At 43.6% G+C, this 72089-nt stretch overlaps 1 long non-coding RNA gene across 1 annotated transcript; it reads left to right on the top strand.

Annotated features, from left to right (window-relative positions):
* Nucleotides 1-24909: 24909 nt before the first annotated feature.
* LOC115358235 (uncharacterized) lies at nt 24910-50191 on the top strand. The gene is made up of 3 exons (XR_003928167.1): nt 24910-25013; nt 25141-25387; nt 49779-50191. It is a non-coding gene; the product is annotated as an uncharacterized LOC115358235 (long non-coding RNA).
* Nucleotides 50192-72089: the final 21898 nt, after the last annotated feature.

The following is a 72089-nucleotide window of genomic DNA, read 5'->3' as shown; positions in this document are numbered from 1 at the left end:
AAGTTCCGGCGTCACCTGACTTGAAGTCTGCCAATGATACACTATATTACCAAAAGTATTCGCTCACCCATTCAAATGATCAGAATCAGGTGTCCTAATCACTTGGCCTGGCCACAGGTGTATAAAATCAAGCACTCAGGCATGCAGACTGTGAAACAAGACATTTGTGAAAGAATGGGCCGCTCTCAGGAGCTCAGTGAATTCCAGCGTGGAACTGTCATAGGATGCCACCTGTGCAACAAATCCAGTCGTGAAATTTCCTCGCTCCTAAATATTCCACAGTCAACTGTCAGCTCTATTATAACAAAATGGAAGCGTTTGGGAACAACAGCAACTCAGCCACGAAGTGGTAGGCCACGTAAAGTGACGGAGAGGGGTCAGCGGATGCTGAAGCGCATAGTGCAAAGAGGTCGCCGACTTTCTGCACAGTCAATTGCTACAGAGCTACAAACTTCATGTGACCTTCAGATTAGCCCAAGTACAGTACGCAGAGAGCTTCATGGAATGGGTTTCCATGGCCGAGCAGCTGCAGCCAAGCCACACATCACCAAGTGCAATGCAAAGCGTCGGATGCAATGGTGTAAAGCACGCCGCCACTGGCCTCTAGAGCAGTGGAGACGCGTTCTCTGGAGTGATGAATCACGCTTTTCCATCTGGCAATCTGATGGACGAGTCTGGGTTTGGAGGTTGCCAGGAGAACGGTACATTTCAGACGGCATTGTGCCGACTGTGAAATTTGGTGGAGGAGGAATTATGGTGTGGGGTTGTTTTTCAGGAGCTGGGCTTGGCCCCTTAGTTCCAGTGAAAGGAACTTTGAATGCTTCAGGATACCAAAACATTTTGGACAATTCCATGCTCCCAACCTTGTGGGAACAGTTTGGAGCGGGCCCCTTCCTCTTCCAACATGACTGTGCACCAGTGCACAAAGCAAGGTCCATAAAGACATGGATGACAGAGTCTGGTGTGGATGAACTTGACTGGCCTGCACAGAGTCCTGACCTGAACCCGATAGAACACCTTTGGGATGAATTAGAGCGGAGACTGAGAGCCAGGCCTTCTCGACCAACATCAGTGTGTGACCTCACCAATGCGCTTTTGGAAGAATGGTCAAAAATTCCTATAAACACTCTCCTCAACCTTGTGGACAGTCTTCCCAGAAGAGTTGAAGCTGTAATAGCTGCAAAAGGTGGACCGACATCATATTGAACTCTATGGGTTAGGAATGGGATGGCACTTCAGTTCATAGTATGAGTAAAAGCAGGTGAGCGAATACTTTTGGTAATATAGTGTTTTTGTCCAAATAGGAAGTAAATATGGCTACAGAAGCGACAATACTGCTGTCTGGTAAGGTTAAAATATCTTTTTAAATTCATGATTTCATGTTATAGCAATACTCAGTATGATAAATCTTCGTAGTCATTACTGGGCACCCGCACAAAGCACTTTCATCGTATTTAAACAGCCTACTATTAACGATAGCATGCTAGTACGATAGCATGCTAGCATGTTGTAACACCAGAATGTATACTAGGCTCTTTGGTTTGTAGCTCTGTGGAATTAAATTGTGGACATGTATGTAATCCAGACGAAACCCAAGACTGTATTACAGCAAAGTTAGTTTTATCCCCACTTATGTAAGTGACCAGACAAGACAGAGATTAAAGTGGTAAAGATCTAAACTGAATCTTACTAATGTATCTGTCTTAGTTTAGACAGTTCCTTTTTTAACTTGCCCAAAGGCCAAAAAACATGCCTACACATAGGCTTAGTTTGAAAAATTCTCACAGTCTAAACAAAGACACATGTCTGTGCCTGGTAGCCCGTTCATTTTGCATGTAGATCTCCCTTCCACACATTGTGTTTTTTACAGGAGCAGTACACAAGCTCCAAAATGCCAACAGGGGCTGGGGGTAGTGTCATCCAGTCAATCCCAAAGAAGTATACCTGGCTGACTCTGCAAGCACCTCCTGTATATGGCTTGTTTGCCTGCTGAGAGTGTTTCCCTAAGGCATCCCTGTTTGGTGGGAGACTTCTGTCTGTGCACTTTCTGCCCTTGAACATTTGACCTCTTGCATCGTAGACATCTCTACAGCCTTTGAGGTCACAGAGGGCACATGTAAAAGCTTCAGTTGCTTCATACAGTTCTGTTGTGGGTTGAAAAGATGTTCCCAACATCCTTAATGTGACACAGTTGTTCTTCGTTGTCACCACAATAGTCCAGTAATTTTAGGCCAAAATTGGGGTCAACCTAGGACAAATTGCAAGAGAAGCAAACTCAACTGATTTTGTATCCTCAGTTTGTCCTGAGTGAGGGGAAAAAAGTCCCAAGAAATCCTATTGGTGGAAAGTTTTGAAAATCACCTATTTATGACCACATATTACCAAAAAACACTGTTTTTAACACACAGGGGAAAGGGGTTCCAAATTTTACTTTCAGATATCACTATAATAATTCACAAGTTGATTACACACATAAAGACAAGAAAAAAAATCAAATCCAAGTTCTTTGAATTATTCTGTTTACACATGCATATCACACATTATCTGATTTGATATACGCTAATAAGGAATATAAGGAATAAATGCCAGAAGAGCCATTTAAACAGTGAATTAAAAGGTTATTATATATATATATATAGTAACCTTGAATTAAAGGTTACTATATAACAGTCAATTAAAAAGTTACTATATATATACCCCTCCAGGGGGTCCCTGGGCCAAAAAAGTTTGAGAACCCCTGCTCTAGTGGATGTATTAAGGCATTCTGGGAAATTAATAACTTAAATAGATTGTAATAACTGGAGCACTAACAGACAGACAAGGAGGCAATAGCACGACTCAGAGGCAGGATAAAATACTAATTTTGTTTACTTGCAAAAGGTGCAGTAGGGGAGACTGGGGTTGGTTGTCACAGCTTACTCCTCTGTGAAATGCTCAACGGGAAACACACACAGGTGCAAGAAGTTAACTGATCTGAAACAAAAGGAAAGGTGAGTATATAAAAATAAAACAGTGAACAATAAATGAAACAAGAAAGACATGACATAGGAGGCTGACTGATATGTCACATAGGGCACACAAAAAATGCAAAACAACTTACCTAGTGCACTGAATATCACAAATTGATGATTTCTAACTAAGAAATCTAAAGCTACATATCAAGCATCCACATAGACATTATCATCTTGTAATTGTACATTTTGCAGTTTACATAAGGTATGCACATGTGGCCGGGCCAAAAGGCCGCACTTTAAATTACGAATAAATATGTAGGAAAAATACTAAAAACCGACAACGCCACCTAGGGATAGTTAAAAGAGCCCTAGGACTCTATAAAATGGATCACAGGTTCCTTAAAATCAGGAGAGCAGAGTTAAAAACCAACACAGAGACAGTACATCCAATTAAAACTAGATTTATTACAATAAAAAAGTCAAGGGTGGTACCACCGAAAATAATTTAACACGTGAATAAATACTAATAAAACAATAAAATGATAAAAATAAATACAAATAAAAGGATAAAAATGCTCCTTCTCAGCGGTAAAAACTCAGTCCGCGACCAGTCCAGTCCACAACTCCTGTCTCATATCCCTGCGGATCCTCCACATCCGAAGCCCTCCCGCACCAGCTGCTGGGTCTCCCTCACTCCGTCAGCCCAGTTATCCTGGGCAACAGCTAGTTAACTGCCAGCCCAGGCCTGAGTGAATTAGCGGTGGCGGACTTTGGGCTACCGCACGCCTTCGCCGGCACTGCTTGGTCATCCTTTCGCGTTGGGGAACCGCTCCGTCAGGTTGTGGACTGGTTGTCAATTGGCTCCGTGGTGGACTGCCTCAGCCGAACCGCTCCGTCTTCCCTCTCAGCCGAACTGCTCCGTCGTCGCTCCTTCCCGCAGCTCTCTCCTCAATAAAACAGTGTCCGTTCCTTTCCCAGCGTCCTTTCCCAGCGTCCCAGCGTTCAGTGATTAGTTGTTGATTGGGGGTGGGGCTTCCCAGGAGTCATTCAGAATAAAAGCAGCATGCATACTTAAAAACAAATACACTCAAAGCAAACAATTAAAATACGATAAAAACACAGCAACTTAAGTAAAATAACACACCCACAAAATGTATAATAAAAACACAGCACTCAGGTAAAATATCAAAACACAACATGCAATAAAACACAACATGCAATATTTGACCCTGTCACACCCAGACTAAACACATTATCCTGTTTTCTATTTCAGACAGTATAGGCTGGTGGCCTAGTTTTTCTGTGTTTCCTTGTGTTTCCTGTGTGTTTAGCTGTAATTTCCTTTGCCCAGCTGTGTCACTCCCATTAGTGGTTTCTGCAGTGTCTGGTTCCTCAGTCTTGTTTGCCCCTCCCAGTTCCACACCTTGCCCAGTTCCAGTCTGTGTGATTATCCCTGATTGTCCTGATCCCTCCCAGTGCTTCCCTCAGCCTATCCTCTGTGTTCTCCTGTCTTGTGCTCCAGCCCTTTCCCCTGGGGCCCGTTGCACAAAAGTAGGATTAAGACATCCGGGATAAGTGACTGAGCCGAGCTCAACGAATCCAAAACACGTGCGTCCAGGCTTAATTGGTTGCACAAAGACCAAGCCAGGATCAGCGGACACGGATTCATCAAGCCAGCTGAAACCTATCCTGGATAAGTGCGCGTACGCGGCTTCCTCAGATAGACCTTGCCATCGATCACAGATTCACCGATTCACCATGGCAGTGAGAGCAGCGTATTTCTCCCCCTCTGAGGCAGAAATCCTTATGGAGGCTTACGAGGAGGTGAAGGATCAAATAAAAAAGAACGGCAACACGGCCACTGTTATCAAACAACGAGAGAAAGCGTGGCAAAGTATTGCAGACCGCCTGAATGCATAAGTAGTGCGCAAATACACACTCACTGTTCCGCTGAAACCATCACAATTACCATCCAAATAGTAAACATCTCCGAAAACGTAGTTGTACTCTGATTATTAATCAGTTGAAATTGTAAGTGAAATTGACTGCAGATGTGAGTGAAATTGTGTAAATGTAACTCCATCAGACTGTATAACACTTTGATAAATAGATGAGCTCACTGACTGAATTGAATTTCACTTTAGGATAAATAAAGTTCCTCTTATGTTATCCTTATATTTGCCCCTCATGCTCCATGCTCCTCTGCATGCACATCAAGATAAAATCCCCCTCAGGTGCCCATGAGGTGGGTTTTGTGAATAGGAAATCCTTTCACAGCATTAATGTTTAGGTGAACATGACTTTTTGATATTGTCAATTAATGAACACTGTACATTGCTTGTGATGTGCGTTGATTGGTTTAATAGTGTTCATCTTATAATTTCAGATGGTCTGCAATGCTGACTGTCTGATCAGCCACCCGATCTACAATGAATCACTCCATTCGATGGGAAGAAATTACTCAAAAATCCCCCATTCAGTGGGGCGGAATTGTGCAATTTTTGCAACCCAGTTTACCCAGATTACAAGAATTACTCCTAAATCCCCATCGAATGGAAACGGGTTTCTATTGGCTGTCCTCTGGGGGCCCCCGCCCACCGCCTGCGCATGCGCGAGCCCCGAAGCGAGAGCCTTAAGAAAAATGGCGGACATTCCTTTTATTCTCAGTGGAAAATGCAATATTTTAACATAGCTTATGCATTCAAATGCGTTTTGATAACATTTCTAGCGGGAATTGTGCATTTTATTTCCAAAATCTTCGTTCAGTTAATGTACATGATGTTTACTTTGTTAGTTATTACGAAGATTCTTTCAGGTTTCTGTCGTAAGAGGCGTACCAGAACTACAATCTGTGCGGAGTTGCAACACACAGAGGTGTCCTGCGCCATAGATTTTGTAGTTCTAATATGTTATGTCTATTATGTGATGTTGTGATCACTAATTTTTCAATCTTCATTATAGTTTTTGGGTGTGGGAAGAACACCTGTTTGGTCAGATTTTATTTATTTTTTTCTTAAGATAGTGAAATCATGTTTTTTCCATGATTTGACACTAGTCAGTGGCTTTTGGTTTGCCATCGGGCATGATAGTAGAGGTCAAGAGCTTTCCAAAAATGTTGACCCCATGTCTGTGCCATTTTTTGTTGCTGCACTGTAAGCCTTTAAAAGTATCAGAACAGGTCATGCCATTCTACCCCTGAAGTATAACTGCCTAAATCAAGAGTGTGTCAAAACTGTGACTTCGGTAGTTTTATTTTGCCTAAGGCAAAAAAAAAAAAAAAAAAAGTGACTTAGGCAATTTTACGTTTTTAGGCTATTTTAAGCGTTTCAAGATGGCAGCGGTATCAAGAAGGAAGAAAATTTTCTCTGCCAGTGAAGTTATTTCAATGATCCAGGGCTCATCCTCAATTGGCAAGTGATGAGGTTTAGTATAACATTGGCATATAACATATTACAATTGCCTAAGTCAACAAAGGCATGTTCAGAAATTTGCCTAAGTTATTTATTTCTGTTATGTTACATAATTGACTGTCATTGTTTTTTGTATGTCTGTAGTCATCTTTTTTTATAACCTTTTTGAGTGAAATTATTAATAAATATCATAGTTAAATTTTGGTGAATTTATTTGTGTCCCTTGAAAAACCTGAAAAAATGACTTAGGCGATTATTTTAGGAAGGTGTTGATGTGATAATAATGTGTAGTGGGCAGTGGAATAACTTTTAGTTTCCGTTTGTGGTGACTGCTGACTGAGATAAGGGATGAGATTAAATAGATGCTGGAACTTAGCCTGGTCTGGAGCAGGCTAGCTCCACAGAATAAATCTCCATGGTAACTAATGTCATAACATATCCCACTATCCACTATCCCACTTTTGTGCAACCGGATCACGGATAAATTAATCCAGGATAACCAAGATATCCCAGCTTAATCCCTTATCCTAGTTTTGTGCAACAGGCCCCTGGTGTGCCTTGTTATCTGACTGGTTCCTTGTGTATTTATGTCCTGTCTTCTATTCAGTCCTTGTTCCAATCTATAGGCGTTTCTCAGTTCACGTTCTTGTCTGTACTTGTTTTCTTGCAGACTTGTGATATGTCATCAGTCGCGACCCAAGTACTGTTCCAATTCCAAAGTTTGCATCTAACCAATTCGGTCCAAATTTCCAGATGTGTTCTTGCTCCGCCCCTTTTGCCTAGGATGCATTAGTTGGTGACTTGTATGGACTTGGAACAGCCAGGTATCCCAAGATGCATTTCACACTAACCAGCGGCGATGGCGGCAAGACTCGTGTTGAGGGGGATGAGGACGAATGGCATCTCCCCTTAAATAAAAACTGCCACACCCCGTCCTGTCCTCTTTTTTTTTTTTTTTTTTTTAATTTAAATGTCATTTTATCAATACATGTGGAAACTGTTACTGTTATTTCATCATTTAAAGAGTATTAAGCTTGTTAAGGAAAATATAATATGAAATTCTGAGGTCAAGGGGGCACGCACACATGCAATGACACAACATGATTTTTTTTAAAAATTGGTTCACACCAGAAGGAACAGCACAAGCTGCAGCACAGCTACACCATCTTGTGGATATTGCAATGTCAGCATGGCCAAACGGGCAGGTGGACAACACAATCTCAGAGACTTTTTCAAGAAAACAAAAACTACAGGTGAGAGATAAGTCAAGACTAAGGAATCTCAGTCCTTAATTTTCATTAGTCTACAAAAGTCACCAAAGATTGAATCTCTGGACATAAGCAATAACAACACAGCTAGTTTGGAGCTTATGTTAATCTCTCTTGTTAACTATTGCTTTAGAGAGTAAATCTTACCCAATAATAACCTATATTTGGCCATTTCATTGAGTAGGGGGTTCCTGCAGAACCGCAAAATATTTCATGGCCTTCACTGAAAAGCAATTCATTGGCCTATATTGTCTCCATATATGATATCCAGGGACAACATGGGGCAACAGAGGCAGGGGGGGCTGGAGGGGACCCAGAGGCTAGCAGGATTGAAGGTTTGATAAGTATAAATTTTAAGATCATTTAATATAACAGTGATTATAGAAAATGTGAATTAAACTATATTCTGTACATTCTATTTTCCAAGAGCAAGTTCATGTGGTTTTAATCTTTTGTAAAAGTTGTTAACATGACATAACATCTCTGCTCATTCTATCAAACCCCATAATGTTGTTTTCTTCATGTAGAGTAAAACCACGGCCAGGAAGCAGCAGGACGTGACACAGCAGAGAGACGAAGAGGATTCAGAACTCTTATTTACACTGTTTTGTGGGATTTTGTTTTAATAATGAACTTTCTCCCCGGACATTGTAGTAGCTGAAATTTGTAATAAATGCATTCCCATCAGATTCAAAAGTACCATGAATATTAAGTTACACTTGATTGATCCCTGTGGAAAAATTTGCCCTATGCATTTGACCCTAACTGCTGAGGAGCAGTGGTAGTCACAAGGCAGCCTGAGCACCGACTGTAGGTGTAACCACAAGTTTCCACTACACTCTTAGAAATAAGGGTTCCAAAAGGGTTCTTCATGAGGGGCTCAGGTTCTACCCAGAACCATTTGCTTCTGAAGAACCCTTTTTTGAAGAAAGGGTTTTTCAAGGGTTCTTTGTAAAATTAAAGGTTCTGGTAAGAACCGTTTTGATCCAGAGAACCCTTTTTGGAGGAAAGAGTTCTTCAAGTATTGTTGAAAGCATGGGTATAAGATCCTCACCCTACATCCTACATTAATGTAATTAAACTTGCTCAATAAAGAGGCAAATAAACAAATATAATCATCCCAGGGAGAATTTTGCTGTTGAAAAGACACTTAAACAGGGTACCAGCACTGAGTCTTGAACCCTGCTCTCCCATGTAAAAGATAAATGTGATACCGCTCATCCACCACTGCTATGTAATTAAACAATACATGTTGAATAGACCTCTATCCTGTCTTGAACTCTCAATCTTCAAAATAGCACTGCTATGCTGTTACCTACTGAGCCACCATGCTATATTGTTATGCTATGCAACTACAACCTCTGGAGGGAGGAGCTCATGAGCCATCAAAAGAAAAATAAGAAAAAAGAAAATGGTATTTTCTTTTTGGAACGTGGGCAGTTAACCATCCTCATCTATTTTTCCTTGAGTATGGATAGTGCAGGCGCTGGTGGGATAATAATGTTGGGACTTGAACCCCGATCTCCCAGAGGAAAGGCTGAGGTTCAGTGTGTCAGGCCAGGGAGCTGGCTACCCTGCCAATGGCCATGTGGGAGCTAATAGCTGGTTTTAATGTGGATTGCGTCACATGGTCTGCCCTTCTCAGCAAAACAGGTGTGACACATCAATAGTGATTACTGTGGTGAAGTGACAGAAGATCAAAAACTTCAGAGAATTAAGGTAAGCTAAATATGATTTCTTATTTCAGCAAACTTGACTCTAGCTAAGGACTTTTTATGGTGAAAGGTGGACTATTTTAATGCATTCATTTGTTTCTTGTTTTGATTTTTTTTTTTTTTTTTTGTAGAATGAGTTACACAGCTTGAACAACAACTGAAGTGTGCCACTGGCTTGAGCAAGAGGGTTATAACTTAATAACTTGTATTCCTTTTTGTTTTGAAGAGAATGATATTGATGGAGCAACCCTCAAAATTCTCTCTGAGAGGATGTCAGGGAGATAAATCCCATCAATAAAAAAACGTCATCATCATCATCGCCATCATCATCATTGTCAACAACAACAAGAAACTGGAACAGGTAAAATGCTGTCAAGATACTGTAATTCTGGTCATTTGTGGGGGAAACTTTATTTCACTACTAGTTACAGTCTGTTCATTACTATTTCACACAGCTCGGTCTAACATATTCTTGCATTTTTCCATATTACAAAGACCTCATGATGAGCAAACAGCTGGACCTGCTTCACTGGGTCAGTTTGCTTTCCTCAAAGCATTAAAAGATACACTTGAGGCAAAGGACCCAGAACTTTTGTCCCCTCGGAGAAATGATCTGTCACTGTATGACGTCCTCAGCAGCCAAACAATGTAGGTTACTTTTATCATTATTATGGAAAACTACTGCACATTGTAGCTTTAAATTGAGATTATACTCCATATAATGGCACTTTAAGACAACATGTTCAACTTATTCTATTATTTCTCTCCCCAACCAAGGTATCCCTCAGCCAAACAATATACAGAGATTTTAAGCCTGTTCATACGCAGATGTCCCTTCATGCGGGAGAAAATTGGTTCAGGACATGTGAGTAAGCACAAAATGAGTCTGTTAATGTATGTTTGCATATCTTAATTGTATAGATATAGCTACTGTACATACGGTATCTCAATATATAATAAACAGAAAATGCATTCACCTAATGTTCACATTTGCCAAAAATGAGTGTGTCTATCTTTTACTGTATAGGTGTATTTTACAAAATGGCTTGATGTTGACAAATCTGGACAATACTGAGGTCAACAATCATCTCATTTTCGACTGCACTATCCCCTAAAGTAAACAATTCCTCTCTTGGTTGTAGGATGATTTACGTGAGTCTCTAACAAGTTCAAAAAGGAAAGGCGACCCCTTATTGGTGACTCAATGGTGCAACAAATGTGTCCAAACTTTTCTGTGGCAGGATCTGGAAAGAAGCACCATACTCCGGGTCAACCAAGCCAGCTTTTCTACATAACCAGGCCTTGGAAACAACCTTGGAAACAACATATAACTTAAGCATACTTTTTAAAAAATGATCATGTACACCTCATCTTAGTGGTTACCTCTTACCATATTGTTGTGTCATTTTTCATGCATCATAGGCTCAGGAAGATGGAGACTTTGGAGAGGATGAAAGGACCATTCAAGCTCATATCCAAAATATGTCTACAAAGATGCTTAAAGTATACCCAGATGAGAAATCATTAAAGGAGGGAATGAGACAAACACGTGCTTACTGAAAAACCTTCATGGCAAATGCCAAGGCTGAGGAAATCATTGAAAAGTTTCCAGCACTGGGGCTTCCTAAAATAGTTGAATTGATCATATTTAATTTCATGTCTATTACTGCATTTATGATAATCAAGTATTTGGAGCTAATATATTTTTGTCACTCCTTTCAGCATCTGTGGGAGATGAAGGCACAATTCCTTGTTGAGGCTGATCACAAAATGGTCACACAGCTGGATCAAATGGCAATAAAGATTGTTCAAAGAGCATCACTGTGTGACATCATTTTTTTTTTTTTTTTTTTTTTTTTTTTTGCTTCATATTCAGTGAGTTTCTCTAATGTAATGGGAACTATTGGGTAAACATGAAATTCATGTGTTAAAAGAAAAATTCTCATTAAAATAGTTTGAATGTGTCCTCAATCTCAACATTATAGACAACCACAATGTAGTATAAGTAATGAAATAATTGTTTTGCCTGATCTGTAGAATACAATATGGTTCTTCATAGAACCCTCAGAAAATGGTTATTGGTGAAACCCTTGAAATATGAAAGGGTTCTTGGTGAAACTCCCTGGATGGGTTCTAGATGAAACCCTATGAAGGTGGAATGGTTCTGGATGGAACCTCCAGTAAGGGTTCTTTGTAGAACCTCTCATGGGGGGTTCTGGGTGGAACCTTTCACAGACGGTTCTAGGTATAACCCTCCAAAAGGGTTCCAGATGTAACCTTTATAAAAGGTTCTACCAGGCACCAAAAAGGGTTCTCCTATGGGGACAAGCCGAAGAACCTTATATGGTTCTAGTTAGCACTTTTATTTCTAAGAGTGTAAGTACTGAGTAAAAGGCCTGAGTACTTATGTCAATGTGATATTTCAGTTTTTTCTTTTTAATAAATTTACAATTTCTACAATTCAGTTTTCACTTTGTCATTATGGGGCACTGAGTGTAGATTGATGAGAGAAAAAATGAATTTAAACAATTGTAGCATCAGGCTAAAAAAGTGAAAAAAGTGAAAGGTGTTAGAATACTTTCTGAATGCACTGTATATGTGTGTGTGTGTGTGTGTGTGTGTGTGTGTGTTATAGAGGGCAATAATAATCTAATACAATCCCATACAAATGTTCTGCAATAAAGTTTACTTTTCGATGCCTATAATGCTATTGCCACAGTAATGGAGGTGTTCATTCAGTTCTGGCATCAAGCTCATAGTTAGCAGTGCTGTTATACTGGACTGCATTTTACTGAGAGGTAAACAATTAATTAAATTTACACGTTCTCCACAATGTCAACAAAAACAAGAACATTATAACATTATCGCTTTTTTCACTTTTTTTAATCACTACTACGCTCAACGTGCTACTTTGGCCTTATTTAAAGGGTTTTTTTTCCTTGCCACTTTCACCTTCAGATAACTTCTGTTATGATTGGAGGCTTTACAAATAAAACTGAACTGAATTTAATTGAATTGATACTCATTTTCCTACATGCAGCATGAAAAAGAGAAATGAAAATCCGACACATGACACCAGCTGGTCCTGCTTCCTCCACTTTGCCATCTTTTTTGTGTGTGACACAGGCCACCTTTCATTCCCAGACACTTCATTAAGTCAACTTCCTCTCCTTTCTCAGACGACAGCATTATTGTAAAGTGTCACCCGCTGCTGTCAGAAATAGAGGGGATTGTTCTTGTCCTGAATTGCGTGTGTATATGTCCGTGTGTGTGTGTGTGTGTGTGTGTGTGTGTGTGTGTGTGTGTGTGTGTGAGCACATGCCTGTGTTTTGTATGCGTCTCCCGTTATCTTTCCAGCTGGTCAGTAAGCATGTGTTCATGTGTGTGTGGTTGACAAAGGAGTGTCAGCAGCTAGGTGCAAGCTGTGATGTGACACTGCCACTCAGTGGACTGAAGCCAGAATGCAACAGAGTTTAATGCAAAGTTGCATTAAATAATCTATCAAAGGTGACTGGCACGGCATATGATTGCCTATAATTTACCTCATTTCAAAATTAACAGTTTTCTGTTTGAGACAGGGCAGCAAAGTAGAACAGAGATCTACCAGAAATATCTGCAGAGGAGATATATCACAATGCAAAATAATTTAACAAAAACACTTTTTTGTCATTTGCTTTTGTGGCATGTCAACAGGACTCTTTAGCGCTTTAGGATTGGTGGCAACCGCTGTAGTACCCCTATGCCTAGTATCATATATTTTGCACTACAGGGAAATAGATAAGGAATTGGAGGCTCTGGGTTTGATACCTATCCAGATTTAGTTTAACACAAGATTATTCACATATCACACAAATTTCATGCTACAATACTAATGGATTATTTTCAATACAACTTATGAATTACTTAAATGGCAATATTGACTAACTCGGTACAGGCAAACTTCAGTTATTAAACTCAATTTTATTTAATTATTATTCTTTAAGTGTTTACAAAGTTGTTGCAAGTAACACATTTCTTGCTTTACTTTTTGAAATGCCTGAAAGTCAAGGGCAATTACAATCACCTCCAAACTAGCTCCTCCTGAATGGGTAATACTGTAAATTCTTCACTCATACATTTCCAAAAACACAAGCCAAATAAAATACACTACTCACAAAAAGTTAAGGATATTTGGCTTTCGGGTGAAATTTATGGAAAATGTAAAAAGTTGCTACAGTGATATTATATCATGAAAGTAGGGCATTTAAATAGAAGCATACACTGGTGATTTCCTCATCTCAAACAATTTATTGAAACAAAAGCCAACAACAGTGGTGGGTATACCATGACAAAAAATGTCAATGTCTCAATAACTTGTCATGTGCCCTTGAGCATCAATTACAGCTTGACAACGACGTCTCATGCTGTTCACAAGTCGAATTATTGTCTGCTGAGGCATGGCATCCAACTCTTCTTGAAGGGCGGCCCTCAGGACATTGAGGTTCTGGGGTACAGAGCTCCGAGCCTCTACACGGCGACTCAGCTGATCCCATAGGTTTTCTATGGGATTCAGGTCTGGAGAAAGTGCAGGCCACTCCATTTGAGGTACCCCAGTCTCCAGCAGCTGTTCCCTAATCATCCTCATCGACCTCGATGAGTTGGAGCATTGTCGTCCATGAAGATGAAATTAGGCCTGTGTTGTTCATGCAGGGGCACAATGACTGGATTAATGATGTTATTCAGGTAGTATGGGCTTGTCACTGTACCATTCACAAAGTGTAGGGCAGTTCTGTACTGACTAGACACACCTGCCCACACAGTAACACCACCACCACCAAAGGCTCGTCTGGTGACAACAGTGGCTGATGCATAGCGCTCTCCTTGACGTCTCCAACTTCGTTGGCGGCCATCATTTCTGCTCAACATGAATCGGCTTTCATCAGAGAACAGCACTGAGGCCCACTGGTCCCTCGTCCAGTGTAAATGCTCCCTGGCCCATGGAAGACGATGACTCCTGTGCCTGGTGGAGTGGTCAGGTACCCTTGCAGGTCGCCTAGCACGCAGACCATGCTGATGTAAATGGCTTCGAATGGTCTGACGTGACACTTGGGTGCCTGCACCTCCCTTAAACGTGCCTGGAGTTGAGTGGCATTCATCATCCGGTTCCGCAGGGCACTGTTCACAATGAAGCGGTCATCAGTGTGGGATGTGGCCAAAGGACGTCCACTTCTATGCCTTTCTGTGACTCTTCCAGTCTCTCTGTATCTCTGTTGCAACCTGTTGATGACACTCTGTGACACTCTAAGCTCAGTGGCCACTTCCGTCTGAGAACATCCTGTTTGAAGCCTCGCAATGGCGAGGTGCTGCTGATCAATTGTTAGGTGTCGTCTTGGTCTCATGATGTCAAAATGTGAACAGCATGATGAGGAGGACTGTTTAAATACCAATTCTAATTGAACCAGGAAATTTATTGGTCGATTCAAACACCTGTTGTGAATTTTGCCGTTAAACTCCTTGTTAGAGAACAGCAACTTGTGCAAAAAGTACTGAAACATTGAACAGTTGGACATGTGCATTCAGAAGTTTACAGAAGGTCACATTAAGTTCACCTGTAAAGGTTATAATGCATTTTAGGTTCATCTTGAAATTTCACCCGCAAGCCATATATCCCTAACTTTTTGTGAGTAGTGTATAGTTACATAGATGAAACTTCAATGGTTACCTTGTAAAACATGAACAAAAACAAGTCCTGGAGTATCTATGTTATGTACTTAAATATTTTCCATAACCTTGCTTATATAATACACTTGCAACTTCAAAGCAACTGCACAGCTATTACTTCAATAATCACACGGGGCAAAAGCAAGAGAGCAAGCATAACAAGGGAACAATGAAATAAGGAAGATGATGATGTTGATAAAATGAAACCTGAGAGCAAGCCAACAAATAGAGGATAAAAGAATGTGACCTGCCAAGTATTTCATGGCACTTCAAGCCCAGCTAGATGGATACATACAGTCAAGACATAAAAAGGGAGGGAGAGTGGGAATGACAGATGCACAGCAGGGAAGAACCAGGAAGGGGGAAGGAAGTGAGACTCAGACAAAGGGGAAACGAGCAGGAGATGAGTGGGCATGCGAAAGGGGGGAGACCTGTGAAATAAAAATAAAACAGTACGGAGAGCAAGTGGGAGAGACCAAGCCAAAAGGATTGAGAATTAAGAGCAAGAGCTCAGGAGAAACAGGCAGCAAAATGAGAAGAGGGAGGAAGGGAGCAGGGGAGAGGCCACAGCTCATCTTCCTCCAATTCAGCTGTGGAACAATGGCTGCCTATCACTCTGTCAGCACCTAAGGGCACAGAGGGAGTGAGAGGGCAGGAGTGATATGGTGCTAGCATCAATGAGCTATTGTCTGTGCATGAGCATCTGCTAGCCAAATCTCACTCAGTTTCCTATTAAAAAGTCCTGACCCTATTACTTAGTGCTCTGGTACCCTGTTCTCTTTGTCCAATACCGTGGCTTTGCAAATGCATGCAGAGTGTGAATGTATGCATGTGCATGAGCAGCATTGACAACACTATATGCATTCTAACACCCACACATGCATAACATATTCCAATGCTCATGTTAGAGTTATCGCAGATGTCCTGGACACACAGATAAACACACATACAAACAAGTACACACATTAATATTGGACAGTGATGTCTTCTAATGACTTCCATTACCTTCCTCCAAGCTCAGGCTCTGATTTGATTTAAACTTTTAGTGTTCCTTGACAAATGAATTTAGCCAGCGGAGGGCAGAGAAGGCCTGGAATAAACACCCAAGGCTTCTAAATATGCGTGTGTGTGTGTGTGTGTGTGTGTGTGTGTGTGTGTGTGTGTGTGTGTGTGTTCTCTAAGGGGATGCATTTTCTGACAATACTCCTCCAGCTATCAATTCACTGTAAACAGTACAAACTGGACTTGGTGAGCAAAGTCAGTCTGTCTGCCAGGAACCAACCAGTCCCAGCCCCAGCTACAAACTGGGAACTAATCTGACTTCCTACAGGGAATCATGTAAAGAAACACCAGTTAAATCAGAACTCCAAGTCAGAATTACAGACAAAATCTGAGAGCTCAGAGTTTGCCAAAAGACATATGACTTCACAACAGCCAATGATAACACTGGGTTACAAAAAAATTTTTTTTGCAAGTTGTCTAGGTTTTTTCAACTGAATTAGGACCATTTTGCACCACTAAATCCAAAAATGACATCTATTTTTCTCAATCAGGTCAGGTTTTTTTGCTAATTTGATTTTGAAAAATTTGATCTTCTCACAAAATTGATTACATTTATTTATTAAGTGTTACAAACTTTAATTCCTGTAAATTGAATAATAGACATTGATAAAGGTAAGTACATGTAAATTGAACATTAAGTCATCATTGTGCAAAATTCAGGGCATGAACTTTTGTTTCTTCGAACCCCTCGAATGCTCAGCAGCAGGGATGTCTCTCTTCAGAGTCCAGCAGTAATCAGCCATCATGACTGCATCCCAGCGTCCCTGATACCTGGCCTCCATCTCTTTTATGTCTCCCTGCTCATCACTCATTGATCCCAGATTCTCAGGAAACCGATCCATATGTGAGAATAAGTAATGCATTTTGATGCTCATGTTGCATCCAAGGTTTATGAAAGCAGTCAGCATATTGGTGACAAGGTCTGCATAGTTCCTGGCCTTGTTGTTGCCAAGAAAGTTTTTCACGACCAGAACAAAAGCCTTCCATGCTTCCAGTTCCACTTCGTTCATTGAGTTTTCAAACTGAGGATCTCTGATGAGCTGACGGATTTGAGGACCATCAAAGATGCGTGCTTTCAACTTCTCTATGGTTAATCCTGGAAAAGCATGGCACAAGTAGGCAAATCTACGGTGGCCGAGAACCGCCAAACGCGCCGCAACGGCCAAATGCGTCTCAGTTACAGAAACCAGCTTCAAGTACAGAAACGATCCAAATTCACAAACTCAAACACAAGTCTAAACGAGGTGCAAAAAGAGGAACGTGGTGCAAATGAAAAAAAGGTGCTGCAAAAAACAAAGACAACCTCGTCATCATCAAACGCGTTGCAAATACAGAACGATTCAAACCAAGAAACCATCTTCAAAAGAAAAACGCTTCATAACTCCAAACCTGCAGGGGGCGCTCTCAGCGTAACAGCTCAATGGAGAGACACACGGGATGGAGAGAGAGATAGAACAGCTGACTGAACCACGGTGTTTCAGCATACAGCGGGAACGGTAATGTGACTTTTATTCAATTATATTTATATATGTTTATATCACTGTACAACGCTGCACATTCCGTGACGTTTATTTTATCATATTTTACACCAGACGTTACAAGGCTGCACATTTGCATGTAGATTAGCCTGCTTATTAAGATAAGATCATTAGAGATTGATATAAAACAAAAAGGTGGCTGAGAACGGCCAATCACTACAAATAAAAAAACGCTGCGATGCAAATATATATATATATATAAAAAAACAGTGACGCAAATGAAAAAGCAAAGATGCAAACAAAAAAGCCACAACGGAAGTGAACCGGGGTCTATTATTACCGATGCACAGGTGTGTTTTTTGTGTGAGAGAAGAAGAAGAAGAAGAAGACCGAAAAAGTAAGTGAATTATTTTTATTTTTATTTTATTAACCCTCGCGGCGCCCCGGGTGGGTCAAAAAGACCCGGGAGCCGTAGGGGCTCCGGGGAGAGGCTTAAGCGAGGCCCAGCTGGCCGAGGGGGGCGGGGCTTCTCCCCGGAGTCGGCGGGACAGGAGCGGGGTGAGGGGGAGGCTGAGGGGGCGGAACAGGAGGAGGAGGAGGAGGAGGAGGAGGAGGAGGAGGAGGAGGAGGAGGAGGAGCTGCCCTCCAGGGACGGCAACACGACCTGGTCCCTGGACCCCCGCGTTCGAGCGGACCCGGGCAGGATCAGCCTGTCGGGGCCGAGGGGCCCCACCGCCCTGGCCCGGAGGCTGTGCGCGGACCCCGCGTCGGCGGTGCGCGCGTTCCTCACCCCGGCCATCCTCTCGTCTGTCCTGGCCCACACCAACAGGGAGGGTCGTCTCAGGGCCCGCGCTCGGAAGGCTCCTGACGAGGAGGAGGAGGAGGAGGAGGAGGAGGAGGAGGAGGAGAGCGGGGAAGGGGAAGGGGAAGCGGGAGGGGGAAGGGAAGGAGAAGGGAGCGAGACGAGCGAGAGCGGCGCGGAGGGAGAGGGAGAGGGAGAGGGAGAGGGAGAAGGAGACGAGGCGAGCGAGAGTGGGAGCGGGAGCGAGGGGGAAGACGACCTCGAGGGAGACGAGTGGAGGGACGCGGACGAGACGGAGCTGCTGGGCTACGTGGGCCTGCTGCTGCTCTCGGGGGTGTACAGGTCCAAAGGGGAGGCCTGCCGCAGCCTGTGGGACCGCGACTGCGGCAGGCCCCTGTTCAGGGCCGCCATGCCCCTCAAGAGGTTCTTCCGGCTGTCGGCCGCGCTGCGCTTCGACGACAGGGCCACCAGGAGGGAGAGAGCGGAGGCGGCCGGGGGAGACAGGCTCGCGGCCGTGAGGGAGCTGTGGGACGCGTGGACCGCCAGGCTGCCCCTGCTGTACGACCCGGGCCCCCACGTGACGGTGGACGAGCAGCTGGTGCCCTTCAGAGGTAGGAGCCGTCTCTCTGTTTCCCCTCTCGTCTTCTCTTCTCTTCTCTTCTCCTGTCCTCTCCTCTCCTCTCCTCTCCTCCTTCTCTCCGCCTCGAATGTTTCAAGCGTAAACGTCTCTAAGCCTCTCGGTCGTCATAACTCTCTAGTCCTCCCCTCCCCTCCCGATTCGTCTCTCCCCTCCCTTTCTCTCCTCTCCTCTCCTCTCGTCTCGTCTCCTCTCTTCTCATCGCCCGTCTCGAGCGTAAACGTCTCTAAGCCTCTCGGTTCTAACTCTCCTCTCCTCCCCTCCCCTCTCCTCCCCTCTCAGGTCGCTGCTCCTTCAGGCAGTACATGCCCAGCAAGCCCGCCCGGTACGGCCTCAAGATCTGGGTGGCCTGCGACGCCAGGTCCAGCTACGCCTGCGCCATGAGCCTGTACGCGGGCAGGAGCGGGGAGGACCTGACGGGGCCCGGCCGCTGCTCCCTGGGCGAGCGCGTGGTCGCCGAGCTGACCGAGGGCATGCGGGGCCGCACCGTCACCTGCGACAACTTCTTCACCTCGCTGCCCCTGGCCCTGCGGCTGCTGAGGGAGCGGGACCTCAGGCTGGTGGGCACCGTGCGCAGGAACAGGCCCGAGCTGCCCGCCCGCCCCCTCGAGCTCAGGCTCAGGACCGCCTTCCTCGCCGCCCGGCGCAGGGGCGAGGCTCCCCCGGCCCGGCGCGGCCGGGGCAGGCCCCCCACCAAAGGAGGCATGGAGCCCTTCGCCTCCGCGTTCGCCTTCACCCGCGAGGCCACGCTGGTCTGCTACGCCGCCAAGAAGGACAGGAGCGTGCTCGTGCTCACCACCGCGCACGGGCCGCCCCGCGTGGACGAGGGAGCCCGCCAGCGCAAGCCGCTGGCCGTGCTGGCCTACAACGAGAACAAGGGCGGCGTGGACAACCTGGACAAACTGGTGGCCGCCTACAGCTGCCGGAGGGCCACCCGCCGCTGGCCCGTGGCCCTCTTCCACAACGTGCTGGACGTGTCCGCCTACAACGCCCTGGTGCTGTGGAGGGAGATGAGGCCCGGCTGGGCCTCGGGACGCCGCGACTCACGCAGGCTCTTCCTCGAGCGGGTCGGACGGGACATGGTGACCCCGCTGCTGTGCCGCAGGGCCCAGCTGCCCAGGGCCCCCGCGGCCGCTCTCATGGTCAGGCAGGCCCGCGGGGAGGCCAGGGGGAGGGCCGCGCTGATGCCGCCCCGGGACCGCGCCTCCGGACCCGGGAACCGCACCCCCGCGGGGCGCAGGGTCAGGTGCGGGGCGTGCCCCCCGGGAGCCGACAGGAAGACCACCTCTCGCTGCGTGGCGTGCGGCCTGGGCCTGTGCAGGGATTGCTCTGTGCTGCGCTGCCCGGACTGCGACTCGGCTCTCCGCGGAGCCGCCGCGCCCGGGGGACCGCGAGGGTTAAAGTGTTATTAATGTCGCTACGTTACTGCAGTTTTCAGTGTGTTATATAGTTTGGCCATGTAGCCCCAGGTTTGATATAAAGCTGACCTGGGGTCCGTTTCACGAAGCAGGTTCAACAAACTCCGAGTCTTACCCCGAACTCTGAGTTGATCTACTCTGAGATATGAAACTCTGAGTTTTCGGTTCCAGAACAGCTGATTTGAGTTAGTTTGATCAACTAGTTTCACCTGGAGTTAAGCGCGTGCACCACAGATATAAAAAGACAGCATCAATGGAGCCCCGATTTGACGAGTCACCATGGCAACGGGGAAGCGTCGGGTTTTCACTAAACCTGCTTTGTGAAACAGATCCCTGACGAAAAAAAAAAAGATTGTAGAGGAGTACCTGAAGTGGTACATCATCCACAGGAACAACACTGCAATCGAAAGGTAGGTTTTTGTATTTCATTGTTGTTGCCAAAATAATTATGAAAAAACATGTTGCTGTTGTCCCATTTTCTTGCTTATTTACTTCTGCATGATGCACATGTAACTTTGCTTGCATCTTTTAATTGTATTTTAGATTTAAGGCTGGACTTGAATGTCTGCAGTTTCTTAAAGCTCTGCAGCAGCATCCAAGGCTCCTGACCCCTGCTCTCTGTCATGCTGATGTGAAGCTGTCTGCTGCAGAGATGGAAAATCTGTTCCTGCCTGAGCTTAGTCAACAGGGCAGCAACAGGAGGGCTCAGGAAGAAAAAGCTATGAGTTACTGGGCGGACTATCTTCTGGATTGTGAAGGTTAGTCAATTTGCTCTTGTCTGATTTTATACACGCACATATTATGAAAAGTTCCAGTGTTGATGTAGATAGAATTTACTGTCAATTGATTCCAACGCTCTGTACTTTTAGAAAATGACAGCCCAGTGACCTTGGAGGAGGTGTTAGGGCCCACTCACATTGGCAAGTTTGAGCCCGTATCGTGCTAAAGCCAAAATCCCCCCCTCCCCAGTCCCCGGCTGGCCTGCACTCACATTACCTAAAGCCCAAACGCGCCCAAGCACGATTGCCCCCGGTGTGCACGTCATCACGTTGAAATACGACAACAGGCATGGCCCGACGTCATTATAAATCAATGTAGTTCAAATACATTCATCATGTCTTCCTTTTAACTAAAAAACGTTTTTGGTCCTTTTAATCAGACATGGGATGTTTATTTACCTTGACAGTTTCGGAGGTAACTTCCTCCTTCTTCAGAAAGGTCCAACTGACAGCCGGAGCAGCACCTGTCAAATCCAGCAGACCGGGTGACCGGGTGACCGCACACCGCACGGTGCTGCGGCCAGTGCCGGCCGGTGCTGACGCGGTGCCGGCCAGCACCAGGTCTGCCGGATCTCCGCACACAGACTGCTGTACTTTCATTATAAACCGACTTTTGTTTATACGCGGTTGCAGCAGCACAACGGACAATGACACAGACAACATGGTTGATTATTGATTGCGCAACGCGGCCATTCGCCGGTAATCAAGCTGCGCACATTAAACAATTTTGCAGAGGCAGGAGGAAAGTTGCATGATTTACGTCCGCGCACTGCGTGCGTGACCGTGCATGTGCTCGTGTATGCGCCCGTACCGCGCTGAAGCACACCCCCTCCAACCGTGCCAGAGCGGGGGAAGTGTACTGTATTCAAGCACGATACGGAGCGATCACACTGGTCAAAGAATCCGGATTTTAGGGGCAATCGTGCTTGGGCGCGGATCAAACTTGCCAGTGTGAGTGGCCTCTTAATGTTCGCAACAGGTGTACCATGTGTGCCTCCTGCTGGTATGAGTCCTCTGCCACGCCTTCAATTCCTGTGTTGGACAACTTCAACATTCTCAATGGCGAATACCTGTGCCAACATTCTAAAGCTTCCTCTTTTGGACACTTATAGTGCCTTCAAAGCCAACATGGACTTGGGCATCAAGAATTCCCCTGGCTTTGGGTGCCCATAGACAGTTTTACAACTTGTGGTAGTAGACTAGTGAATAAGAGAGGTGTGTGCGAGTTTTTTTTAATCTGTTTTTGTTATATATTTCATTGTACATTTGTAATTTTATAAGTTAAGTTGCACATTCCTCCAGAGGTTTCCCTCTTTGGTTTTAAAAGTTAGGCTACAGTTTACAATGAAGTTGTACTGCATTAACTGCAGTAGCCATATATTTGTTTGATATTTTGTTTTGTAATTCTAATATGTGGTCTGTTGTTAACACCACATATTTTTGTTGTATTGTTATGTACTGTCAGGAATGGGTTTGCAACTTCAGCTTGTTTCTATAATAAAAATACTGAACTACAGACTGCTCTTTTTTCAGGCATAGACACCTTTATTTGAGGCAGGAAGTGATAGGAGAGAGAGGGAAATGACATACAGCAAATACTTCACAAATTATCAATAAAATAAAAAAAAAAAAAAAAAAAAAAAAAGCCAAATATGTCCTTAAAAGGCTTAAAGACCAGCCATGCTTTTCAGGATGATGTAATTCTCCACAGCTGATTCCCACTGCAAAGGAGCTCTTAGACCACCCTGTCTTTGCAGTTCTGCGAAGAGAGTTTCATGCTCATCCCCATCAGGAGTTGCTGGCACGGGCATGATGCTGGTGATGTGGTTCAGGGTTTGAGCAGATGCTGGGAACCTGCAATTCCTCCCATCAAATCTAGGAGCAAGTACAGAAAAGTGTCCACATTGAGCAACACATCAAGAAAGTTTAGCTTTCCTGTTTTAAGTTTTATGGTCATGCTAATTATCTCCAGAGATTCTTACAGGACAAGGATGCAGAGACCCAAAGACAAGCAATGATCATAGTTTAAACTAAGTATCAAATATTAGAGAAAAGCACTATGCATGAGGGAAGAATATATTGTGAATTTTATTTTTTCATAATCAAAATGTTAAAAAATATTTAAGTGCATTCAAGTACACAAGTTTTAGAGTACCACATTAGTTCAATTTTTATTTAATTAACATTAAATGTGTCAATGTAAAATTGGAGACCGGATGCATATATTTATATAACTGAATCCAAAATATTGTAAGTAAAGATCATTCATCAATACTCATGTGTGAGGCACGTGATACATTGCCTCTGGTTTACCAGATGGGCACCGGGATTGGTGAACAGGACGGATGGTGTGAGTGTTCCAGTACAGCTTGTATTCATCCAGCTCTTTCTGCAGGACTCCCAGGAAGCAGTATCGTACCAGCTTTGTGTGTGCAGGGCTGCCATTGAAGAGATGCCTCTCCCTCAAGTCACCGAACAGATCCATCCAAAACTGGCTCCTGGATAGAACGCACACATTTTATTCATCAAGGTCATCATTTTGCAAAGACTCCTTAGAAAACTGACATTTCTACCACATGAGCCACAATAAACCAGGACGGTTTGAAGGTTCACTCCACAGAAGGGACAAAACATGACCTGGTAAATGACAAAGCAAAGAGAGAAAAAAGTTTAGGATTCAATATGAAGTTATGGTATTTTCTCAAATCCCCCACCCACTCCACACAGCACAACGCATCCTCTCCAGGGGTCTGTTTCACAAAGCAGGTTTAGTGAAAACTCTAAGTCTGTTAACCCTGAAATTAGGGAAATTCTGAGTTTTACGTTTCACAAAGGGAGGTAACTCAAAGCAGAGACAGAGGGGGTAACTCTAGCCCGACGCTTCCCCGTTGCCATGGTGACTCGTCAAATCGGGGCTCCATTGATGCTGTCTTTTTATATCTGTGGTGCACGCGCTTAACTCCAAGAGAAACTACTCCGAGTTGATCAAACTAACTCAAATCAGCTGTTCTGGAACCGAAAACTCAGAGTTTCATATCTCAGAGTAGATCAACTCAGAGTTCGGGGTAAGACTCGGAGTTTGTTGAACCTGCTTCGTGAAACGGACCCCAGGTCAGCTTTATATCAAACCTGGGGCTACATGGCCAAACTATATAACACACTGAAAACTGCAGTAACGTAGCGACATTAATAACACTTTAATAAAATAAAAATAAAAATAATTCACTTACTTTTTCGGTCTTCTTCTTCTTCTTCTTCTTCTTCTTCTTCTTCTCTCACACAAAAACACACCTGTACATCGGTAATAATAGACCCCGGTTCACTTCCGTTGTGGCTTTTTTGTTTGCATCTTTGCTTTTTCATTTGCGTCGCTGTTTTTTTTTTTTTTTTTTTTTTTTTTTTTTTATGTAACCGCCTGGGTTTATTCTCAGAGTGGAAGTATTGTGAATAAACTGATGTGTACCAAGAAAAGTATGTATATCAAGAAAAATCTCTACAGTGTTGTTGTGAGGGGGTATGTCACCTTAAAAACTGAGTTTTGCATAGATTGACTGAAATGTACGTTCCTTAACACGATGTGTGACATATTATCCTGATTACCTGTGTATTTTCTTTTCCTGCTTTATGGTTGGTCAGTATAGAGACACATCATGTTTCTCAAATTCTGGTTGGTCAAGGGGCGGGATAAGCGAGCTGCGCTGCTCAGTCGAGCATAGCAAGTGGGTGTGTGCGCCTGGAACACCGCAGTAGCAGAGTGTGTTTTTGTGTCTAGTGGCTATTAGCCATAAAGGTAAGCTAACTGTAATATTTAGCCACTCTAGTTCCTTCAAAAGAAGTGTGTTGTACTTCTAAGAGTATTTTGTCAAGTTTGTATTGCATTATGCTTATGCTTAACTGTGTGGACTGCCTGCTTACAGCGTGGCTAGCGCTTTGCTAGCGAGTGAGTACTTCATGGCTTTGTATGGACTGTGAAGCCCGCTGAGGACTCCGGATAGCACGCTGGGGAGCGGAGGGGCACGGCAGCGCCTAGGACACCGAAGGAAACCAGCTGTTTCCATCGTCATCACCGCCGAGACGGGATATTTTGACTTTCTCTCATCTTGAGACTGAGGCGGGATTGTTTCTGTGCCATCGGAGTAAGGACTTGGACTTTTCTCTGGGTTGGTGAGTAACCCACTGTCACACGCACCGCGAGAGTGAAGAGCACACGCACACACAACGCACGCTAGCTGCTATCAGGCCTGCAACGGGGGGTTATTTTGTTTTAATTTATTTGTTTTATTGCCGGCTTTTGTCTTTGTTTTGGTGTGGATCCACAAGAGTAAAAAAGAGAATATTTCTGCTGTTTGATGAGGTGTGGTGGTTCATCTACGGTTAAAGGTGTGAATTTACTGTCGGACTGGTCAGTAATTGAGGTTAAATCCTCCCGTGTTGATTCTAAAGGGTTTTCATACACACTGTTTACCTGGTTATTGTGAGAGTGTTGGTCAGGTTTAAAGGTTACCTATACCTGTATTTTATTTTCTCTTACTTGAATATCTCCAGAGGTGGGATAGAACATTTGTCTGTTGAGGAAACTACACAACAATTATAAAAAAAAGGACAATTCATGTGAATTTAATTTAATTTATTTTTATCTGTGAATAAATATAATTTCATAGAATTTACCTTTGTGTCAGTGTAATACATAGAATAAGTTAACAGTTGAGTTTAAAAGGCTATCATATATTAGTCATACACTCCTATTCTGATTTCATCTGTGATTGTTTAAAATAATTGAAGTTGGTTAAAATCATTATGATACTCTGTTAAAAAAGGGGTAAAACCAGTTACTTTATTTAAATAAGTGGGGAAAAACAAGTAACTTTCTTAGAAGTCAGTAAAGCAAAAGAACCCAGGGCGCTGTATCTTAAGGCATTAGGTACTAAGAAAGTGCTACATTTATATATACAGTACAGGCCAAAAGTTTGGACACACCTTCTCATTCAGTGCGTTTTCTTTATTTTCATGACTATTTACATTGTAGATTGTCACTGAAGGAATCAAAACTATGAATGAACACATGTGGAGTTATGTACTTAACAAAAAAAGGTGAAATAACTGAAAACATGTTTTATATTCTAGTTTCTTCAAAATAGCCACCCTTTGCTCTGATTATTGCTTTGCACACTCTAGGCATTCTCTCGATGAGCTTCAAGAGGTAGTCACCTGAAATGGTTTTCCAACAGTCTTGAAGGAGTTCCCAGAGGTGTTTAGCACTTGTTGGCCCCTTTACCTTCACTCTGTGATCCAACTCACCCCAAACCATCTGGATTGGGTTCAGGTCCAGTGACTGTGGAGGCCAGGTCATCTGCCGCAGCACTCCATCACTCTCCTTCTTGGTCAAATAGCCCTTACACAGCCTGGAGGTGTGTTTGGGGTCATTGTCCTGTTGAAAAATAAATGATGGTCCAACTAAACGCAAACCGGATGGGATGGCATGTCGCTGCAGGATGCTGTGGTAGCCATGCTGGTTCAGTGTGCCTTCAATTTTGAATAAATCCCCAACAGTGTCACCAGCAAAACACTCCCACACCATCACACCTCCTCCTCCATGCTTCACAGTGGGAGCCAGGCATGTGGAATCCATCTGTTCACCTTTTCTGCGTCTCACAAAGACACGGCGGTTGGAACCAAAGATCTCAAATCTGTTAACTTGCGATTTCTGAGGCTGGTGACTCGGATGAACTTGTCCTCAGAAGCAGAGGTGACTCTTGGTCTTCCTTTCCTGGGTCGGTCCTCATGTGTGCCAGTTTCGTTGTAGCGCTTGATGGTTTTTGCGACTCCACTTGGGGACACATTTAAAGTTTTTGCAATTTTCCAGACTGACTGACCTTCATTTCTTAAAGTAGTGATGGCCACTCGTTTTTCTTTAGTTAGCTGATTGGTTCTTGCCATAATATGAATTTTAACAGTTGTCCAATAGGGCTGTCGGCTGTGTAGTAACCTGACTTCTGCACAACACAACTGATGGTCCCAACCCCATTGATAAAGCAAGAAATTCCACTAATTAACCCTGATTAGGCACACCTGTGAAGTGAAAACCATTTCAGGTGACTACCTCTTGAAGCTCATGGAGAGAATGCCAAGAGTGTGCAAAGCAGTAATCAGAGCAAAGGGTGGCTATTTTGAAGAAACTAGAATATAAAACATGTTTTCAGTTATTTCACCTTTTTTTGTTAAGTACATAACTCCACATGTGTTCATTCATAGTTTTGATTCCTTCAGTGAGAATCTACAATGTAAATAGTCATGAAAATAAAGAAAACACATTGAATGAGAAGGTGTGTCCAAACTTTTGGCCTGTACTGTATATATTTGCATCGCAGCGTTTTTTTTATTTTTATTTGTAGGGATTGGCCGTTCTCGGCCACCTTTTTGTTTTATATCAATTTCTAATCATCTTATCTTAATAAGCAGGCTAATCTACATGCAAATGTGCAGCCTTGTAACATCTGGTGTAAAATATGATAAAATAAACGTCACGTAATGTGCAGCGTTGTACAGTGATATAAACATATATAAATATAATTGAATAAAAGTCACATTACCGTTCCCGCTGTATGCTGAAACACCGTGGTTCAGTCAGCTGTTCTATCTCTCTCTCCATCCCGTGTGTCTCTCCATTGAGCTGTTAACGCTGAGAGCGCCCCCTGCAGGTTTGGAGTTATGAAGCGTTTTTCTTTTGAAGATGGTTTCTTGGTTTGAATCAGTTTGTGCTTTGATCGTTTCTGTATTTGCAGTGCGTTTGATGATGACGAGGTTGTCTTTGTTTTTTGCAGCACCTTTTTTTCATTTGTACCACGTTCCTCTTTTTGCACCTCGTTTAGACTTGTGTTTGAGTTTGTGAATTTGGATCGTTTCTGTACTTGAAGCTGGTTTCTGTAACTGAGACGCATTTGGCCGTTGCGGCGCGTTTGGCGGTTCTCGGCCACCGTACAAAGCAGCCACCATCCTTATCTAGAGCTTTGGTGAACTGTTTGATCAAGCCGAGCTTTATGTGCAGTGGTGGGAAGAGAATCTTGTCTCTGTCTACCAGAGGAATGTTGATGACATTGTTTGCTCTGCAAGGCACCAGTTCCTGCCGCACCGGCCAGTCCTTCTTTGTGTAATGCTGAGCAGTGTCCCTACTATCCCACATACACAGAAAGCATGGGTACTTGGTGAAGCCGGACTGTTGCCCCAACAAAAAATTTGCCATCTTCAGGTCAACACAAATAAAAAGTAAAATCTTCAGAATTTGTTTATTGCAAGAAATATGAAAGAATTTTGTATCATATGACGTGAAAATGCTCATAAATGTAAGCAAAAATGTTAAAAAGCCAATATGTAGCATAGTTCAGAAAGTTGACCTGATTGAGCAAAACCAATGTGATTTTTGGATTCAGCACACCAAAATTATCCTAAATCAGCTCAAAAAACTTACCATAAATTTGTTGTTGACCAGTGTAATCTTTCTCTCTGACTGGATTTTTATTTTAAAACAAATATAACTTCAGTCTAGCAATCTATGTTATTTTAAGATGGGACATATTTATAGCAGTGCATCCTTTTAATTTGATGAGCAGACCTTGAGTGGCTGACTTTAGCTGTTGACACTGACTCTCATTAGCAGCCAAGCAGGTAGATTTGTTGTCAGAGGACAAGTCATTGGTTTTCTATCTTCTTGCTGGTGTCCATGCAATGGAAAGCATTCAGCATAGAGGAGGGAATTTCCATCGTGTAAGTCAGAATATCCAACAGTCAGTGTAAACCTCCATTAAAACCACCCACTGTCCTCTCATTGGTCTCCCCAGTTGTCCATCTGAATTTGAACAGAAACAACTTGTTAGTGACTGAATGTGGCCTCTGAGACCTCCATATTTACTTTTTTTGCCCTCACTCTTTCCCTTTGGAAATATATTTTGCAGGGTGGTTAAAAGCAGGGAGGGAAACTCAAAAATTCTTTCCATCTTAAGTCCAAGAAAATAGGGGAGGTTTGCCAAGGCTAGTTTGATCTAGTCAATCCATAGACAGCAGGACACTGAACCACTACCTGCTCACCTCTTGTTAAGTCACTCTGGATGGGTGTCATCTAAAAGCATCAAGCATAAAGAGTCTGTGTAAATATAAAACTTCTATATGGGAAAAAATGCCCATATATAAATATATGGGATTTCTAACTGGATTTCCATGTTTGACTTTAGCAGAAGAAGTGTTGTTGTGTAGTTAGCATATTCTTTCCTCCACTACCCACTGAACCAATCAACATGCAGAGCACTCTTGTCCAGAGTTTATTTCAATTGGTCTGATGCCGAAGCCTGGAAAAAATTACATTGAGGCACAAACCTCAGTACAGAACCTTTTACAGCTTCATCAAATGCATACACTTCCCAAGTAATTTCAATAAGGTAATCATTCAGAACACCAAGCAAAGCCTCTGGCAAACCGTTGGTTTATTTAACTTCAGCCCACTAATATGGCTTTTCTGTGTCCTGTTAATATGGTGCAGTTATTAGTATGGCTTGAGCTCAGCTCTGTAAACACCCACTCACTGCTGCACTCTCTCTTGTTCAAAGAGTGAACGTGGTTCTGGTTAGGAAAGAAAATGAGGAGACAAAGAAGCAAGACGAGGCAGAGTTGCTCATGTAAATGTTCTCTTAAATCAACATGGTGGAGTCAATCTTCCCCATGATTCTGACATAAAGAACCCTAAACAGTGTAAGATAAATATCTACAAATGATAAAGGAGAGGTTATTACTGCCATGTGTGTTTAAGAGCTGAGTGAGGAGACTGTTGACAGTTTGTGTGTTTGTGCCTAGGTATAAAAGTTTAGATGGAAGACTATATGCACGTGTCTGCCATGCAACTGTGTGTCTGTGTGTATGTGTCTGTGTGCTGCCTGCCGAGTGTGTCCCGTGGCAGTGGTGGTGGGAATGTAAGTGTTAGAGGTTTCTCGGCCATTGTGTGTGTATAAATACCCAGATAGCAAAATACAGTGATTCAACGTTGAATTTTGGTCAAATTGGTTATTTTTGGTTGAGGTTGATAAATCTATGTTGATTCAATGTTTAATTACAGCTACCATTTCAACATTTGAAAAAATGTTGTTGAATCAGCATTGTATAGATGCTGGTTTTTCAATGTTGAAATGTCAACATTAAATAGACATGGTTTCAATGTATGGTATGATGTGCATCTGTGCCCCCGCTCCCCACCCCCGCAGGGGTAGGCGTGCCGTGGGAAGCTCGCGAAACCTGCTCTCTCCTGAGACTGCAGGAGAGAGCTTTTATTACCTCTGAGTGAGAAAAAGAAGACAAACTGGTAAGTCCTTATGAAAACATAGTGTATTTCCCCCTGGAGTTTCCAGCATGTCATCGTGTGACTATTGTTAACTTTGTGAATTATTACCGTGAGGTTGTAGCTTGTTAGCGTTAGCTAGCGCTAGCATGCTAGCTAACGCGAACATGCTAGCTAATGTGTATGTGTACGGCGGCTCGCTCAACTTCGTCGGTCGCTTTGACAAGATAGCGATCTGGAAATCCCACGATCTAGTGTGTTTGAGGCGAGCAGACGACGGCGTGTTCTTAATTTTCATAATTCGTCCAGGTTCGGAGTGCGGGGCTCACATTACATATTACAACGCGCTCAAGCGCGATTGCCCCCGGTATGTGTGTCATCACGTTGAAATACGACACACGCATGGCCCGACGTCATCATTAATCAATATAGGCCTAGTTCAAATACATTCATCATGTCTTCCTTTTAACTAAAAGACGTTTTTGTTGGCTACCTTGTAATCAGACATGGGATGTTTATTTACCTTAAGTTTCGGAGGTAACTTCTTCCTTCAGAAAGGTCCAACTGAGAGCCGGAGCGGCACCTGTTAGATCCAGCAGACCTGACCTGACCGTGTGGCCGTGCACTGTACGGTGCCAGCCGGTGCCGGCCGGCATCAGGTCTGCCGGATCTGACAGGTGCGCCGCGCACACAGACTGCCGTAGGCTACTTTCATTATAAACCGACTTTTGTTTATACACGGTTGCAGCAGCAGAGCTGACAACACGGACAACATGGTTGATTATTGATTGCGCAATGCGGCGATTCGCCGGTAATCGCACTGCATGCATTAAACGATTTTGCGGAAGAGGCAAGAGGAAAGTTGCATGATTTACACTGTATCCACGTTCGCGCTGCGTACGTGACCGTGCATGTGCTCGAGCATGAACGCTTGGGCGCGGTACAAACTTTGTAATGTGAGTAGCCTCTAACTCATTCATTTAATTTATTTAGATGTAATAAAAAGGTCTTAAACTTCATTAAATTTGTAATTAAAAAATTAGCTGATACCTTGTCCATTTGACATGGTACACTTTACACTTAAGCACACTAACCACTTTCTCCATTATCTATTCAGATTACCTGCCTGGCATTAGTCGGAGGGTCCAACTCGGACATGATGATCCAGCGAATGCTATCCTCTACCGTGACAAACAGTCTAGCCAGCATCTTCAACTGGGCGGGAAAGGGACAGAAGAGGGCCTTCAAAGACACGCTAATGCAGGACTGCATGTTTGATGAGCCTGCATCTCAAAAAACTATTGAAGTTAATTTATGTATATTTTAAATTTGATTATCACAATTAAACAAGATTGGATGCGTTTTCCTCACCATGAAATGAAACATAATCTACATAGATAAAAGAGCCATTCCATGGTGAGGGAGATGCATCCATTGTTAAGGCCGAGTGAAAATCTAGTACAGTAAAAACTACACTGCCTCTCTCTCTCGCTCTCTCTCTCTAGATAGATAGATAGACACACACACCTTTATAACAAGTCTCTCTTTTTTTTAGCGGCTGTTCACCAATTTGACCACAAGTTGCTGGAATTCCCATACAGCGAGACTGTGAAGAAGTGGCTACATTATCCACCAGTGAGGAGTGGTGGAGTACCAAGGAAAGAAAAGAATTAGTTGTTTTCCTGTCTGTTTTGTTCATGTTGAACTGGGTCATATAGTTCCTAAGGATTACCTGTTGAGCTGCAGTGGAAGTATAGTAACAAAAAGAGGGACTATAAAAACTGTTACCTTGAAAGATATTTGACTTGTTCAGCCCATGTCAGTTTTCATTTAGGCACTGGACTATTGCTTTAGAACTGTTTTTTTGTTTGGTAAATTTGGAACATTTCTAAACATTTCTTGTTGAGAAATTGCAGAGAGCCCAGTATTTGTAGCTGTTTGGTGAGGCAGCAAAAATGACTTTCAATTTAAAGTACTAAATAAATAGTAATAAAAAGAATGGTCTCTTCTTTTCGTTCATCGAGAATGCAGTAAAGTAGCGGTTCTCAACCTGATGTTCAGCAAACCAGTGTGGTCGCAGAGAGGTGCCAGTTGCAAGTGTGGGGCCCCCCAAAAAATGTCCTTGTAAAATGGGGTCCTGGTATAAAAAGGTTGAGAACCACTGCAGTAAATCATACTTTAAGGCCCATTTCAGCACATTTCAGCCTTCATCTGTATGTTTTTAATATGCCTCATTCAAGCCAAAAACAATCACTTTATTTTTTTAGTTGTTAGTTCTGTAGGGGTTGCTCCAAACTTGTCGACCAGTGAAATCAAGCTCACTCATTCTAATAACTGCCATATGTTTGAACCGTAGTGATGTCACTGGTACACAAGTTTTGAGCACCCCCTGCAGAACTATATAACACCCAGAAGAGTAAAGTGGGGCGGCACGGTGGTGCAGTGGTTAGCACTGTCGCCTCACAGTGAGAAGGTCCTGGGTTCGATTCCCACCCAAGGTCCTTTCTGTGTGGAGTTTGCATGTTCTCCCCGTGTCTGCGTGGGTTTCCTCCGTGCACTCCGGTTTCCTCCCACCGTCCAAAGACATGCAGGTCAGGTGAATTGGAGAAGCTAAATTGCCCCTAGGTAGGAGAGTGTGTGTGAATGTCAGTGTTTGTCTGTCTGCTCTGCGATGGACTGGTGACCTGTCCAGGCTGTTTCCTTGCCTTCGCCCTATGAGCGCTGGGATTGGCTTCAGCACCCCCCCGCGACCCTAGTGAGGATAAGCGGTTTAGAAGATGAATGAATGAATGAAGACTAAAGTGATTATTTTGTGCTTGAATGAGGCATATTTAAAACCTACAGATGAAGGTTGAAAAGTGATGTAATGGTCCTTTAATAATAACATTGTTGCAATGTAGAATCAATGTAATTTCAATGCATTTATAGATGAATCAATATTGATTCAATGTTCGGATTGATTGACTATTCTACATTATTTCAATGTTGAACATAATGTTGAATAAATATTGAATCAATGTTGAGACTGATTGAAAATTCAACATTATTTCAATGTTGGTCATAACGAGCGCTTTCAATGTTATTTTCAACATCTGACATCAGCGTTGATTCAATCTTAAGCCATGACCATATCTCAATGTTGATTCAATGGATTTTTGCTTTCTGGGTATCCATTAAAGCCACATTTAGAAAGCAGCTTGCCTGCAAAGCAGTCACATAATGCCAGACATTCCTTGCCAAGATTTCCATTTCTTTTTCTTTGCTTTGATGGCTTGATACTGTACTGTCCATATCAGCTTGTTATCTGCCTGGTTTTACAAGCAAATGGGAAACAAGTAGTCTTTGATGGTTCACCATTTCTCATGCTCTTTAAAGATGGTCTTACCATTTCATTAAATCATTAATTCAGTTATACTGTGTGTGTGTGTGTGTGTGTGTGTGTGTGTCCCTCTCACCCTCATGGGGTGGAATCTGTGTTATCCTCAAGCTCGGGTTCTCTACTAGAGGCCTGGGAGGTTCTGCGCAGTATCTTAGCTGCTCCTAGGACTGCGCTCTTCTGGACTGTTCCTCAAATCTGCTGGAGCCACTCTCCCAGTTTGGGGGTCACCGCCCCAAGTGCTCTTATTACCACGGGCACCACGCTAGCCTTCACCTTCCACATCCATCTTTGCTGCCCTTTCAGCCCTTGGTATTTCTCAACCTTTTCGTGTTCCTTCTTTCTGATGTTAGTGTCGGCTGGCATCACCATATCTATCACCACCACCCTCTTCTGCTCTTTGTCCACCACCACTATGTCTGGTTGGTTAGCCAGGAGCTGCTTGTCAGTCTGGAAGCTGAAGTCCCACAGGATCTTGACCCTGTTGTTCTCTGCCACCTTCTGCAGTATGGCCCATTGGGATTTGGGTACCTCTATTCCATACTGGATACAGATGTTCTTGTATACAATCCCAGCCACTTGGTTGTGCCTCTCCATGTATGCTGATCCAGCTAGCATCTTACACCCTGCTACTATGTGCTGGATTGTCTCAGGGGCATCTTTGCACAGCCTACACCTTGGGTCTGCTCTACTCTGATAGACCCTGGCCTCTATGGCTCTTGTGCATAGGGCCTGTTCTTGTGCTGCCATGATTAGTGCCTCTGTGCTGTCTGTCAGTCCAGTGTTTTCCTGCCACTGGTAGGTCTTCTTGATATCAGCCACTTCCGCAACTTGACAGTGGTAAACGCCATGTACCACTGTTGTCTGCTCCTCTTCCTCTGCATTCTCATCAGGTTTCTGCCATTTTCTTGATGTACTCCTGGATTTTCAATGTTTCATCCTGGACCATGGTCCTGACACTCACTAGTCCTCGGCCTCCCTCTTTCCGCTTAGTGTACAGCCTCGGGGGTGCTGGACTTGGGGTGAAACCCTCCGTGCATGGTGAGGAGCTTTCTTGTAACCCTCTAACCCTCTGGTAGGTCAGTCCCTTCAGTTCTGATCATCTTGCCTCTCTTTGAGACCACCACTTATCCAATCCGAATGTCATCCCTATGTCGTTGCTGTAGATCTTGGTGGTGTGGATCAGACATCAAGCTGTATGCCATTCCTGGCATACAGCTTGATGTCATCCATGTAGAGCAGGTGGTTGATTGTTGCCCCACTTCAGAATTGGTATCTGTAGCCACTCTTTGTGATGTTCTGGCTGAGGAGGTTCAGGCCAATGCAGAACAGCAGTGATGACATTGCATCTCCTTGGTATATTCCCATCAAGTTCTGAATGAAGGCCCTTAGGTCCCTGTTGATCTTCCAGACTTTCCAGTATCCACATGTGTGGCTTTGAGTTGTAGGCTTTCTTGTAGTCAATCTAGGCAGTGCACAGGTTGGTCCATCTGTTCTTACAGTCTCGGGCGACTGCTCTGTCAACCAGTAGCTGGTGCTTGGCTCCTCTGGTGTTACTGCCAATTCCTTTCTGAGCCCTGCTCATGTATTGAGCCACATGCCCACTCATCTTAGCCGCAATGATACCTGATAGGAGTTTCCATGTTGTGCAGAGGCAGGTTATTGGCCAGTAGTTGAATGGAATGGGTCCTTTCTGGGGGTCCTTCAGGATTAGGTCTGTCCTGTCCTGGGCTAACCACTCTGGGTGGGTCCCATCCCTCAGCAGCTGGTTCATTTGTCCTACTAGGTGTTCATGTTCATGTCAGTTCCCAGGTCCACTAGCCATTGGGCATTGGCGTTGTGTTATGCCTCTCTTTCCCATATGTCCTTCCAGTATTTTTCCATCTCAGCTCTTGGTGGGTCTGACGGGTTGTTATTTCCTTGCCACTGAAAACACACCTTGGCTGGTTCAGTGGAGAGCATCTTGTTTATTCTTCTGGCCTATCTCCTTGGTGTATCTCTTCAGTCAGGTGGCCAGAGCTGTTAAGTTTCTGTTTGGCAGTTTCAAGTGCGTCAGGTATGGAGAGCTTGTTGTATTTCCTCGGTGCCCCTTTGTTCACCAAGTTTCCTTTCTGGAGCTCTGCTAGCTGGCTGACTTCTTTCTGTGTTGCCCTTATTTTGGCCTCTAATCGTCTCTTCCATGGAGGGTACTGCTTGTTATATTTTGTTCCCATCTTGTACCCCAGCATCTTGAGGATTACTGTTGCTGTACTATGTATCAGCTTATTGGTTTTAGTGATGGTGCCCGTATGCTACATTCACATCTACTAGCAGATCTTCTGAAGGTACTTGACAACTCAGCTTTGGTATTTGTCGGGGGCTCCAGGTTTCTGATTGCATCACAATTTTCCTTCTCATGTCAGCAGCTCTCATATTGAGGCTGTTCGGATCTGTTGGGGCTTGGTACCCAATCACGGATTGTGAAGGTGATGATGACATCCCCCCGCTGACCTGTCGTCCTGGCTCCCCCCTGCCATAGCATTGTTGTTGAACTGATTGTGGGTTTCGAAGCATCCATTGGTCCTACATTCGCTGCATGTATCCCCTCAGATAGCCCTGGTTCCCTAGCAACTACACGAACCTTATGAATATGTGTGTGTGTGTAATGTATGTGTGTGTGTATAGATAGATAGATAGATAGAAAGATAGATAGATATACTTTATTGATCCCAACCAGGGAAATTCTGGTGTTCCAGCAGCAACAGTAGAACATACAATAAAGTTAAATAAAAAAGAATAAAGGCTAAATATATACAATAAAGACTATAAAGACTAAAAACTAAAATGTACAATAAGGGCTAACCTAAGGAAAAGAGATATGAGATGTGAAATATATAGATGGTAATGAATATGACAATATACAGATGGAACTGAAGTATATACATGATTGTATAGATAAGGAGAGTTAGCATGAAACCACGAAACCAAGAACCAAGTGGCAGAACCTGAACCAAGTGGCAGAACCTGACTCCCGGTACTGGGATTCAGGAACTAACCGATATGTGTGTGTGTAGTATATAAAGCCAACTTGCTTTAGCCTCAATAGAACCTCTGAGAAAATCTAAAAAACCTCCCTCTCTCCATCACGGGTTTAGGATTTAGGATCTAGGATAGCGCAGCCTGCCCTTAAAGGCAATGGCACCTGGCACACTGATTGGTGTAATTGGCGTAACGCCCAAAACACGCCTATGCATAATATAGTGGGTAGCGCAGGTGTTTTACGGATAACGGGAGGTGCGCAAGATAGCAACTTTTGCGGGGGAACGCCTCTTGCGCAATGCTAAATCCTTAAATAACGGGTTTAGGGACTTTGGCGCAAGATAGGGCCCTCTGTCTTTAAACCAACAGTCATCAGGGTCATGTGACATGTTCCCACAACGGTAACATTTTTTTCATTCATTTCTGTTCAGTGACATTTTATTTGTAGCATATTCCAGCGATTTTTGCTGTATATCTGAAGCACCTCTTGCTGCGGTTTCCATTGATATTGCAATGTTCAGAGCCTCCTCTAATGTAAGGTCCTTTTCACACAGGAGCTTCTTCTGTGTGGTTTCACAGTGCATGCCACACACTATCCTGTCCCTCAAAGTGTCTGATAGACCCGCTCCAAATTGGCAGTGTTCTGATAATTTGCACAATTCAGCACAGTATTCAGAAATGCTCTTATTTTTGCTCTGATTCCGTTTGTGAAATTTAAATCTTTCAGCAATGATCAGTGGTTTGGGCTTTAAATGCTGTTGGAGAGTGTCTACTATTTGCTTGAATGTTTTATCAGTTGGCTTTTCAGGTGTTCAATTCAATTCAATTTTATTTATTTGTATAGCCCAGAATCACAAATTACAAATTTGTCCCAAAGGGCTTTACAGGAAAATACAACATCCTCTGTCCTTAGACCCTCACATCGGATGAGGAACAACTCCCTAAAAAAAAACCTCTAACAGGGAGAAAAATAGGAAGAAACCTCAGAGGAGCAAGAGAGGAGGGATCCCTCCCCAGGACGGACAGACGTGCAATAGATGTTGTAAACACAGAAAAGAAACAACAAAAGATATACATGCATAATACAAAGTCACTAAGGTAAAAAAAAAAAAAAACACTGTTGTTACAATTAAAAATATCTTTGTAAATTAAGGCAACCCCACCGCCTTGTTTATGAGCCCGGGCTACATGGGCATAGGAGTAATTAGGTGGAGTAGCCTCATTTGGGGCAGGAAAACATTTGGTTTCAAGCATGTCTCACACAGACCAATCATGTCCAATCCATGATCAAGAATTAGATCATTTATGAGTAAAGCTTTGGTAGCCAGAGATCTAATATTTATAAAACCAAATTTTAGGTTCTTGCTGCCACGACCAGTGGTAAGCAGATCTGAAGACCCACCACTGGCTGAGGTATTTATAGGGACCAAACATCTTGTGTGATTAGCTGACCGTCCCAAACCTTTATGCTTAGGACGATGAGTAAGCACAGGCTTAATAACTTTAGGAGTATAGTTTTGTAGTTTATAAGGTGCTTCATTATAGGATTGTACCACAACAGTAGAAGGAGTGGTTTGAAGATACATATAATCCCCAGATTTGGGGACCAGGAGATTGTGAGCGGGCCGGTGGGGTAGGGAGACTGTCTCAATGTCATAAGCCAAGCCAGCAGTCTGATTATCTATGCTGTGAAAAATATCCTGACCAATCACATTAACTACACCATATGACTCCACACCCACAATAATTTCGAGTCAGGTCCACCACTGTTACTTTCATCAGCTATTTTCAATTTAGTTTTAGTCTTAGTCTAGTGTCAAATGCCCTTTTTTACTTTTAGTCATATTTAGTCAACTTGAATTCTTTTTTGTTTAGTCACATTTTAGTTGACAAAAAGTCTTGGCATTTGACATTAGTCTAGTTTTAGTCAATAGTTTTAGTCAATATTCTTTTTTAGTCTTTGACCTGCATCATGTTGACTTTTTTTTTTTTTTAAATGTAACAATATTTTAAATTATTATTTTAAAAATGTAAATTACTTATCAAACAGACCTAACAATTCAGCTACCAATGAATGAGCAGTAGTATGCATGTGACAACCAGAGGTGGGAAGTAACGAAGTACAAATACTTCGTTACCGTACTTAAGTAGATTTTTCAGGTATCTGTACTTTACTTGAGTATTTAATTTTCTGCCGACTTTTTACTTTTACTCCCTACATTTGAACACAAATATCTGTACTTTCTACTCCTTACATTGTCAAAACAGGCTCGTTACTTCTCTCTCCCTCTCTCTCTCTTTTTGGTGGGGGCGGGCGGGCTCGTTACCACCAAGAAAAAAAATACAACACCTGCACCGGCACCGTACGAGAACAAAAGGCAGAGAAAGGCCCAATCCCAATGTCCACCCTCACACACTCACTGACTTTGAGGCGCGCTCCCGCTAAATCCGTGAGGGCTTAGGGTTGTCCCATTAACAAATCATGAAGTGCGTGAGGGATCTCTCGCGGACTTTTTGAGCCCTTAATGCACCCTTTCCGTAAGTGGGCATCTCTGCAGACTTAGCGTAAGGGAATTACCCATAGTTCATTGCATTGTGATGTATGACATGAATCCCCTGGGGAAACCAGCTGGCGGCCGCTATAAAAGCGAAGTGAAACGAGCGAATTTGTAAACAATCCAATTCAATCCACTTTATTTATAAAGCACAATTTTAACAAACACAACGTTTTCCAAAGTGCTGCACCACAAGATAACACATCACAAGATAACACAATACACAATAGGATAACACTATAAAATAAGATAAGATTAAATAAAATAAGATCAAATAATAATAATAATAATAATAATAATAATAAATATAAAATAATAATAAAATAAGAAAAGATAATATAAAATAATAAAATAAAAGAATAATGCAATTATAATTTAAATAAAATAAAATAATGTAAAATGCACTGCCCGCATAGCATAAAAAGAAAGAAAACATGCACATATAAAATCATAAATCATAAAATCATAAATCCTACATGGTATCAAAAAAAACAAAAAACATGGAGGGTGCAATCAGCAGTGAAGCCGCAAAAAAGAAAAAGTTCTCATGTGAGTATAACAGGCCTATTTTATATAAGATGGCCTTCAGAAACGAAGGAAATAAGCAGATAGGCAATGCATAGGCTATTTGTTTTTTATTTCTTGGCAAGCTCATCAATGCCTTTTGTGGGAGTAGATCATTTTTTAATGCTGTTTTTACAACTCCTCAAAAATACCAAGCAAAAAATGTAGCTGCGATTGTGAGAAACATGATGCATCGCTGTTGACACCCAAACAAAGGGCTGTCCCATTCCCTTTTTATAGCACTTCAGCCCCTTGCAGCCTCACGCACTCAGTCATTTTCCAGGTGCAACTACTTAAGTCAGTGAGGGCTCAGGGCTCAGGGCTCAGGGCTTAGGGAGGAGATGTTGGCTGTGTCCCAATTCAAAGGCTGTACGCTACCTAGGTCCTATTTGTAGGCTGCTTACATCACGGCGGCGCGACAAGTGCTGTCCAAATTCAGTTTTACCGCGCAGGGTCCTGCAAATGCAGCCGACAGATGCAGCCTATTTCTGACTAATTTGCAGGAAACACCTCCACGATGCTTCACAGCCAACATTACAGCCTACTTCCCAAGGTACCTTTCAGTCCGGTTGAATTTCTGGATCAGCCACCATTGCTAGAATTATTAAGCATGTTTTAGACCGTCTTAATGTTTATATCATGACGTTTTTATAAATTTTCATGCCTATAATTACCACCATATATTCGGTTTAGCTGTTAACTGTATCCCAACAACGCCTGGAAATGCACGTTTAGTTAGATGAGTTAGATAGGCATTTTGCATGATGTTTCCATAGCAACCATCAGCGCATCAGGTACGTTATAATGTAGCCATGTGTACAATTACTTTAATTGGGATTGTCTGTTGCAATTTGTGAGGTGTAACAATTATCTTAATTTTCTGCATCTTCACGAAGACAAAATAAAATAAAATACATAAAACTTCAGAATCAATGTTGTCCATATTGAGAGCGTTGAAGCTGCTTATCGTTTTGTTTCATGCACAGGTGTTCACCGACGCACCTCCGAAACATAGCTACTTCGGCATTTTACGCTGCATCACTCGAATGCGCTTCGGGAAGCCTCGATAATAATGACGTAGGAATCCTCCGCAGGCTACACCGTCCCAATTCACTAAACTTTTAGTTCTGGGATACCTGATATCGGCACCTACGTCGGACGCCTCCTACGTGGGCACTGTAGGCTGCGACCTAGAAGTCATCTAGCCCTTCGATTGAGACAGACCCTGAGATTCAGCCAAACTTTCCAGGCTACAGCAGCGCACTGACATAGATTGTGAAACAAAGTGAAGAGTTGCCACTCCGCTGTATTTTCACTGGCTAACAGCAGCACACTGGCTTAGCTTGTCTATTCAGAGAGGAGGTATCACTTCGGCTTATTTTTCATTCAAAACAAATAATAATTTAATATATTTTTATATTATTGGAGTCAACATCTACTCCTTCAAGATAATTTATTATGTTCTACAACTCATAAACATACACCAACACTACATACTGAGTGTTTGAGCAGCATATCTCCTCTGTGCTACAAAAGATCCGTGGTAAAAATTATTAACATTAATGCTGAAGCCCTCCCCCACAGTTTCAAAAAATCCTGGAGGAAACCCTGCACAGAGAGGGAAAGGGAGAGAGGGCGTGGGGCGCGAGAGCAGTTAAGAAAAAGAAAACCATAAAGAGAAATCTGGAGACATGGAGGAAGACAGTTGCCAGGGAAGATAACGTTAGTCAACAACAAAACAGAGTCGGAGAAGCAAGAAAAAATCTGTTAAAAGTCATATACAGTATTGAGAGTACCAAAGCTGTTATTAAGGTACTCATTCAAGACCTCTGGTCAGTTCAGTCTTGATTATTGTGTGAAACTGGGCTTGCAGCAAAACTAGAATGTTGCGTGATTTTCATTCTCTCTGTACCAGCACTTTGCAGGTTGTTAATAAAAGAGGAAAAGTTCCTGTTTTGTGTGCCCTGAACTTTTTTTCGTCAAAAAGTTATCAAAAAAGGTATATGCAATGGTAAAATGGTAAAAAAAAATAAATAAATTAAAAAAAAATCATTTTTACTTTTTACTTTTGTACTTAAGTACATTTCAGAGCCTGTACTTTCTTACTTTTACTTGAGTAAAGAAGTTGAATTGGTACTTCTACTTTTACCAGAGTCTTTTCTCACACAAGTATCTTTACTTCTACTTAAGTACAGAATGTCAGTACTTTTGCCACCTCTGGTGACAACATAGATTGAAAAATAAGCTGAAGTGATACCTCTTCTCTGAATAGACAAGCTAAGCCAGTGTGCTGCTGTTAGCCAGTGACTTCAGACTTCAGACAGCGCCACACACACGCACTCCGGCATGAGCACACAGCAACTCAGGAGGAGAAAAACTAACGCGCATCCAATTAATGCACTTTCTGGATTGTAATTTAAAAGTCTATGACGAAAAATATGACTGATATCGATGTACAGTCCGGGCCAGCGTTGCGTTCAAGTGCAACTCCAAAAAGGAGGACAAATAAGCGTCCGGCTTGAGGCTGCGCCGGATGCCGGACAAGGCATTTAAATTCCGGACTGTCCAGCCTAAATCCGGACGTATGGCCACCCTAGATGAAGGCCGTCCGCTTTCAGCAGGTGGGGGCGGCCCCAGAAGGAAGGCCAATTATCCACAAAGCTAAAACCATGCTCAGCACAGTGACGGGCCAGCCAGCGGTTCAACGAGGTTAACCTACAGTACATCTCATCATTACCCCTCACCGGTAAGGGACCAGAGACAACTAATCGATGCCGACACATCTTTCTAGCTAGCTCAAGTCCTAACTAAGCTAGCTCTTGTGATTTCTGACTGCTTCATCCTGCATTATTGGTGCCGACATAAATAACAATGTTCCTATAGCTATCGGTGTAGTGTGCCTGGGTCCCCTGTTTCTTCCTCGATACTGCCAGCACCCTAAGATTATCCTCTATGTCGGAGACTCTGGCCCCAGGTAACCAATGAACCACAGCTGGCGAAGCTAGTCTAACATTGCTCTGTTCGCCACGCCGGCGAACAGAGACAAACTCCGCCGCATCTGCCGACGAGGCTAAGCTAGTGCTAGCGCTAGCGGGCCGGCTATCAGGCTATCTGGAGTGCCCGTGATGTCTAGCGTATTCCTAGCTGAAAGTAGCTGCTCTAAATCACGGACACGTCTCTCTAGTAGAGACATCCTATCTGAGAAAGCGGAGCAGTCACTGCACACCATCGTTGTCCAAGGCTGGATTTACTGCAGCGACACAGAGCTAAGTAATAGCTATGCTAAGGCTAGTGCTAGTGCATAAGCGCGAGTAGCTCTGCTAGTCTATCGACTCTGGAGAAGTAGCAGGGTTATCACATTAGCAAGGTAATCAAGTTATAAAATCTACCAGCTACAGAAGATTTGTATGGCTAAAGATTAATTTGAGCAAGAGAGAGAGAGAGAACGGGTAGCAGAGACCTTACAGAGCAGGAGACTGCATCCAGGGTTCTAAATTAACTTTTTTGATCACCAGCCAATGCGGCTGGTAACTTTCTAAAGTTACCAGCCAATCAGAATTTCTACTAGCCAAATTTTTTCCGGCGAAAATAGGAGAGATTATGAGTGCCGCTGGATTCATCTGATCACTTTATTAACATTATTGGCATATAAAATGCACAGAAAATACATACAAAACAAAGTACATGCAGAAAGTGCAAACTTCTGAATCTTCTGAATGAAATGTCTTCAGAGCTCTCTGAACTGATTTCTCCATCTGAATCACAAAGCAAAATGTGGGATTATCACCACACCACCTTAAAAATGCAATCTGACTGGACTGAATGCAGCAGAAGTGCATCTCAGCTAGGGCTGCTGATGATGATAATTTTATTGCTAATTACTTGGATTCATTTAAATGACTACTTACAATTAAAATCTGCAACTGAACATTTCAAAGTTGATGAACATAAATTTTAAGATGGAATTTGTCACCAAAACTTATTGTTTCATCATGTTATTGTCTGTGTACATACAAAACAAAGTATACACAAAGTGCAAACTTCTGAATCTTCTGAATCAAATGTCTTCAGAGCTCTCTGAACTGATTTCTCCATCTGAATCACACTCAGTTCCTTTTGTTGTTCCGTGTGTGCGCGCAAACTCAGGCCTGCGTGAGCGCAAACTGTCAGCATGCCAGATGTCAATGGCTTTGGTTGGATCAAAGTCCTTGATGTCAGGTGAGCACAGCTGAGTTTTCAGGAGGTCAGAGAGGGTCTCACCCTTCAGTGGTCTTCAGGAGGACTCCCTCATAGGTGTCTGTGTCCAGCATTGCTCTCAGCTTAGGCCCAGGTCTACAGTAGTGCAGAGATGGATGGGTGTCCTTTTCTTCATTCATTTATGTATGTATGTATGTATGTATGTATGTATGTATTACTGAGGTGAAAACACACCAACACAACTTAAAATCAAATCATAAATTGTAGGATATATGATACATACCCTGACTTGTACTTTTCTATGACAGCCTGAGTGGAGGACAGGCAGCTCTGAGCTTCAGCCAGGGTTGACACTGACTTCTGCAGTGACTTGGAGAGGTTGCTCAGTTGACAAATGGTGTCATGGAGAAGGCAGCAAAACCTGAGCACTCCACCATCCTTGGCTATGTTGAGGAACCCCTTGGCCTTTGCTCTCAGAACAGCATCAATGTTCATGGCCTCCTGGGACTACAAGCAAAACAACTGCATTATATCACAGACAGCATTTAAAACTGATGAAAAGAAAAAGAAAGCAAACATTAAATTATCCATCTACACTGCTGGTTTTAGTAGGCTATAAATTAACATACCTTCTCCTCTAAGTGGCGTACAATGCCAGCATATCCCCTGAGAAAATGGTCAAGTGCTTTGAAGAGATGTGGTAGCCACCGGGTTCCACCTACTCTGGCTGGCATCAAAGCCTTCATGTGGAGCTCCCTGAAGTGTTGATTAAGGCTGGCCCTGTTTACTCCACTCTTATGATATAAGGTGTAGAGTCCACTCAACAGGTCCTCAACTTTCCTGACCATCACATTTTTCTTTATTCCATCTGAAAAGGCGAGCTCAAGCTTATGGGCCATGCAGTGGATCCCCAGCACATTTGGTCTGTCTGCATGCAGTTTTGTAACTACACCATTGTTTACTCCTGTCATTACAGATGCTCCATCTGTGGTGAGGGCCACCAGCTTGTTCTTCCAATCAGGGCTGACTTCACTGTCCATTATACTGCACACAGCTTCAGCTATATTTGTAGCATCTGGCTTTGAGACAGCTTTAACCCCGACAAAATCAACTTTGACCTTCCCCTCACTGGCACTCCTGACGTAGACCATTTCTTCTTCCATCACTGCACTGTCCAGGGATCCATCTGACATGACTGAGATGAACTTGCTGTCAGATAATCTCGCCCTCATCTTTCTTCTCTCATCCTCTGCTATGTAGTGTATGAACTCTTTTGCCTGGTAGTCATTTGTGTATGTCTCTCCTATCTTCAAGCCTTTCTTCCTGTCCACCCTGAAATTAGTTATCATGTAAATGAAGCCACTTTTAGCGCCTACAACACAGTATATTTCAGTGAGATTTTTTTGTTTTTGAAACCCCCAAACGTAAAGTTCCCTCTGTGTCTATGGAAGCATGTACGTCACTCTGTATCGTATTAAATGCACTGATTCTAAACATGCAAATGAGTCAATATCAATATAGGGTACCATTTGGTGTCCCGGGCAGAAACCACTCACTTTTCATGAAAAATTTGCAAAATAACAAAACTCTGAGGGTTTATTATAAATGGCCAAACATTTAAACACACATTGGTACAGAGATACATCTTTTAAAGGGTGTTTTTCATATTTAAAAAAAATGTTCTATGATTAGATGCATGTGATTTTGCCATGTCCCAAACTCCTCTCTACTAACTTCACTGAGTGTATTAAGTAGTTAAATGATATACAATGTACAAACCTTTTACATGCTCTTGTTGCTCTCATCAAGTACTTGAATAAAATGAGTCAATTGGATCATTTATGGTCTAATGTCATAACAATAATAAACGTTTTGCATGTGTCCCTGGATTTGCTGTCCACCCCGTCATTAGGTGGTTACTGCCACTATAAGAAACCACCTGCTGTAATCAGTGACATCACTACCACTGCTTTGTCTTTTACAAATGGAGTGAAGAATAGCTCCTGCAGAGAGAGTACATATCAACATTTATATTTTGACATTTTCATCATTTTATGATTGAACTTGAATGTGTTCAATCTTAATGTGTCCACCCTGTCATTGCAAAATATGAATCTATATAAATTCTTTTCAGAAATTCAAAATATGTTTGTTAAAGTATACACAGTCACCCTCCTAACTGATACATGTTGCTAGCTAATGGCCCAACATGTGCTCATTAAATGCAAACTTCAGCCAGAAACGTCCTCCCTGTCATTGTCCACCCCGTCATCAAGTCTAGTTTTATAACAGTTTTATAAGTTTTTCAGTGTTTCAGAAGTCAAGTGGAGAACAAAACATATGCAGAGAAAGAAACCATTTGAAAGGATACCTATGTTTATACTTTTTGTGGTAGGCCTACATTTAGGGACCAACATGTTTTTGTTTTGTTTATATTAATCTTTTTCTTCTATATTAATCTTAATCGTTTTTTCGTCTAGTTGAAGGTTTTATTTATTTATTTTTGCTGTCGTTGAGTGTCATTTCCAAATGTAGCCTACCTGTGCACAATTCAAAATACAGTAGGTGAAAAAAGTCATGTTTTGACAAAAAACATTTGTTGACAAAAACCATAACATTGTTTCCTTTAAATATATATGAGGCACTATTGTCCACCCTGTCATGCCAAGGTCCACCCCGTCATGTCATTGTCCACCCCGTCGTGTTCATGTTTTACGTGAATAAATTATTATTTTCACAAGTTATCAAAACCTTTTGTGTAATTTTGCTCTGAAGAGATTAGGGCCAAACAGTATTATTTCAAAGTTTGACCAGATACCTTTATTTATAGAGTTTATTCAGAAAAGAAAGTACAACTTTCACAGATTTTACATATACAAACATATTTTTCCATAATTTCTGTATTTTTGAGAGATGTTTTCCAGAAACTAAAATATATTCCTGAATGAGGGACCAAATACCTTTCTGAAAATGTACATTTTGTAATCAATATATGATTAGAACATATTTACTCTATTTAGAAATTGTCCCATGACAGGGTGGACACATTTTGCAATTCGCTTGTACTTTCTATGCTTGCAGTCAACTTATAAAAGGTGCAGGAGCTTGACCAATATGCATTTCTAACAGCTTATGGTCTACTTTATACAATGGATATGGAGTTCAGTGGAAAATCTCATCTTTTTTTGTGTGACATTGGGAAGTTTCAATGGCACTCTATACTGATATTGGCTCATATTACTAGCCTTGGAAGACAGATAAAGAACATGTTTGGCAGGGCTGTGTGGAACACTGAAACACACTAACACCCACACATCAGCACACAAATAAAGTCAAATATGAGGACTAATATCAGGGAAATTATATGAAAGACATAGGATGTCCTTGAACTGCTGAGTTAAACCTTGTCAGAATCCTAAAGTTATTGCCAGTCATTGTTTTTCATGTACTGCACTTATCATGAGATTCAATTGAGCGAGAAAAACATAGTCCTTGCTTTCTGATTCCATGCCACTTGAAGGGCATATGATGCAAAATGAAAGGCTGAGTGCCATTACAATGATGGTCATTGACTCCTGGCCCCTCTGTTTCTTTCTCGTGAAATAAAGCTGGAATTCAGATACAGGAAAGATATGTTTTATGTTGTGTGTATGTGTGTGCTAACACAGGGTGTGTGTTAAGCGTCTAGTGCAGTAGTGTCATAGTGCTTGCAGTTAGTGCATGCTGCATGCTGCCTTGTGCTCTCTGCTTACAGTTACTGCCACTGGCTAGCCTCTGTAATAGAGGGTGAAAAGAGGAGCTAAGTGTGTAAGCCTCCACCACTGTGAGGGCTGCGGCTGGGGGGGAATTGTAGTAATTGATTTGGTTTGATGTATACTTTGTTAAAAGTTAGATGTTTGTTTTTATGATTTGTTTTGCGTTCTGTAGCTGGTTAGATTGTGAGCAAACTGTTGTTTTTGTTTTGTAGCTATTTTGTTTTTTTTGTCTTGTGTATTCCCCCTGTGTCTATTAGTGGACTGATCACCCACTATAAAAGCCCCCTCAGTGTGTCATTCAGCAGGTCAGTTTGTTCAGCTCAGTCTAAGTTACTGCTTATCTTGAGTTTCCTTTTCTTTTGTTGACCTCTTTTATGGCCAGACATTTTTTTGAGTTGGTAAAGTCTTTGTTTTGGACATTTTTCTGTTTTGGGTAAATAAAACCCTGTTTTTCATTGAAAATGCCTGCGGCTCTCTTTTGCCTGACTGCTGGGTCCCTGACAACCACTAAGTCTCCTGCATTGCCTCCCTGGGGCCACACACAGAAATTGGATATCTCACGGTCAGCAGTGGGCCTAAGAGATGCAGCTTGTAGGCCCACTATTGTGTGGACACACCCTGGTGCCCATCAACCACTGTCCCAGCCACAAGTCAGCGGGGTTATTGTGGTTAGTCTGTTGAAACAAAGGCTAAGGGACCACACCCTTGCAGAAAAGCAACAAGAGCAGGTATGAATGGACAGGGAGCTCATAGTCAGAACCCTACACAGCAGCGGCACAGGGCATTTGGAAGGGCTGTACCCGGCTCACATTTTCTCTGGGTCCACTCAGAGTTGGCATTTCAATATGATTATTCAAAGATTCGTTCATTATTCACATAAAATCTGTTATTCACATTGGCGGATTATAGTACGCACACAGTTACTGCCAATTAATTTTCTGAGACATGCATTCACCTGCATTTCTGCAGGATTTACAGCACAGGAGCATCCAAAGACAAGATCACAACAAGAAATCACCTGTATCTCAACAACACAGGACTTATAGCTCCAGTGCAGTCTATAAGACCAACAACAATACATTATAAACGAGAGACAGAGCGAGAGAGAGAAGGTTTTATCTTTTTCTGATGTGGAGCCTGTGCTGCTCATCCAGCACTGTGTCTATCCGACTCTTACCAATGGTCTTCAGGGCACTCTGAGAGCGGATGTGGGCTGTGAATGTTTCGTGCTTCAGCAAAGACCTTGGCAGGTTGTGCAGGTCGCAGTAACCCTCTTTCACCCATACGCTGCCACTACCCGCCGAGAAAAGTAGACTCGGAAAACACAACAACTTGCTAGCTTGACTACATCCACACAACCTGGTCTTTCTTTTTGTACCATTCCGTTTGAAAAGTCCTCACAATTTTTATTACATTTATTTCCTCAAATATCAAGTTAGAAAGTCTTTTCATATGGGAAATCTCCACCTTCGCTGCCAGCCAAAAGCACTGCGTGCCCGTGACAACAGCATTGTGAGATCTTGTGGGCCTGTCGGGATTCCCGACATCCCTGACTCGGGAAGCCACCCCACAGAGGCAGAGAAGCGTTGTGCCTAAATGATACCCATTGAAGACAGCAGACTTTACAAAGCTGCCATCTCCACATTTGGAGAACGTGACAAGGTTTTTGACAACAGCAAATCTGTATATTTCACAAAAGCCTTGCTTATTGGTTTTGCAAAGGATTAACCACTCTATTTTTGTACCACTCTGCAATCATCATATGTCATAGGTGCCCCCCTCCCATTGCTGCTGGACATGTACAGGAAGCACTGCATCTGCAGAGCGGCAGCCATCTTCAAGGACACTCACCACCCTTCTCACAGCCTGTTCTCCCTGCTGCCATCTGGAAATAGACTCAGGAGTATCTGCTGTAAGACGAGTAGATTCATAAACAGCTTTTTCCTCCAGGCTGTGAGAGCACTAAACTCTGAAACGAACACTTGCACACTGAACAAACTGAACTGAACTAACCCGCTGTTAAAAAACTCTGACTGTTCTGCACACTTATTGCACATTTGCTCAACGTTGCTGCCGTTGTTTGTTTTTTAAAAAAAATCTATTTATTATTATGTGATTTCTTATGTTTTTATATTTTATGACCTGATTTTGCACTGCTTTTAACCTAGGAGTACACTATTTTGTTTTTTGTACTCAGTACTAAGAAATGACAAATAAAAAACCTTTGACCTTTGACAATGAAGTACCTCTGTCTTTGGCCAAATGATCTAGCGGTCTCCTTTTTGTCTATAATTAGCTGTACAGCTTTACCCGTCTTGATGTCCCAACAACAATCTTCCACACAGTCGGAACCAGCCTGGGTCATTTCAGTGTCGACTCCGGTGACAGTCTCAGCAAGAACAGAGCTGCTGCTTTGGAGGTTTTCGGGCTGTGCTGGTTGGGTTGAAGATCCAGGCTCTGAAACAGTTGTGGAAAGTTGTGTAGCATTTTTCATTAAGTTCAGTTTTGTTTGGCAGTATTTTGTTTTCTTATTCACCAGTTTGGACCTATTTGCAGGTGAGCAGCAGAGCTGAGTATGTGGGTTGCGCCCATGAAAAATTTGCCAAATCTTCTCTGCTAATGTCTGCCAACAGCTTATTTTGTTGTTCCTATTGACTCTTGTTTTGAGCTTCTGGTACCCCCAGGTGCTGCCAATCAGGTGCCAATCAGGCACGAACTGATCACCTGTGAGCATGGGCCCTGCTACAGGGGTCAGTAGGTGTCTGCTCCAAGAATCGGCACCCCAAGAAGACGACACCCCAAGAAGACCATTTCCTCACCCTGTCGGCACTTAGGTACTGTAGGCTGTCTTCTACAGATTTGCGGTCAAGGTTTGCAGGATGATATGGCCGACGGCTCTCTGCCCAGACAATCTGGAACAGACTGCACGCAGCCAATCTCCGGTCTCATAGGGCTGCCAGGAGGCCTGCCATGACTGCCCTTCACCATCAGGCCCATTTGTGCTGGTGTTGGCAACACGTGCACTGGAACCTGAGCATGTGGAGGAACGTTATGTTCAGCGATGAGTCCAGATTCTGCCTACAGCATTTGGATTGTAGGGTCAAAGTGTGGAGAAGACGCGGAGAACGCTATGCTGATTGCTCCATCGATAGAGTAACATCTTTTGGTGAAGGCAGTGTGATGGTGTGGGGCAGCATCTCCCTCACTGGAAAAAATGAGGCTTGTCATCATTGGAGGCAATCTCAATGCAGAGAGAGATCGAGATGAGATTCTTCAACCAGGGGCAATCCCATATCTCCACAGTACGGGACCAAACTCTATCCTCCAAGATGACAACGCTCGCCCCCACAGAGTGGGGTTTATCAGAGACTACCTCCAGAATTTGGGAGTGGAGAGGATGGAATGGCCTGCCAGCAGTCCTGACCTCAAACCCACTGAACACTTGTGGGATCAGCTTGGGCGTGCTGTTCGTGCCAGAGTGACCAACACAACCACCTTGGCTGACCTGTGACAAATGCTGGTTGAAGAATGGGATGCCATCCCACAGCAGTGTGTGACCAGGCTGGTGACCAGCATGAGGAGGAGGTGCCAGGCTGTTGTGACTGTGTATGGTTCTTCCACATGCTATTGAGGCTCCTGTTTCTTAAATGAATAAATTGTTAAATTGCCAATATGTCTTGTTTCTTCAAACTTAAATCATCCAATAGACCAAACACCAAACAAGAGTCAATGGCAGAATAAGCTGTTTGGCATTGGCAGAGAAGATTTGGCAAATTTTTTGCAACCCACATAGTCAGCTCTGCTGCTTATCCCACAAATGCATGTTCCTTACAAATGTGGCACCATTTAAAAGGGAAATAAACAGGCTTTCCAATGGTATAAGATTTATTGCCAAGAAGCATTGTTACAACAAAAAAATAATCTGCCAAATACAAATTTCCTTACTTTTTGTGCAATGTTTATATTGTTTTACCTTGAAATATGGCCTGATATCCCTCCAAATTTTTACTATCCACTGTCGTTTCAGTTGTTCATCAGTCGGGAAGCAGAAATGACAACAATTTGTCAGATTCCCTATGTGATTATATTACATGTAACCTGAAACACAGCAGCAGAACATGGTAACAGCATTTGAGCTTCCCACACTTCTCAGTGTGACGTCAGAGGAGGATGGCCGTGGTGTGAATATATACCAGCTCTAAATGGATATAAAAATATTTTTTCTCCATTCCCCACTGCAGTATATTCCAAGGGCATTTTTAAGAGAATGTGTCTCCTGTTATTGTCATATTTGCAATGGCCAGTAACTATCTGGAAAAAGAAACAAAAACAGCACTGCTTGGGTTTCCAATGGATGATTCAACACATCGTCTTCCAGGGGGCAGCCTTAGCATTTGGTCCCTAATGACCGGCAGCTGTTTTCGGCAGACTCCTGCAGGGCCGGAGTGGGACTAATTTTCAGCCCTGGATTTCCATGACTCAGACTGACCCACTTTTGTTCAAGACCAGTTATATTAAAATAATGTGATTACAACCTTAATATGTATGTCCCAGCCAACATTTGTATGTGGGGCCCATGTGGGTACTAAGTGGGCTAAAAAACGGGCCCCATATGGGATTGTCCGATGGGTCCCATATGGGATTGTCCGCGGGTTCCATGGTGGCCCCATGCCAATTGCCCATGTGGGCTTCAAGCAGAATTAGGACTGGGTGTTAAGTGGGCCCCAACTGGGCAACATACGCAGGACCCATCTTGGTCCCACCTTCAAGTTCTATGTGGGTACTATATGGGCAAAACATGGGCTGAAATATGGGTTGCAAGTGGGATTGTCCGCGGGTTCCATAGTGGCCCCATGCCAATTGCCCCATGTGGGTTTCAAGCAGGATTAGATTAGGTGTTAAGTGGGCCCCAACTGAGTAACATACGCAAGACCCATCTTGGTCCCAGCTTCAAGTTCTATGTGGGTACTACATCAGGAAAACATGGGCTGAAATATGGGTTGCAAGTGGGTTAGTCAACAAGTTCTATAATGGGCCCGTTTCACTTTAACCCAATGAATTTCAAACAGAATTACACTAGGAGTTAGTGAAGGCCCAGCTGTTGACCTCATGCAGATTGCACATGTAACCGAGAGGCACAATAATGAGGCTAGTTTATTTGACAACGCCACCTGAGGTTAAACCCCCAAGAAAGACTAACTACAGGAAGATACGGGTTTCCCACAGATAGTAACACAGAGACATGGATTTTGGCTGGCGGACGGTTTATTAAACACTAGTTAAAAACATGGGTTTCTTGGACAGTTTATTCATCACCACAAAATATAGACAAGCTGTAAAAGATAAATGTTGATGTCAACTTGCCCGGCGCTAAAAAGACGATAGGCAATTAAGGCAATTAAAACACCTCCAAACCCTGAGGGCGCCAGAGAATGCGGGGGTGCACCCTTAAGTGCTACCAGGGGGACCCGGACACCATACACACACACAAGTGCTATCACTTACGCACAGCAAAAACACACAATAGTGAAGATTACAAGTCCACACGTAGCCACGGCACACCACATGCAGTGAAAGGGAGAGGGGCACCTCCAGTGCACCACCCTACTCGTCTGGCAGGACCTCTATAAAAAAGGAAAACAGAGTAAGGAACTGAGATTTGCACGCGCAATAGAAAAAAAGTACAAAAACATTAACATTAGCAACTGCTGGCAACCCCATACCAGCTGGGCCCAGTACAACTTTAAACACACAATAACATAAATGGCAGTGTAGTAGAATACAGGCAAAACAGCAGTGGCTATGACCCCTCAAACAATGCAGTATCTGGCAACCCAGATCTGGTTCCAGTCACTGCTACCTCAAGCAAAGCAATCTCAGGATGTTCAAGGCAACTCTATAGATTTACAACTCCCAGTGCCTTTCCTGTGGTGGGCTCCAGCACACGACAGCTACCTTTCAAACAGATTATGCCGCCTCTACTGGGCTTGGCCAACAGGTTGCTTACAGTGCCTTCTGGAAGACTAGTCTCTTCCCTAGCCACACACACAGGACCAAATGCATCAAGAGTGAAAACCTGAGTGCTACCTATATACCAGCTCTTAATGAGACAACAGTCCCCAGGTGTGTGCCTGCAAGTGAGGGAAAAACAGGGGGAGGATCCCCATGAAAGGGGCTGAGCTAGTGGCCTTACCAGGCCCAAAAGCCTACCTACCACATCTACCCCCCCCCATTTTGTATCGACGTCCCGGCGATAAATCAGATATGATTTGACGCTATATAAGATGTCGTCAGCACTAACACCAGGGGCGAAAAACAGCTGTCACCATACTACTAGAGCCAGGTATCCAGGAATTCACAGCCCCTATTTCTATCCCCCTGGTTGGTCCCGGGAGGTGATGCGGATTGCCATGTTTCCCAGCAGTAGCCCGAGTCATTCTCCTAGGGGCGGTGAGGCTGTGGTCAGTGGTGTGTGAGGCTTCGGTTGCCAATGGAACCTGAAGGACGGTCTTTGAACTTCCAGGCCTAGGCGACGTAGAGGGGGCAGTTAAGGTGGGTTGTGTAATGGGCTGTTGGATACACCCGGAGCTGTGGAGGGCCCAGTGACCATCGTCTGGGTCCCCAACATCCATTGCAACCTGTGGCTGTATCTGGTCGGTGTGGCGAGACTGTGGACATAGGCTAGAGGGGACAGGCTTCAGCATGGTTCGATGAACCTGCCGCCACTGGGTGGTGTCATGCAAAGGTGCAACTGAATACACAGCACCCCCTGGTGCAGGGGCTTTCACTATCTTGTACAAGACAGAACTCCACGCATCTTGAATTTTGTTTCGCCCTTGGTGGGAGTGATCTTCCAAGTAGACCAGCTGATGCTCTTCCAGGTGGCCATCTCCCACCTTGGTATCATGTTTCTCTTTCCGTATTTGTGCCGCAGCCTTCATCCTCTCCCTTGCACAATTGAATGTCACCTGAAGGCGCTTCTGGTGCTCCTGGATCCACCAGCAGACTCCTGTGCCATCAGGTTCCTGGATCCGACCAAGGAGGAAGTCCACTGGCAACTGAGGCTCTTGGCCAAACATAAGCATGTATGGAGTCTCACCAGTTGACTGATGAATGGTGGTGTTATAGTTGAATACCAGTTGAGGAAGGTAGTCAGGCCAATTGCATCTGACTTCGGGGGGAAGAGTGCGCAGCAGATCATGCATGGTCCTGTTGAATCGTTCACATTGTCCATTCCCCTGTGGGTGGTATGGGGTAGTATGGGTCTTCTGGATGCCATACAGGGCACAGAGCTGCTGGATCAATGCACTCTCAAAGTTTCGACCTTGGTCTGAGTGGAGGCGCGCCGGGACTCCAAACCGGTAAAACCACTCTTTCACCAACACTTGCGCCACTGTGGAAGCCCTCTGGTCTCGAGTTGGTATGGCCTGGGTAAATTTGGTAAACACATCGGTCATTACCAGGACTTGTTCTCTACCATCTCTGGAGGGCTCCAGGAGTGAAAAGTCGATTGCCAGCATCTGATTGGGTCAGGCTGCCAACAAATGACTCATGGGGGCTCGGATCCGTGGCTGAGTGCGTTTTGCCACTGCGCACCTTTCACACTGTTTGCACCACTGCTTAATGTCTTCTCTCATCCTAGGCCAGTAGCAACGTTGTTTAACCAGCTCAATGGTTCTCTCAATGCCCTGGTGACCATGGTTCTGATGAAGATGTTGTAACACTTCCCCCTTCAGGCAGTCAGGCAAGATGAGCTGGTAAACTTCCTCCCCTCCATCCGGCCTGGAAACTCTGCGGTGAAGCAGGCCATCCAGAACATGGATCCGATCCCACTGCTGCAACATCCCTCGTGCTGACATTGGCAGGGCTTCCTTTTCAGCCCGGCTAGGCATCCTCTGTTGGTGCCAAAAGGAAAGGAAAGCACTAATGGCAGGGTCATTTTCTTGCAGGGCCTTCAGGTCAGATGTAGTGCGAGATGGAAAGGCTGAGATGGCAGCTTGCATGGCTTGTTTATACTGATTTACTTTTGCGGGCTGCTGCAGGGGCTCAGGAACTGCAGTTCCGGGTAGGGTATGCTCCAAGGCCTCGGTACACTGCCTAGAAAGGGCATCAGCATTTTTATTTGTTCGGCCAGGACGATATTTTACAGTATAATTGAAAGCTGACAATTCCGCTACCCACCGCTGCTCAGTGGCGCCCAATTTAGCTGTGGCCACATGGCTGAGGGGATTATTGTCGGTCCACACAACACAGTGTTGACCCCACAGGTACTCACGGAACCTTTCTGTCATAGCCCACTTCATGGCCAGGAACTCCAGCTTCATGGAGCTGTAATTCTTCTCAGTACGCTTCAAGCTGCGGCTGGCATAGGCAATGGGCCTCACCCTCCCCTGTTGTTCCTGTGACAGTACAGCTCCCAGGCCACTGTGACTTGCATCCACTTCTAAGATAAAGGGCAGAGAGAAATCTGCAAAAGCCAAAATAGGTGCATTTACCAGTGACCTTTTCAGGACCTGGAAACTTTCCTCACAATCAGCTGTCCAGCCCTGCTGCAGACACACGGCTTGCCCCTTTCGAGTTCGTCCTTTGACCATCTCAGCTGACAGACGGTTTAATGGAGCTGCAAGCTTGGAAAACCCCTCCACAAACCTCCTGTAATAACTGGCAAATCCTACAAAGGACTTCAACTCAGACACATTAGTTGGACGGGGCCAGTTAGCAACTGCAGAAACTTTGCTGGGGTCTGTAGAGACACCTTCAGCGGAAATGTAATGACCCAAATACTGTACCTCCTCCTTGAAAAAACAGCATTTCTCCAGTTTTGTCTTCAGGCCTTCTTGTTGCAGGCGGCTCAGAACCTGTTCCAGGCGTCGTAGGTGTTCTTCAACATCTGTTGAAAAGACAATAATGTCATCGAGGTACAACAAAAGAGACTGACCGTTCTGGGACCCAAACATACGCTCCATCAAGCGCTGAAATGTGCTTGGTGCATTGCACAACCCGAATGGCATCCTATTAAATTCAAATAGGCCAAAGGGTGTGTAAAAGGCAGTTTTGTGTTTGTCTTTTTCTGTGACCGGAACCTGATTATATCCACTGGCCAAGTCAAGTGTTGAAAACCACTTTGCTCCACACAGTGCATCCAGTGACTCCTCAATGCGAGGGAGTGGGAAGGCATCTTTCCAAGTTTTACTGTTGAGCTGCCGATAGTCAACACACAGGCGAAGAGTGCCATCCTTCTTCCGCACTAAGACTATGGGGGAGGCATAGGGGCTGCTACTCTCCCGAATAACCTGGCTATCTAACAGCTGCTGGATGTGGGCCTTCACTGCATCATAACAATAGGGCGGAATACGTCGGTACCTCTGCCTCACCGGCACGTCATCTAGCACAGGAATGTCATGGGAGATTAAATTTGTACACCCCAAGTCACCCTCAAAGGAAGAAAACACGAGCTCATATTTCCGCAACAGTGACTTGACCTTCTCTTGTTCTAGAGTTGAAAGGGCACTTAAATCTAAATCCTGGATTCTTTCTTGAACGGAACTGACCTGTCCAGTTTGACTATTAACCATGGCTGCAGTAGCACCTAGACATCCCATGTCAGTGACGTCAGTGGGTGAACCAACAACGTCTACCTGCATCAGTAGTCCTACTGAGCGACGGGGATGGAGTGTAATAGGCGTAGTACCCACATTAACAACTGGGACATATGCGGTGCCTCTAACCACCTTGAGGAGTGCAGGAGAGATCAACAATCCCTCTGGAAGGGCATTTGAACCACTAGGTGGCTCAAGCAGAACAGTGCCAGGGGGCTCGCAAAGCAAAGAAGAACAAGTTGCAGCAACAAACTTAATGGTACCAGCTGGTATTGTTACGTTTCCCCTCCCAAGTAGAACATAAACTGGAGAAACAAAGGTTGCCAAAGGGGAAACTAACATAAACTGCATGAAAAACAAAACTGGGTCTTGGGTTCAAAAAGGTGGCAGGGGAATTTTACTTCTCCCTGCCACCCACTAAATCTATCAAAATGATAGAACAACAAAAAAAAAACCCAGTAAAAGAAATGAGTGGAAAACAGTGGACCAGGGGAAGGACAAAACACAAAACCCCACACAGCACACAAAGTCAATTCGTCCTCACTAAATTCCAAGAGAGCCAACTGAGGGTGTTGGCTCTCTCACACACTCAAAGAACCAACTGAACTGAGAAGCAACTGCCCCTTATATATCCACCCAGCTCCGCTGATTAATCAGACCTTCAGCTGGGAGTGGACACCACAGGTGCATCCACTTGCTCTGAACGAGCAAGGTGATTCTTGTGGGGGAAAACTCCAGTACTACCAAAACAACTCATAACAGTATGCTGATAGGTTTCCTGCCTCTGACCCTGGCTAGGCTACTATGAACCTGTGGCGGATTCACTTGTACCTGGTGGCAGTATTGCAGGGCTTGTTGCCATGGTTCAGGAACACTAATGGGTGGGCAATCTAGCACTGCTGGGCCATGTTCACTAAACAACTCAGTGTAGCATTGCCAGATGACATTCATGCCTAGCACGCCTGGCCTTGGTGACAGAGAGGCTTGCCCTGGAGGATCCCTTACAATTAGCCAGCCTCACCTGGGGATTGTTTTGCCTAGAACAACAACATCTAATTCAACATAGCCTACATATGGGATGTCAAGCCCATTTGCAGCTTTTAGTTGCAGCCAATGGCAAGATTTCACTTGATCCTGAAAATGCTGTCTGAAAAAACTCTCATGAATGGTGGATACATTCGATCCTGTATCCAATAAGCAGTTCACCACTACTCCGCCTAACATCACAGGTACTTCACGGCAGCGGCCTAGCAAGCGGGAGGCAGTGTCAGGGCTTACCGGGGTGTCTTGAACAGCAGTGTCAACAGGGTCCACTCTGGTGGGGCTGAGCCTGCGGGGGGCTAGGGCTTCCCCAGGCTGGGAGGCAACTGTAGCTTGAACTCGCGGAGGGTGGCTGGAAGGAGAAAATACTGGACCAGGGACCCTCCCATTATCACAATCCCTTGCATAATGACCTGGCTTTTGGCAACGACGACAGACCACTGCCCTAGAGTTGTTGGGTCTGGAGTGTATGGGGTGACTAGGAGGTGCCTGCAAGGCTAAAAGGTTCTGTGTCAACAAATTAATCTGTTCTTGCTGCTTCAGTAGCATGGCCTTCAAATCTGTCAGGTCAGAAGAGGCAATACTAGTGGGTTGTGGACTTGCTCTGGGGGGACCCCGAGAATACTGCATAGCACAAACAGAGGGGACTGAATAACTCCTAGCCCTACCTTCAGTAGGCTTTCCCTCCTGTTCCCAACGGATTGCTGCTGCTCGGATATCTAGTATGGTCAGCCGGGGATTTTGACGGACCAACTGTTTCAGCTCCCTGCGTAAAGAAGGTTCACTGACATTTTCAACAAACTGGTCACGTAACAGCACATCAGCATTAGGCATATTGTCAGGGGCACTGTGCTTAACCTTTTCCATGAGAGAGAACAGGGCATGTGAAAACTCCTGCAATGATTCTCCCTCTAGTTGCTTCCGAGAAAAAAACCCTTCTTGTAATGCAACATAAGACCTAGAGCAGCCATACAATTCTTTGAGAATAGCCAAGACCTTTACTGGGTCATCCCTGTCTGCTCTTGGTCGAAACCGGATCTCATCCTTCGGCTCACCCTCTAAGTGGTCAAAAATGAAATAAAATAGGACACTTTCTTTCTCTAGGAAGGTAAATCAAACGATCAGAGGTAATGGGTGCCGATGGGGCAGAGGAGGGACCAGGGGCAGGATTGGCCGGACCAGCCTGGTGGTCTGCTTGCTGTTGTAGTAGCTGTTCTTTTTCAGCCTGCAGTCGTTGCACCAGTTCTCTTAATTCTTGCACCTCGGTTGACATGGTGAGCTAGTGCAGTCAGCAGTCAGCTCCCGGCGTGAGTGGCTCTATATCCGCCGATGTGCCAACTGCTGTCTTGCCTGTGCTGCCCTATTGAACCATTAACCAGCCAAAACACAAGTCTCTGTTAGAAATGATCAGATCCTGCCGACAGACGCCAAGTTTGTAACCGAGAGGCACAATAATGAGGCTAGTTTATTTGACAACGCCACCTGAGGTTAAACCCCCAAGAAAGACTAACTACAGGAAGATACGGGTTTCCCACAGATAGTAACACAGAGACATGGATTTTGGCTGGCGGACGGTTTATTAAACACTAGTTAAAAACATGGGTTTCTTGGACAGTTTATTCATCACCACAAAATATAGACAAGCTGTAAAAGATAAATGTTGATGTCAACTTGCCCGGCGCTAAAAAGACGATAGGCAATTAAGGCAATTAAAACACCTCCAAACCCTGAGGGCGCCAGAGAATGCGGGGGTGCACCCTTAAGTGCTACCAGGGGGGACCCGGACACCACACACACACACACAAGTGCTATCACTTACGCACAGCAAAAACACACAATAGTGAAGATTACAAGTCCACACGTAGCCACGGCACACCACATGCAGTGAAAGGGAGAGGGGCACCTCCAGTGCACCACCCTACTCGTCTGGCAGGACCTCTATAAAAAAGGAAAACAGAGTAAGGAACTGAGATTTGCACGCGCAATAGAAAAAAAGTACAAAAACATTAACATTAGCAACTGCTGGCATCAACATTTGTCATGTCCAACCCCATACCAGCTGGGCCCAGTACAACTTTAAACACACAATAACATAAATGGCAGTGTAGTAGAATACAGGCAAAACAGCAGTGGCTATGACCCCTCAAACAATGCAGTATCTGGCAACCCAGATCTGGTTCCAGTCACTGCTACCTCAAGCAAAGCAATCTCAGGATGTTCAAGGCAACTCTATAGATTTACAACTCCCAGTGCCTTTCCTGTGGTGGGCTCCAGCACACGACAGCTACCTTTCAAACAGATTATGCCGCCTCTACTGGGCTTGGCCAACAGGTTGCTTACAGTGCCTTCTGGAAGACTAGTCTCTTCCCTAGCCACACACACAGGACCAAATGCATCAAGAGTGAAAACCTGAGTGCTACCTATATACCAGCTCTTAATGAGACAACAGTCCCCAGGTGTGTGCCTGCAAGTGAGGGAAAAACAGGGGGAGGATCCCCATGAAAGGGGCTGAGCTAGTGGCCTTACCAGGCCCAAAAGCCTACCTACCACACACACAATTGGGTTTCACACTGGACAGTAGATGTACACATTTACATAGAAGGTATAACTAAACCACACCTAGTAAATTCTAGTGCAAAATAGATATGGCACAATCAGTCAAAAATAAATTCACATGAAAAGAATGTTTGTGTCTATTCCAGGGGTCCAGTGTGAGTGCAGGTTTTCATTGCAACCAAACAGGAGGAAACCAGTCTTGACAATCACAGTGGATTGGTTGTATCAGGTGTGCTCTTGCTTGGTGGGAATGAAACCTGCAGTTACACTGGCCCCCTGAAATAGACTAACATTTTTTCTTGTAAATTTATCAACTATTTGTGGGCTGTATTGCCCATCCCTGATATATGCTACCTCACTGACCACAATAAAAGCATGATGCATGCCTCCCTCATTCACAGACAAACTACTGTTAACATGATGTACACTTATATATTATTGCCTAATAATCCATCATCAGGCAAATCTGAGTAGCAACACCACACAAATAAATTAACTATTTCAATGGCAGAGAGAGCATTAGAGCACACGGTGAGACAACTATCTTTTTAAATTCAACTTTATTTAAGAAGCTATGAAAGCTTCATAAACAATATGCTATGATATGATTAATAAAAGAACAGCATGAGAGCTTCTCAACTTTCTCAAAACCGCACTTCATAAAATAAGTTTCTAAGCTTCCTCAAAACTGCACTTAAAAGAACAGCATAATAAAAGAAAAGTTTCTCAACTTCCTAAAACTGCACTTCATAAAAGAACAGCATAATAAAAGAAAAGTTTCTCAACTTTCTCAAAACAGCACTTAATAAAAGAACAGCGTAAAAAAAAGAGAATAATGCTTAAGTTGGCCTTGGCTGCATTCTGGACGCCCTTTGTCCTCCTCTGTCTCTTGCCCCGGTGAACCACTTTGACAGCGCCCTCTCAGCTTCTTGCTGGTTCACTTTTGCTGTCATTGTGTTCTTCTTAAGAGCCTCTGTAAAACAAATTTGGGTCAAGAATATATAAGCCAACATTACAAATAGCATCTTTTTTTAACACCACTTAGAATGAAACTATGGCCAATTTCTGGGACATACCAGCACGAGTATGACAGATATAATGGAAAATCAGTATGGATTTTAAGTCCAAGAAAAGATTTACCAAGTATTTAAATTTCATAAAACATTTTAATTATAATACTCACATTCAAATATAATACACAATAGCTTTGTGAAGTAATGTAATGTATGTTGTAGTCATACAATAAAAATGATGCGTTATTGTCGCATTAAGAGTCTAGAGAAGTCATAATAATATCCCATTAGTCACTACGTAGCCTGATTTTATAATGACCTTTGCATATGACAGTCTGAACGTAAAAATAAACAGAAACAGAAACACAGAGCAAATTGGAGAAATTGAATATCAAAATCAGATTTGGCCCTTGATCCGTTTTTTAAATGTTCTATTTTTGTTTCGAGCATAAAATTAAAAGTCCAAAAAACAAAGCGGTATATGTTTTTTTGTATCACATTCATAAACAAAAAAGTCATTTTTTAAATTTTTAATTTTGGATTCTCAATTGAATATCAAATGAACGCAAGATAAACTGATTCAAGAGTCATACATCATTGGATTCAGGAGAACCTCAAGTTTCAGCATGGCTAATTTGAATTACCAGAATTCTTTGAAAAATGCCTGTAACAATTTGGGTGTTTTTTTTTATTATTATTGTTAACTTATACAGAAACTCAGGTAGTTTGTTCTTTTTTTTTGTTATTAAGAAAGTTGCACTTTGGTGTTTTAGACTTCCAAATTAGCTGAGCAGACAAACAGCTTTCATAAGAAGAAGAAACATGGCATCTGCTGGATACGGATTAAAGCCAAAAAAAAAAAAAAAAAAAAAAAATCTAACTGAATTTTTTTTAGAGCAAGTCACAATTTCCTTCATGGTATAAAGATTACCCACATTTGCAGTCTCTCTTGTAAAAGACGTTTTCATCTAATGAGACATTAAATCAACGTTGTCTGTCCTTTTTTCTCTAATTTACTTACCGTACACAACGCTGAAAAGACGCAAGTCTTTAAACTTTTTTTTTCCATGACGGTCAAACATGTTGTACTCCATTGCCAGCTCGTTTGATATGACATATTTCATCATTCGTCTTGTTGCATCATCCACACTTGTGCCTCCTACATCTGCCACCATGGCAACCTAGGGTCAAAAGGACAAAAAAAGGCTTACATGGATTGCAAAGATAATAAGCTTCAAAGATTTAAACAACTGAGTCGGAAAGTTGACTAAACATTTGAAGTTGTAGCCTTTATGTAATTCCATGTAATGCAATACATATTTGTATATTTGCATTTAACATCTTACCATGAACCCGTTGGTTCTCCTTCATTTCTTCTACAAGAGTAAGAAGTTTAGAGAACATGGCTTCACAACTGGGGCTGGCAACTCTCTGGACAGTGTTGGTGACAACTTGTTGAGCAGTGGGGCTGGAGACCTGCTGAACAGTGGAGCTTGCGACTCGATGAGCAGTGGGGCTGGAGAACTGACTGGTTATTTTCTTTGCTGCTGGCCGAAAGAGTTTTTCTGGGGGAGTAGGTGGAAGTTCCTCCTCTGAATCAGAATCCTCACTTGATTCTGGTTGCTTGCTCGCTTGACTCTGGAGTTTTGCACATGCCCTAGAGAGGTTAACATGAACATATAAGGTACACCATACTTACTGCCTCCATATTTTTTCTAGAGGAAATGATCTTTAACCTGCATTCCCCAATAATTATACACCTACTTTCTTTTTCTCGAAACATCTTCGGTGTCTGTCAGGTCTGATGTACACTACTCACAAAAAGTTAGGGATATTCGGCTTTCGGGTGAAATTTCAGGATGAACCTAAAATGCATTATAACCTTTACAGGTGAACTTAATGTGACCTTCTGTAAACTTTTGAATGCACATGTCCAACTGTTCAATGTTTCAGTACTTTTTGCACAAGTTGCTGTTCTCTAACAAGGAGCTTAACGGCAAAATTCACATCAGGTGTTTGATCAATGAATCGACCAATAAATTTCCTGGTTCAATTAGAATTGGTATTTAAACAGTCCTCCTCATCATGCTGTTCACATTTTGACATCATGAGACCAAGACGACACCTAACAACTGATCAGCAGCACCTCGCCATTGCGAGGCTTCAAACAGGATGTTCTCAGACGGAAGTGGCCACTGAGCTTAGAGTGTCACAGAGTGTCATCAGTAGGTTGCAACAGAGATACAGAGAGACTGGAAGAGTCACAGAAAGGCATAGAAGTGGACGTCCTTTGGCCCCATCCCACACTGATGACTGCTTCGTTGTGAACAGTGCCCTGTGGAACCGGATGATGAATGCCACTCAACTCCAGGCACGTTTAAGGGAGGTGAGAGGCACCCAAGTGTCATGTCAGACCATTCGAAACCGTTTACATCAGCATGGTCTGCGTGCTAGACGACCTGCAAGGGTACCTGACCACACCACCAGGCACAGGTGTCATTGTCTTGCATGGGCCAGGGAGCATTTACGCTGGACGAGGGACCAGTGGGCCTTAGTGCTGTTCTCTGATGAAAGCCGATTCAAGTTGAGCAGAAATGATGGCCGCCAACGATGTTGGAGACATCAAGGAGAGCACTATGCATCAGCCACTGTTGTCACCAAACGAGCCTTTGGTGGTGGTGGTGTTACTGTGTGGGCAGTTGAGTCTAGTCAGTACAGAACTGCCCTCCACTTTGTGAATGGTACAGTGACAAGCCCATACTACCTAAATAACATCATTAATCCAGTCATTGTGCCCCTGCATGAACAACACAGGCCTAATTTCATCTTCATGGATGACAATGCTCCAGCTCATCAAGGTCGCATGATTAGGGAACGGCTGCTGGAGACTGGGGTACCTCAAATGGAGTGGCCTGCACTTTCTCCAGACCTGAATCCCATAGAAAACCTATGGGATCAGCTGAGTCGCTGTGTAGAGACTCGTAACTCTGTACCCCAGAACCTCAATGACCCGAGGGCCGCCCTTCAAGAAAAGTGGGATTCCATGCCTCAGCAGACAATAACTCGACTTGTGAACAGCATGAGACATCGTTGTCAAGCTGTAATTGATGTTCAAGGGCACATGACAAGTTTTTGAGACATTGACATTTTTTGTTGTGGTATACCCACCACTGTTGTGGGCTTTTGTTTCAATAAATTGTTTGAGATGAGGAAATCACCAGTGTATGCTTCTACTTAAATGCCCTACTTTCGTAATATAATATCACTGTAGCATGAACTTTTTACTTTTTCCATAAATTTCACCCGAAAGCCAAATATCCCTAACTTTTTGTGAGTAGTGTATACTCAGCTTGATGTAGCTTTACCCTGGCATCTGCATAAGTGGCTGTAAAATAAAATGACACAAAAATAGGAGTGAGGTAGATATTAAAATAGAACTAGATTTCCTTAAGTGTTTACAACTATGAAAGGCATTAATGGCAAATACATGCACATATATGATATGAAGCAGAGATGTCTAATCTGCAAAGGGCTTGTGTGGTTGCAGGTTTTCTTTCCAACCAAGCAAGAGCACACCTGATACGACTAATCAACTGTGTGACGACTGAGATCAGTTGAATTAATTAATCAAGTGTGGTGTGATCCGGCTCAGTTGGAATGAAAATCTGCAGCTACAACAGCCCCTTATGGAGTAGTTTGGACAACGCTATAGAGAAAAACTGACTCAAAAAAAAAAAAAAAAAAGAATAAACTGGGGGGTCAAAGAAGCTTTCAAGTAAGTAAAGTCAATAGAGCAGCAGTTAGTCTAATCAGGAAAGTTATAGTTACCTGCATTTCCTATCACACGCACATTACAGAGAATCCAGTTTTTGGCTGGTGGTGTGCCCTCTTTCACAGCCTTGGTTACATTAAGCAATGTGACTGGTGGCCACCAGCATAATGTTCCGTCGGTGCCCTCGAACCACTCTGATGGAATGATGTCCACCTTCTTGCAGCCATCGGGGTCAACTGCATCCACAAACTCCACCACACTGAATGAGGACATCCTGCAAAGTTCATCAAGTCATGTACTGTGTAGCTAAGGCAAAGCCACAAACATATTCCGAAAAGGCAATAAAAGCAGTGGTTTTGTAAAGTCTCTTACTGGAGCACTGGCAAGACAGTTTTGACAGTAAACAAACTCCAAGAGATGTTGAATCAATGGGGTACTTGAAAAAACATGCCCCTGTCTCAAAAAGTTCATACACCACGTGTTTCTCCAGTGGAATGCACAATGTTCCTAACAATGGCAACAGTTGGTACCACTGGAGTTTGAGATTATTGTGTCTTTGTGTTTATACATCTTATATTGAACACCCTGATGCATGGAAAAATCTTTCAGCATTGGTCCAGATGCATGGGGCTGTTTCAGTTCAACATCTTCAGGCATTTCTTTAGACATGTGAGGAAGTTATTGCCTTTCATAGACACGCCTGACAATTTGTTGCACAGGATCCTGTGGTCTTCTCACCATTTTTTTCAACTGTCCCAAATAATTCTCGAATGGAAAACACGAAACTGAATCCAGAGGGCCGTATTTTTCAGCATCGTCTGCTAAATGTACAAGATTGTGTGTATTGTTAACCAGAAATTTTGTCCCATACACTTAGCAAAGTTGGTAACAAAGAATCTTAACAATTTTCTGGCATAACCACAGTACTCTCTACACAGAGGAGACAAAAGTATTCTCATAGCACATGACAAAACCAGGAAGTTTTTGTACTGTTGACTGGGCAATCTTTGAAAAAGCACAACTGGCCCTGTATATAACAAAAACTGCCTGAATTCTGTAGCCTTCCACTGGCAGAACCCAGTCAAAGACCGTGGCTTTCTGGAGAAGCTCCGTGGTAAGCTTTGTCTACACAGTTTCAAGTGATCAGAGATGGCGGAAAGAGCAGAAGATGGAACCCGACACTGCAATGGCCCCTTAAACCACAGAGCAATCAATTTACATACAATGACCAAGCAAACTAAATGCATATAGTCCAGAGGAAAAGCGGAAACCATACCAATGCCTAGCCCCTGGAGAGGTGACTTAGAGAGATCATGGTCTTCATCAGACATTTGTTCAAACTGAGTATCTGTCCTCAGGCTGGAATGCATGTCTGGAAAGACAACTCTACCATCAACATAAATGCCATACTGTGTGCAACGCTCACAAGAACTGTAGCCTCCATAACCTTTGACAAATTTTAAAAAAAGCTCTTGCTGATAAAAGTATCACAGATCACAGATAAAAGTATCTGGAAGTGGGAAATTGTAACATTTGCCACTTAAAGTTACACCAGTTGTTGTGATGACTTTTAAGTTTTCAATAAAATCATGCATGAAGTCATTAACTGATTCAGGTTTACAGGGCCCTGCATAACACCTATGATAAACACATTTGCTTTTGGTAGTTCAACTATTTGACCTAAAATAGGCCACAGCTGCATAATAGAGCTCCTAGAAAGAGGCAGTCCATCAACATTCACATGAAGAGTCAGTGTATCTGTTGTCAGTTCATGCTTCTTTGTCATTTTCAGTTCTGACAGTATTGCACTTGCAAGCCCAAAGTGGTAGTAGCTTCCTTGTCCCATCACTTTGACATCACAATCTTTTAATGTGCCGAGGAGGGTTCTGGGATCCTTAGGTACATCCACACCTAGCTCTAAAAGTATAGCTAGTAGCTCTGACAGTGCAGAATGAGACACATGCCGGTTAGCTGCCCATTCAGCCAATTTCCTCTTAGCGTCAGAGTGGGGTTCCGCTTCAGCAAAATCACAGGTAGGTTCTTCATCAGGGTCACTAGCCATATACAAGTCATCCCCTTCACTGTCAAAGTTCAATTCCAGATTTACAGCTTCATCAGCATTGTTTTCCATATCTTCCTCGATAACCTGCACTTCCTGTTCCAGCACCTGCACTTCCTGGTTAACTGCCTGCACTTCCTGGTCCATAGCTTGCATTTCCTGGTCGACCGCCTGCACTTCCTGGTCCGCCACGTGCACTTTGTGGTCTGCCACCTGATCTGCCTGCTCCACAGCCTCAAGGCTCATGAAATGCTGCTGCACTGTAGCTTTGATTCTCCTTCTCCTTGTCCTTGAACTCTCATAGAAGTAATCCATTTCACAAAAATGCACAACGACCACAGACATAGCCAGTGTTTCACACAGATTTTTCATTAAAGGCCCCGTGGTGTACACTTTTCCAGGGTTTTATTTTAATTGTTATATATTGTTGATATCCCTAGCATGATGTACAGGGGTTCCGCCAGGAATTTTGGGCCCCATGAAAAAAAAAAAAAAATGTATTTACTAGTTGATGGTTTAATAATTTTATATTAGTTTTTACCTATTTTTTGGGGCCCCTGTCAGGCAAGGGCCCTTGGAATTGTCCTAACTTTTCCCCCATATATGGCGCCCCTGATGATGTATTTGTGGTTTTGAGTACCTGTGGTCTGCTAAATATAGTTTTACAGCTCCTCTTTCTTGCCTTTATCCCTGAGTTCTGGCAGCACGGTTCATTTAGCCAATCAGAAGAGAGAATCAGCCCTTCTCCACTGATTGGCTGACTGTTTTCTGAGTGACATATGGTCGGGCCAATCAACCGATGTCACTGTGCAATGCATTCTGGGACGTAAACAATAGAGTGAGAGAAAAATGGAGTCAACGAGATACCATAACTATTTGAAAACTTGTCGAAAGCGAGTTATCATCTTATGTAAGATTGTCATGGCTACTGCCAAGCGTGATGTTATACAACCGTACGTATTTGAGCCCGACTCTGATCCCAAACCACAGACGACGCGCATGGACGCAGCGGCCCCTCCAGGGATCAGCGAGAGTGAATGTTTCAAATGTTTTTCTTAACCCAGACGCTCCGGTTGCATAACCTACAGCCGAGAGACTTTACTAAACATCAGGGTAAAGCATGCTGCAAAAACTGAGGCACTCTGCTTTGATGTAGACATACTACGCCAGCATGGAGTTTTACCTTTTATCTACACCGGCAGTCACCAGGGAGAGGAGGCAGTGCAAGCAGTGTGAACGTAAACAAAGGAGGGGGAAGACAGCCGGTATCGACGCTAGGCTGACTTTACCCATCACTCTGGGATAGAAACGCTATCTCATTTTGTGTGCACTACTGCTGTATGTGCAGCTAAATGACAATAAAGCTTGATTTGATTTGATTGTGTCGGGTTGATAAGACAGCCGGCGCTGAAATGAGCCCAACAGACGAGCAAATTTGGACTAAAGCCCTGCGGGACCCGTGAAACCAGGACCCTGAGCGCGATGTTATACGACCGTACGATCCCGAACCACAGACAGCAAGAGAAACCGAACCACCTCAAATCCGTTTATTACAAGATGTTTCAGAATGGTAAATTATGTTTGTTAAATATGTTGTGAACTTGCTGCCCAGGGAGCGGAGGGGTACTGGCTAAGTTCGCTAGATTGGTAGCTTGTTGGTTGGGGAGTTGAAGCTAACTGGCTAAGTTCGCTAGCTTGGTAGCTTGTTGGTTGGGGAGTTGAAGCTAACTGGCTGAGCTCTCTAGCTTGGTAGCTTGTAGCCCGAGGAGGGTAAACAAACTGCCTGAGTTGGCTGGCTTGAGAGTTGGTTGCCTGGGGATTGAAGGTGGGCTGCCGGCAGAGTCACTGACGTCAGATTACAGACTGACGTCAGATAACTTAAGGAAGTGAAATCCGCTTGTTTTACAGGGACAGTTTCAAAAAACAGGATTTGTGCACTTCTCCATTTATCATAGGTGAAATGCTTGGGACAGTATATCTGTGGCCCCAAGACCTTCCCTATCACGCAAAAACAACGAAAATTTCATTTTTCAGGCCATGGGGCCTTTAAACTGTGGTAGTGAAGATCTAGTTACAGAAACCACTAAATGTGTGCAGCAGTTGGCTGAATGGCATAGCACGAGGTCTGTAACATCCTAGTCATAAGTGATGATGAAAAGAATAATTTTAATTTATTTTAAATAATCTGTGCACACTGATAACATTTTGAACTGTATTTGGTAAGTTTTATGTTGGAAATCACAGTGAATACATATGCATATTTAATTTTATTTCAGAAAATACACTTAAACAAACAAACAAAAATATTCTAAATACTGTATGGTTAAATTTGACACAAAAAAAACCTGTTGTAGCATAGCATGTTTTTCAATTATTCATAAACTGCTCTTATTATGGACTGTTCAAATATTTTGATAAATAAAAGCGACTTTTATGCTGTCATACCTCTTTTGACTTGAAAAAAACAAACAAACAAAAAAAAAAGCCACACTAAGACAGGCAACCACACACTGCTGTCTGTTGGTTTTCATCCTTATTGATCTACTTTTCAAATACATTTTCCAGAGAAACACAGACTAGTGCCAAAAATCATAGCGAAAAATGCTATTTTATAACTCATACATAAGCATGAAACAAAGAAAATACCGTATTGACCCGCATAAAAGACGACCCTGATTTTAAGACGACCCCTCTTTTTCAAGACCCTTTTTTGGAAAAATACTTTTTATATGGGCAAAATCTTGTTTGAATAAAAAGCCACCTGTCAGATCCGGCAGACCTGACCGGGTGGGTGCGGTACCAGCCGGTGCCGGTACCGCGCCCGCCTGATGCCGACCGGCCCGCCTGATGCCGACCGGTGCCGCGGCCGGTCCGCCTGATGCCCGCCAGCTTGCCTGATGCCGGCCGGTACCGCACCCACCCGGTCAGGTCTGCCGGATCTGACAGGTGAGCGGCCTGATGCCGGCCGGTGCCACAGCCGGCTTGCCTGAGGCTGACTGATAGTGCCGCCTGATGCCGACTGATGGTGCCCCGGTGCCGCGGTCGACTGGTGCCGTTTTCTTGCACTGGAGACGGCGAATGCGAATGGTTGTAATATAACAATGTTGTCTTCTACCCCAGCCCAGCTAACTACGGAAGCCTACGTAGCCCCAACTTGTGGAGTACACCGGGCTTGGGCCGACCCTGAGTTCGCTGCGCGTTCACACCACTAGTTTGGTGCGCCGCACCGCACCAAAGGGCTTGGTGCGCCACTCCGAGACCACCCCTTCCAGCCGCTCTCGGTATGGCTGTTTAGGTCGACCTCGGGTGCGGCTAGTTGTGTTAAGCCTAGGCTTCAAACAAACTGAATCCACAAAGCGGAATCGGTGACAATAACAAAAGTTCTTTAATTGAACAAAGGTAGGCCAAATACAAAAACGTGATGGAGATATCCTGGGGAGGCTGGACGCGGCAGGCAGGACACAGGAGAGGCAGGCAGGGTCTAGGAGCAGAGGAAAAAAGAGCCAAAATTCAAAAAACAGGTAGCAAACAAGCAGAGCTGAATACTCAAGAGTTAGCCGGGACGTTACCACGCGAGGGTACAGGACGAACTGGCGATGAGTGGAGGTCTGAGCCGGGATTATAAAGGCAGTAGAGTGGTGGAGATAATGATGTGATGGAAACCGGGTGCGTGAGCGGGAACAGGTGAGTAAGAGGAATCAATGAGCCTGCCACGCCCAGCCTAGAGGGAGAAACAGACACACAACACAGGGAGAGGGGAAAACAGGAAAAACACAGAGACAGGACAAGGGAGCTCCTAACAAATTGTGTTCACACTACCCACACCGCACCAATTAGGCCGGCCTAGACACTTAGGTCGACCTAAACACTGTATGTGTGAAAACACCCTAAGTCAGCCCCTGCCCACTAATCCAACATAAATCCCTTATGGGGTCCTCTTAGGCCTTATATATGCCTTTTTTGCACCAATATAGTCAGCCCACATGGGCGTCCCATGTGAGGCTCATGTTACTGAAACCATATTGGGCCTTAACAATTTGTC

The sequence above is a fragment of the Myripristis murdjan genome, chromosome 4 (genome assembly GCF_902150065.1).
Source record: "Myripristis murdjan chromosome 4, fMyrMur1.1, whole genome shotgun sequence".
Taxonomy (NCBI): Eukaryota; Metazoa; Chordata; class Actinopteri; order Holocentriformes; family Holocentridae; genus Myripristis; species Myripristis murdjan.
This window is presented reverse-complemented; position numbering and strand designations above follow the sequence as displayed.